This window comes from Nansenia antarctica (genome assembly GCF_963989245.1).
Source record: "Nansenia antarctica genome assembly, chromosome: 19".
Lineage (NCBI taxonomy): Eukaryota > Metazoa > Chordata > Actinopteri > Argentiniformes > Microstomatidae > Nansenia > Nansenia antarctica.
Genome location: NC_137692.1, coordinates 11,369,915 through 11,441,701, shown reverse-complemented (window position 1 = coordinate 11,441,701; position 71,787 = coordinate 11,369,915). Strand labels below are relative to the sequence as shown.

Here is a 71,787-nt window from a genome sequence, read left to right as displayed (position 1 = left end):
AATTACAAACTAACTACCTGGTTATCATCTGCCGTCTTCCATAAATGCTCCGCAATGCAAATGTTTTGTTTGGTACTACTAAGTGTTAAGTTGTCATGGTTTTCACGACGGTATATCCGTTTCTACTGTTATCATCACTGTCATTGATAACAATCAACAAGCACATTTAAAAAAACGGGTACGAGTACAGTAGCCTCTCACCTGATAGTCTAACACAAGGCGACAGGGTGGCTGGGCTGTGTCACCTCACTCTACGTCTCACACACAAGCACTTCTGATTTGGGTTCTGCCACCGTTCATGGATTAAAAACATGTCTCAACAGTTGTCAGAGGGTTTCAGACGGGGTGGATGTCATAGTCATACTCTGGCTCTAGGTGGTCTGGTTAGGTCAATCTCTTCTCATGGAGGGGGGGCCTGGATGCTGTCAGAGGTATTGTGTATACAGTACTTATGAAAGCAAGACAGCAGTATTATTAATAGGTATTGTAACCAGGGAGTAGCTAAAAGGACTGTAGGATTTAGGAAGGGGCTGGTTATCTAACTAACTCTAAGCTAAATAGGCAGTGTAGGAGGATACAGGCAGGGGGCGCCAGCAAACCGTTAGACTAGCAGTTACTATCGTTAGCATTAGCATGGGAATTAGCATTAGCATTAACATTGGAATTAGCATTAGCATTAGCCTTGGAATTAGCATTAGCATTAACATTGGAATTAGCATTAGCATTAGCCTTGGAATTAGCATTAGCATACAAACAACTAACACACGGTAACGGTATCACATATGAACAAACACATTTATTTACATAACTGATGTATACATCCCCAGATATATACACTCCCTCCCCGCCGGCCACACACACACTCAATCACTCACTCATAGTATCTGGCCTGAACAGGCTTATAGTCCCGGACTGTGGTGCGCGTTGAGGCCTGGTTGGATGGCATGTGCGTCGAGGAAGGTAGCAGACAAAAGGGGGGGGGTGACGTAGCAACGCGGAGGGAAAGGGCCGTCTTCGTGGTCCACGACGAGGTGAAGGGCCCAGGTCCGGTGGTCCACGTCGAAGCTCCGATGGAGTCAGCGTTCGGTCGCAGTCCGCTCGTGGAGGCGACGATTCTGTCCAGTTTGGCGTCTCGCGTGGTCCAACGTTAACAGCCGGCTGCTGGCAAGGCTGTCTAACGGGGACACAACTAAACTGGGCTACAGTGGTAAACGCAATAATCACTTTCCTGGCGTCTTCAGCTGCTGCACGGTGTGCGTGTTACTGAATCCGCCATCTTAGATTGGCTTCTCGTTACTCTCTCTCGTTTGGTCTCTCTCGTTCTGATTCTCATCACACACTGACACACTGACCACTTCCGTCTCTTATATATACACCACCGAACCTAGCATCCGGGTCACGGACACACCCCGGATATACTACGTCATCAAACATATACATAAACATTACAATAATAATACATACACCTTCATGAAACGTACAGAAATAGTATGGAAAATAAGAAAGGAAATAACAGGGCAAAAAGGGCTGATTTCGGGGAAACTAAAACTGGCTCTAAACTGTGGGCCTTCATAACAGCCGCCCCATGAAACCCTCGGTTTCATTTAACTAAGGAAGGCACACTGGCTAGGCTGCTCTAGCAGCGTGAGGTAGGAGGTGATAGTGTCCTTGGTAATTTGAGGGAGCTCAATCAGGCGTGCCACAGGTCGGGTGTAAGTGCGACCACCAACGTCCACGATGGCCGTCCGCACCCTTCCATCCGGACCCGGCAGGACCTTGGTCACTCTGCCTGTCTGCCAGGCGGCGCGTGGAAGGGACTGGTCGATCACCAGTACCACGGCACCTTCGGACAAGTTGTCTCTCTCCCTCGTCCACTTCTGCCTGACTTGCAGGGTCGGCAGGTAGTGCAGTATGAACTGCTTCCAAAACTGGTCCGCGAGCACCTGGCTGTGCCTCCACCATCTTCTTCCGGTGAGCTCTGCAGGGTCGTAGACTACCTGAGGCAGTGCAGAGTCTCGCCGCCCCATCAGCAAGAAGTTGGGCGTGATGGGATCCAGATCTGCTACATCACTGGAGGTATAGCCTAGGGGCCGGGAGTTCAAGATGCCCTCAATCTCTGCTAGTACAGTCTGGAGCACCTCATCGGTAGGCACCTTCTGTCCGAGAATGGTACGTAGCACGTTCTTTACTGAGCGAATCTCCCGCTCCCAGGCTCCCCCGAAGTGTGGAGCATTTGGGGGGTTGAACTCAAACTTCACTTGCTGGGAGGCGAGTCGGTCACGGGCCTCCTCAGTCATCGCAGCGTAGCTCGCCCTCAGCTCGGCCTCACCACCGACGAAGTTGGTGCCTCTGTCCGACCGGAGGGTCTTAGGGGTCCCTCGCCTGGAGGTGAACCTCTTGAAGGACATGAGGAAGCTGTCGCTGGTGAGCTGGTGCAGAACCTCAAGGTGCATTGCTCTCGTCGTCAGGCACGTGTAGATGATGCCCCACCGCTTTTCGGAGGCTCGCCGGTTTCGGACTAGGAGTGGCCCGAAACAGTCGACCCCAGTAGAGTGGAACGGAGCCTGTCTCAGTCGCAGCCGGTCCTCGGGCAGATCGGACATCATGGGCTGCGGCGGCGTGGCTCGCCACCTCTGGCAGTCCGAGCAGGACCTTTGATATCTCCGTACCGCCTCCCGTCCATGGAGTATCCAGAATCTCCGTCGTACCTCCGCGAAGACACGCTCTCCACCCGCGTGCTGCACTTTGTCATCATGGTGCTTGATGACCAATCTGGTGACCTGATGCTTAGTGGGAAGCACGATGGGATGCTTCGTGTCCAGGTCTAGATCTTGAGCGCGGCGCAGTCTGCCACCCACGCGAATGAGAACACCGTCGAGCTCTGGAGCTAAGCCGCGGAGTCTACTGTCCGAGGGGATCGGCTTCCCTTTCTCGAGACACTCCCGCTCTCGGGAGAAGGCATCCTGTTGGGCACTCTGCAGCACCAGGAGCTCCGCCGCGGTGTAATCTTCGGCGCTGAGCGTAGTATCTAGGGGTAGACCGGCCTGGGAGCAGAACATCCTCTTCTGCAGCTCTTCGAGCGTCTCACACTCCTCTCCTGGAGTAGTCTCAGGGTCTACGACCTGGGTGACTCCGCAGAACAACGTCTTACGCAGCTCTTTGTCCTCTCTGTCTTCTGCTAACGCCGGCGTGGCTGGCCACTCTGACTCCCGCTCCTGTAGGAAGTCTGGTCCCGTGTGATACAGGTGGGGCTCCGCCAGATCCTGGAGAGTTGCCCCTCTCGTGATGACGTCAGCAGGGTTCCTCTTGGTGTCTACATAACGCCAGCAGTTCACCTCAGTCAACTCCAGAATCTCTGCGACTCGGGTGCCCACGAACACCTTATACCGACATGAGCTGGACTTCAACCACTGGAGGACGGTAGTGGAGTCTGACCACATGGTGACGCTCAGCAGAGGTAGCTGGAGCTCGTCGAGCAGGAACCTTCCCAGTTGCGCGCCGTTCAGGGCAGCACACAGCTCCAGTCTTGGGATGGACTGTTGCTTTTTCGGCGCCACTCGGGAACGCGCCAGGACAAACGAAACGTGGACTTCACCTCCAGGCTCTGCCGCTCTGACGTATGCCACGGACCCGTACGCCATCTCCGAGGCGTCGCAGAATACATGTAGCGTGATGACACTCCTCTCTAGGTCCGTGGAGGGAGGGAAGTAGCTCCGCTGCAGCTTGATGTGCTGGAGAGTGGGAAGTTCCTGCTCCCAGGCCTTCCACTTCTCTTCTAGGTGACGAGGCAGAGGATCGTCCCATCCTCGTTCTTGGGCCCACAGCTCCCGGACAAGCACCTTGGCCATCGTCGTGAAGGGAGCGATATATCCCAGTGGGTCGTACTGGCTCGCTAGAGTGCTGTATATCGTTCTCATCGTGACGCGTTGGGGCTTGGCAGGCTTATTGCGATAGCGTAGAGTGTCGGTCTGGAACTGCCAGATAAGTCCGAGCGTCATCTCCTGAGCATCATCTGGTGAGTGCGAGACCCAAGCCTCGCTGCTGGTCGAGGTGGCCCCCTCCGGGAGGTCTCTGATGACTTGCGGGTCGTTGCTGGCCCACTGGCAGATCTCAAATCCACCCTCCTGGAGATGAGCACGCAGGTCCTGGACTAGCTGGCGGGCTTCCGTGGCTGTCTTCGAACTGTGGAGGCAGTTGTCCACGTAAAAGCTCTTATGGACGGCGTCAAACACTCCAGGAGGTGCCGTCTCCTGCGCGGCGTGAGTCTGTAGCGCATAGGTGGCGCAACAGGGGCTGCAGGTTGTCCCGAAGGGTAGCACCTCCCACTGGTAGATAGAGGGGTCGGGGTCGCTCGGGTCCTCTCTCCAGAGAAACCTCATGAGTGGCTTGTCTTCCTCCAACATCCTGACCTGGTGAAACATTCGCTTAATGTCACCACTGACTGCGATCGGTTGCTGACGGAATCGCACCAGAACTCCCAAGAGGGCTGGGGTCAAGGTTGGACCAGGGAGAAGATAGCGGTTGAGGTTGAGCTTCCCCACCTGGTAGCTACAGTTGAAGACCACTCGGTTCTTCCCGTTGTGGTGAACATTGTGGTGCGGGAGGTACCAAGACTCGGCACTCTGGCTCGCCTCGGCTGGCTCAAGCTTCTTCACCAGACCGGACTCCGTCAGTTTCTTCATCTCCGCTCTGTAAGAAGCAGCAAGGACCTCGTCCTTCCTCATACGCTTCTCAGTGCTGGTCAGACACTGTAGGACGGTTCGAGGGGATACTCGAAACTCTGGCATGAGTTCTCTTCGGAGCAGTGGTGTGACGTATCTCTTCACGCCCTGGACTTCGATACGCACTGTCTTGGCTTTAAGGAGGTCTATGGCGTAGACGTCCTCCTTGGACCGTACGTAGAGCTTCTCATTCTTGTATGGCGCAACGTCTAGCGTCCACAGCTTCTGGACGTTGTCTAGTAGCGCCGCATCCATGGAGTCCACACTGGTGTGAAGGCAGTTGATGGTCTGCACTTCTTCGGTGCGGACATGGAGGGATGACGTAGCTCTCCCGTCTCTATCTCTCCACTCGGTAGCGCCTTGGAGGGCCCACCCAAGCGCAGTCTTAACAGCCATCGGGCAGCCTCGTGGTCCTCTCAGCGGAGGACGGAGCGACACGATCAGTTCAGCGTTGTCCGAGCCGATGAGAAGGGTTGGCTCCGCTCCTTCTATCGGATGTAGGTCTACTCGCCGTAGGTGGGAATATCTTGCGCGTAATCTCTCCAGGGGGTAGTCGTAGCGGGAGAGCGCTAGCTGGTCTGCGGTGAAGACATTCCGAAGCCGATATCTGTCCGACGGCCGCCCCGCCGGGGAGATAGAGAAGTTGATTCTCGCCCCGGTGACCTCTTTAAGGTCGCGACGTATCGTGCGCAGAGTCAGCTTCTCCTCAGTCCCGTGGAGCCCCAACTGGCGCACTGCCTCCTGGAGGAGGATGGTCCGTTCCGACCCGTCGTCTAGAACGGCGTACGTGTCGTACACAGCGTTGTTGTGGTGCAGTCGGACCTTCACCACCTTCAGTAGGACCTTGGAGCCGCTGCTCTGGGTTGGGTCTAGATAGTAGACAGGTGTCTCCTCTTCCGGTGCGCTACCGGACCTAGGGCTTCTGGTGCCCTCGGTGGACCTGGCGAGGGAGACCTCGTGTAGGATGTTGAGGTGGACCTCCTCACAGCGGTTGCACGTTCTCCTCAAGGTGCAGTTCTTAGCCAGATGGTCGCGCCCACAGTTCCAGCACCTCTGGTTCTCCTCGAGCCACCTCTGCTTGGCCTCGGTACTCAGGTTGTTGAAGTCACTGCACTCATTGAACCAGTGCTCGCTGGTGCAGTACGGACATGGCGGTGGACCTCTCCGTCCCCTTTGAGGGGGTTGAGAGGAATCCTTTCCCTCAGGTCGGGCTTTCCTCTCTCTCCGAGGCTCCTCCTCCGTGTGCAGCACTCCTACTGGGCGTCCTCGGTTCGAGCTCGGCCTGTCCCAGCGGTCTCCCTTCTCCCTCTCCTTCTTCGGCTCAGCGTAACCCATGGCGTCTACGTTGGTGTCATGCACTTCCTCCAGTAGGAACTCCGCGAAGGCAGCCATGCTCAGACCCAACTTCCCGGGGTTACGAACGCGCTGCTGTCGCCGGAACCTCTCCTGCCGGAAGCGTGGGATCTTGCGGAGCAGCCGCTCTACGTTGGAGGTGCTGTTGATCTCGCTGGCGCCAGCTGGGCCCTGCGTCTTCAGCATTCCAACCAAGGTGTGCACGCGGAGCGCGAAGTCATCCAGCGCCCGTTCATCCTTGATGGGGGCCTGCTGTTCGAGGGCTTGCAGTTCAGCAAGGGCGTGGTTCCAGGGACGACCGTAGCGGGCATCCAAGTCGGCGAGCGCTCTGGTGTAAGGTGTCGGTGCGGAGGCATGGGCCAGTACCATGTTGTGGGCTCTGGGGTTCCTCACATGCTGAAGGAGAATCGCATATTTGTAGGACTCTGAGCAGGAGTCGTCCAAGAGCGTGTCTAGGCAGATGCGTAGTTCCACATACTGGCTCCTGTCCTCGTCCTTGAAGAAGGGGAACTTGGGTCCCTCCACCTGGGGAAACATCCTGTAGTGGATGATCGGGGCTGGAGTGACGGTCTGGGTGTCCGGCCTGCATGCATTTTGGTGCACTGGAGGACCTAGGGGTGTGCTACGCTCTTGGGGAATGGCTCCCCTCCCGGGCAGCGACGCTGGCTCCCTCTGGGCCGCGTAGCGGTCGGGTCCCTGGTCCTCTTCTTTCCAGGTGGTCAGCTGGGCCTGTAGTTGGACAGTCATGGCGGGGGTCATGGAGCCATCGGCGGGGGGTTCAGGAGATGGCACTCGAGAGGGCCGTGCGGATGATGCTCTGGAGCTACGGGCCGACGGAGTTCTGCTGATGCACACGTCGCGCATGGTCTGCATCATTTCCTCCATCTTCTCTGCGTGCAGTTGCTCTCTCGCCATCTGCCTCTCCGCCGCGCGTTCCGCCCCCTCCATCTGGAGGCGCTCGCGCTCGTACTGGATGCGTTCCCTCTCTAACGCCTCCTGGCGCTGTCTCTCCGCCGCACGTTCCGCTCCGTTCATCTGGAGGCGTTCACGTTCTAGCGCCTCCTGGCGCTGCCTCTCCGCCGCGCGTTCCGCTCCGTCCATCTGGAGGCGTTCGCGTTCTAGCGCCTCCTGGCGCTGGAGGCGTTCACGCTCGAACTGGAGTCGTTCCCGCTCTAACGCCATCTCGGCCTGTTGGCGCTCCCGCTCTAACGCCATCTCGGCCTGTTGGCGCATACATTCTGACAGCGCGGCACTACTCCCTCTGGAGTGCAGGCTATCCGCCCCAGAGGCAGAACTGCCCACAGAAACCCTGGACCGGGAGGAAGCCACTGAACGGCAGGAGCTAGGTCTCGAGCGCGCCGTACTGGGAGGCAGATCGTTAAGGCTGAGGCCCTCCCTCTTCCGCCCGCAGGCGCTGTCGGACCGGGCCTCTCCTTCCTGCTCTTCCGTTTCTACGGCAAAACCCTGCTGTTCTGCCATCTCATCCTCCGGCTGGTGCTCGTTGATGGCTGTCTCGGTGCTAGCCACCCGCTCGCCGGCGGACACCTCGGCCTCTCCGACCACCGTATCCCGTGGAGTGCGCTCCTCGCTACCACTCAGTGAGCTTTCGAGCTCAAGCTCATACTCCTGTAACCTCGGAGGCAACCGCGGGACTCTCTGTGGTCGTGGCTCTGGCTCAGGGGGCGGAGAAGGGGGGGTAACTGTCTGGTCTGGTTGGCTGCGCTCAGCCATGCTATCACTACACTACCTATCCGGCTCGAAGGACCAATTGTAACCAGGGAGTAGCTAAAAGGACTGTAGGATTTAGGAAGGGGCTGGTTATCTAACTAACTCTAAGCTAAATAGGCAGTGTAGGAGGATACAGGCAGGGGGCGCCAGCAAACCGTTAGACTAGCAGTTACTATCGTTAGCATTAGCATGGGAATTAGCATTAGCATTAACATTGGAATTAGCATTAGCATTAGCCTTGGAATTAGCATTAGCATTAGCCTTGGAATTAGCATTAGCATACAAACAACTAACACACGGTAACGGTATCACATATGAACAAACACATTAATTTACATAACTGATGTATACATCCCCAGATATATACACTCCCTCCCCGCCGGCCACACACACACTCAATCACTCACTCATAGTATCTGGCCTGAACAGGCTTATAGTCCCGGACTGTGGTGCGCGTTGAGGCCTGGTTGGATGGCATGTGCGTCGAGGAAGGTAGCAGACAAAAGGGGGGGGGTGACGTAGCAACGCGGAGGGAAAGGGCCGTCTTCGTGGTCCACGACGAGGTGAAGGGCCCAGGTCCGGTGGTCCACGTCGAAGCTCCGATGGAGTCAGCGTTCGGTCGCAGTCCGCTCGTGGAGGCGACGATTCTGTCCAGTTTGGCGTCTCGCGTGGTCCAACGTTAACAGCCGGCTGCTGGCAAGGCTGTCTAACGGGGACACAACTAAACTGGGCTACAGTGGTAAACGCAATAATCACTTTCCTGGCGTCTTCAGCTGCTGCACGGTGTGCGTGTTACTGAATCCGCCATCTTAGATTGGCTTCTCGTTTGGTCTCTCTCGTTCTGATTCTCATCACACACTGACACACTGACCACTTCCGTCTCTTATATATACACCACCGAACCTAGCATCCGGGTCACGGACACACCCCGGATATACTACGTCATCAAACATATACATAAACATTACAATAATAATACATACACCTTCATGAAACGTACAGAAATAGTATGGAAAATAAGAAAGGAAATAACAGGGCAAAAAGGGCTGATTTCGGGGAAACTAAAACTGGCTCTAAACTGTGGGCCTTCATAACAGGTATGGTATACATTTACAGACACAACACTTTAGAATCAGTTGTGTTTTCTGGTGATGAGGGCTGACAAGCTGAATGGACAAAAATCCACAGAATCATTCATGATTTAGTCATTATCCCTCACCAGTTAAATAATCTTACCTAAATATTTAGATATTTACATTTGTTATCACTCTCTCTCTTCTCTCGAGAAAATTCCAAAAACCAAAAAGCTTCAAGTTGTCAATATTCCGTTCTTTTTTTTTCTTCTCATTAAAATCAAGATCAAAAGTGCTTTTATAAAATATTTTCTTCTGTATGTACAATTTGTATTAGCTATAGCAGAAACCAATAACATCAACAACAATCATCATCATTAGTATCATATAATAAATAAGAAAAGTGGATTCAAATTAGTTATGTAGACGGAGCGCACAGAGAGGGGACTGTGGACAAATGCATGTTGCCGTGCCCTCAGTGGCCACAGCGTGTTGAAGCGTGTGGTGACCGTGACCAGTGTCTCTACAACATGAGGTACAGAGAGCTCTACAGCCCCTGAAAAGCACCAGGGTTTCTCCCAAATAAGCACCAAGCAGACCCTGGCCACGCTGCACGCCTGGTGCCACCCTGGAGCCTACACAGCACGCGCACACACACACACACACATACACACGGAGGCGCGCACACAAACACACACAGGGGCACACACACACGTGATGCTTGGTGGCCCTCAGCGCTCCAGGGCTGGGAGTGTTGAACCCTGTGTGGTGGGGGTGGGGGCACCTACCCCTGATTAGCACCCCCCCCCCCCAGGGGACAACCGCCTTGGGCCGCCTTGTCACCTTGTCACCTTGACCTGGCTGGACCGAGATGATCATGGTTTCATTCTTGTGGTTGAACAGCATGCTTCCTGTGTAGCCTTTCTGTGATAGCATGTTGTCATGACAGTAACCTCCTCAGTGTGGTGTAGTTGGTTAGCCTCTCGTTTAGGATAGTGTCCAGCATCTGGGTGAAGCGGTTGAGGCTCTTTACCTCCCGGGCCAAGGTCTTGTAGCTCAGCTGGGCCTCATGGAATTGCCTGATGACCGTCTCGCTGTCTCCCTGCTGGGTGCTGATCTTCACCTTCAGGCGGCTGATCAGTCACAGCACCATATACAGTATTAGCAGGACTGAGTGAAAGCATATACAGTATACTGAGTCACAGCACCATATACAGTATTAGCAGGACTGAGTCACAGCACCATATACAGTATTAGCAGGACTGAGTGAAAGCATATACAGTATACTGAGTCACAGCACCATATACAGTATTAGCAGGACTGAGTCACAGCACCATATACAGTATTAGCAGGACTGAGTGAAAGCATATACACTCATAGAGGGTTAATATTGACTGTGAGAACTAAAATACATGAGTACTTCCTACTGACCTGATCGCCCCTCCTCTACAAGGCCTAGCTAGCATTGTGCTTTATTATACGGCAGGGAAATAGACTCCTGGGGGACAACAACAAACATAATAATTGTTGTTCTTTACCACAAAGGTTCTCCTGAATGTATGTAAAATACTTTGCAAAGTGCAAACAAAAATGTTGCCGAAATGACAACCAAAAAAGCATGTCACCGTGGACATTATGCCAAATCAAGATAACAAAACAAAAAAATAAAGAAAGTAACCAAGTTATTGTCCAAACAAGCATTAAATCAAGAGTGTGTTCTTAAGGTGAATGCACTCAGGTACAAAACAACATGTTTTATAACAATATGAACAAATAACAAACAACATTGACAAAATGTCCTTAGAAACACTATACTCCTTTAATAAGGAATATTCCAATAACAACCAGTGGTATGGATTGTCTCCTGTGTGTGTTCTCTGATGCTTCTTCAGGTGTCTTGCTTCACTAAAAATCTTCCCACACTGGGCGCATGTGTTTGGTTTCTTTCCTGTGTGCTGAATGCGGGCTGGCTTTGTGCATTCTTACCCATTTAAAGTTTGAGAATAGGTTGAGATCGTTTCGGCCCCAAGACCTCTAATCATTCGCTTTACCAGATAAAACTGCGAGACTTCGAGCGCCAGCTATCCTGAGGGAAACTTCGGAGGGAACCAGCTACTAGATGGTTCGATTAGTCTTTCGCCCCTATACCCAGGTCGGACGACCGATTTGCACGTCAGGACCGCTACGGACCTCCACCAGAGTTTCCTCTGGCTTCGCCCTGCCTAGGCATAGTTCACCATCTTTCGGGTCCTATCGCACGCGCTCACGCTCCACCTCCCCGACAGAGCGGGCGAGACGGGCCGGTGGTGCCCTGTGTGGTGGGGGTGGGGGCACCTACCCCTGATTAGCACCACCCCCCCCCAGGGGACAACCGCCTTGGGCCGCCTTGTCACCTTGTCACCTTGTCACTTTGACCTGGCTGGACCGAGATGATCATGGTTTCATTCTTGTGGTTGAACAGCATGCTTCCTGCTACTAGATGGTTCGATTAGTCTTTCGCCCCTATACCCAGGTCGGACGACCGATTTGCACGTCAGGACCGCTACGGACCTCCACCAGAGTTTCCTCTGGCTTCGCCCTGCCTAGGCATAGTTCACCATCTTTCGGGTCCTATCGCACGCGCTCACGCTCCACCTCCCCGACAGAGCGGGCGAGACGGGCCGGTGGTGCCCTGTGTGGTGGGGGTGGGGGCACCTACCCCTGATTAGCACCACCCCCCCCCCAGGGGACAACCGCCTTGGGCCGCCTTGTCACCTTGTCACCTTGTCACCTTGACCTGGCTGGACCGAGATGATCATGGTTTCATTCTTGTGGTTGAACAGCATGCTTCCTGTGTAGCCTTTCTTTCTTTCGCCCCTATACCCAGGTCGGACGACCGATTTGCACGTCAGGACCGCTACGGACCTCCACCAGAGTTTCCTCTGGCTTCGCCCTGCCTAGGCATAGTTCACCATCTTTCGGGTCCTATCGCACGCGCTCACGCTCCACCTCCCCGACAGAGCGGGCGAGACGGGCCGGTGGTGCCCTGTGTGGTGGGGGTGGGGGCACCTACCCCTGATTAGCACCACCCCCCCCCAGGGGACAACCGCCTTGGGCCGCCTTGTCACCTTGTCACCTTGTCACTTTGACCTGGCTGGACCGAGATGATCATGGTTTCATTCTTGTGGTTGAACAGCATGCTTCCTGCTACTAGATGGTTCGATTAGTCTTTCGCCCCTATACCCAGGTCGGACGACCGATTTGCACGTCAGGACCGCTACGGACCTCCACCAGAGTTTCCTCTGGCTTCGCCCTGCCTAGGCATAGTTCACCATCTTTCGGGTCCTATCGCACGCGCTCACGCTCCACCTCCCCGACAGAGCGGGCGAGACGGGCCGGTGGTGCCCTGTGTGGTGGGGGTGGGGGCACCTACCCCTGATTAGCACCACCCCCCCCCCAGGGGACAACCGCCTTGGGCCGCCTTGTCACCTTGTCACCTTGTCACCTTGACCTGGCTGGACCGAGATGATCATGGTTTCATTCTTGTGGTTGAACAGCATGCTTCCTGTGTAGCCTTTCTTTCTTTCGCCCCTATACCCAGGTCGGACGACCGATTTGCACGTCAGGACCGCTACGGACCTCCACCAGAGTTTCCTCTGGCTTCGCCCTGCCTAGGCATAGTTCACCATCTTTCGGGTCCTATCGCACGCGCTCACGCTCCACCTCCCCGACAGAGCGGGCGAGACGGGCCGGTGGTGCCCTGTGTGGTGGGGGTGGGGGCACCTACCCCTGATTAGCACCACCCCCCCCCCAGGGGACAACCGCCTTGGGCCGCCTTGTCACCTTGTCACCTTGACCTGGCTGGACCGAGATGATCATGGTTTCATTCTTGTGGTTGAACAGCATGCTTCCTGTGTAGCCTTTCTTTCTTTCGCCCCTATACCAGAATTTTGAAATGGTAGAACATCGCCAGAAGCAGTGGATATAAGTGCCATTTTTCTCCTTACACTTGGAGCAAAGTGGTGATCTGGACGGGTCAAATTTATTAAGGATATAATGGGCCGGTTTCACAGACAAGGCTTAAGCCTAGTCCTGGACTAAATCACACTTTCAATGTAAAATCTCCATTGAAGATGCTTTTTAGTCCAGGACTAGGCTTAAGCCTTGTCTGTGAAACTGGCCCATGGAGTTCTATGTTGTCTATGCAAAATGTTGTACTGAGTCTCCTTAAATTTATTACAGCAAAAAGTGCTACTGCAAGAAGTAATACATGTAGTCCAGTCTGCCCCTTCATACTTAGATTCCAAGTCCCTCTCCCAAGTAGCTATTACATGGTCTATATTATGTTTGTTGCAAGTGTCTAAAAAGTTATAAAAATAAGAAATAAACCCTCTAGGTTGTGAGAACCGGGTAAGACATTCATCTAAAGAGCTCCTTACTGGCCCCCCTGGAGACAGTTTAATATTGGTATCTATGAAATGGCGTACTTGTAAATAAGCAAATAAATGTTTATTAGGTATAGCAAACTGAGACTGAACCTGGGTAAATGACATGAGAACCTCGTCCGTGAATAAATCACCTATGACCCTAACTCCCTTCCTATACCATTCATTGAAAACACTACTATTAATACCTGGAGGGAAGGTCTTATTACCAATTATTGGAGTCAGGGAAGAGAAACATCCCTTCGTACCAGTATGGCTTGTAATTTCTCCCCACGCTCTTACTGTGCTATAGATAATGGAATTCTTAATGCTTGATGGTATTTGTTTTCTGTCACCAGTTAGCAAACTTAACAGAGTTACAGGTGAACAACACCATTCATCAATGTGTTTACCCACTCCATTAAGGTAATCTTTTAACCATTCCAACATGATCCCAGCATGACAGGCCAAATTGTAATTGAAAATATTGGGGAGTGCTAAGCCCCCTCTTTCTACAGGTAGCTGGAGTGTTTTCATCTTTAGTCTCTGATGCATCTTTAGATTTCCTGCTGTGTACTTGAACCTCTTCCCACACAGGGAGCATTGGTACGGTTTCTCTCCTGTGTGTGGTCTCTGATGCATCTTTAGATTTCCTGCTGTTTTGAACCTCTTCCCACATTGGGAGCATTGGTATGGTTTCTCTCCGGTGTGTGTTCTCTGAGGCATCTTCAGGTGTCCTGCTTCAAATCAAATCAAGCCCCCAAGGTGTCTCTTGTGGTCTCCAGGATCTTGCTGAGGAGACGTCTGTGATTGACTGTGTCATAGGCAGCTGAGAGGTCGACTAACACCACACCAGTTACCATCCCTTCCTCATATCCGTCTTCGATGTACTGGGTGAGGTTGAGTACTTGGCTAGTTGTTGACTTGCCAGGGCGGAAACCTGCTTGTTCAGGGATGAGGTGTTCGTCAACAAAGGTACAGATTCTGTTGAGGATCAGACGTTCAAAGAGCTTGTAGGTGTGACTTAAAAGTGAGATTGGTCTGAAGTTCTTAGGAGCGGATGGATCTTTCCCCGGTTTCAACAGTGCTATAATGTGGGCTTTCTTCCAGATGTTAGGGAGCTTGTATGTTGTTAAGCACTCATTGTAGAGCTGTAGAAGCCACGTCTTTGCCTTGTGACTGAAGTGCTTGATCTGTTCGGTTGCGATGTTATCCAGACCAATTGCCTTTCCTGGTTTGAGGATAGAGATTCCCCCTTCTAGCTCTCCCATAGTAAGCTGTCTTGTAAAAGCAGGGTCCGCGATGTATTTCTTGCGGTTCAGCTTGGCGTGTGTGGTTAAATAAATAACTATTTACAGAGAGGAGATAAAAGATCCATATTTGAAATTGAACATTTGTTATTTAAATAATCACAAATAAACACACACTCACACACAAATAAACAAGTTAAGCGTATTCCAGCAGGATTCCTGTCACCAGCAGGGTTCCTGTCACAAGCCGAGGATGGTGCTGACAGCCTGGTTAAATCTGGATCATTCTAATTTAGATTAGACGTTTTTGAAATACTGGGCTCTAGCTATCAATATTATATGGGCTAGTGGTGTTGACAAAAGTAGGTAGATTAACATCATGTATTATGTTACCCTAACTCTCCGGAAAGGAGAGCTAGCCAGCTAATCAGTGTAGCTAACATTAGCTAGGACCCCTAGATCAGGCTGGGATATCGGATAGCTCCATGCGTGGGATGGTAATCGGCTTGAGTGGAGCAACTCTGGCCTTTGCCATGACAAAGGCTCCATGAAGCTCGTTGTCATTGCTCTTCTGTAGCAAATAACTCACTGTTCCATAGCCCTCTTGACTAGCATCTGCAAAGTGATGCAGTTGGCTGAATGTTGTCTCGCCAAAGCCTTTAGGCTTGAAACACCGAGCCACTCCGAAGTCTTCCAACAGGTGAAGGTCGCTCTCTGTATACTTCCCATGGCATGTTCCATGCATCTGATGGGATTTAAATCCGTGCGCACCGGTGTGAAGGCTACAACTATGTTACAGTTTTTGGAAGGACCCTGAGAAAGACCTAAAATGAACATGTTCAGGCGTGTCTAGAAATCAAGTTTCACACATTCATATCAATTATTATTTGTGTGACTGTCAAATAAGTAAAAGCCTTACCTTCAGAATGATGCACTAATATGATAGATAACGTTAGACATATCCACACTTTGTATTTCCCCCCCATTTCGGTGGAAATGTGTTCCAACGCTTCTCTCTGAAGTATTTAGCAGTAATACATCCTTTGGAAGTTCTCACAAAGATAAAAGTTCCAAGGGTGACAGCAGGGAATCTTCATAAAGTTTTTAAGGAGGACATTCATCAACTAAAACCAAGTAAAAACGATGTTGAAAATGTTTAGGTCCAATCCCGTATTCGTGTCCTCCGCAGCTCGGACAGATGATCTACTTGGCTGACACTAGCTAGTAGTAGCTAGCTAAAGATAAACACACACTAGCTAGTTGATTTCAAGCTATACAGCTGACTTTTTAAGATAGCCCTTGAAGCCAATACATAGCTAGATAGAAATATACATTCTTTCTCTACTCTACAGAGAGAATGCCTCTTCTCGTGGATGGTCTGTCTTGTACGACGATCTTAAACTTGAAGTCGTCAGATTCGGTACACCATCGGACTCCCAACGCTAGCTCAAAAGGGAGCTTGTCCAGGTCCAAATCTAGGTCTCTAACTTCTTGGACCCGTTCTTCTGCAGGAATGGCTGACAGCACGGCCCGGCTGTTGCTCACCCATTTTGTGAGCCGAAATCCTCCCGAACTAAGGATAGCTCTCAAGTCGTGGTACAAGGAAACAGCTTCTTCCTCTGAGCTAACTGACTTGAGGCAGTCATCGACGTAGAAGTTGTGCAGCACGGTTTCGACCCCTTTGGCGCCGTACTGGTCTCTGCTGTCTTCTGCACACTTCCGAAGGGCAAAGCTGGCACAACTTGGAGACGAGGTGGCTCCAAATATGTGCACCGTCATCCTGTACTCCACCAATTCTTGGCTGGTGTCACCGGAAGGCCACCAGAGAAACCGGAGAAGGTCGGCATCCTCCATCGGCACCCTAACCTGGTGGAACATAGCTTACACATCCGCCATGATAGCCACCTCCTCTTGTCTGAACCTGGTGATGACACCGAGCAGAGTACTAGTTAGATCCGGCCCCTGTAGCAGGTGGTTGTTCAATGTGGTACCCTGGAACGACGCTCCACAATCGAACACCACTCGGATCTTCTTCTTCTTAGTATGGTACACACCATGGTGTGGCAAGTACCAAACCTTCCCGTCGCTGCGGCTGAGCTCGTCCTTGGGAACCTTTACTGCGTAGCCTTTGGTTATCCAATCATCCACTAACACCGTGTAATCAGCTCGAAACTCAGGATTCCTCATAAACCTCCTCTTCAAGTTGAGAGCTCGCTGTTCAGCTACTCTTCTGTTGTTTGGCATCTTGACTGTGCTCTTTAGTGGTAGACTAATGCTGTAGTGTCCCTCTGTGAGCCTAGCAGACTGCGAGACCATCTCCAGAAACTGGATGTCATCCCTCGTTATCTCCAGTTTGTCGTCTTGACCCTCTGGAAAGTCATTCTTGAACTGTTGACTCCAAAGCTCATCCAGCGTTGCCACTGATAAGTGGTTGGATGTGACCTGTATGAGTCCACTTGTGGTTCCGTGGCCATGGTCTTCCCGGAGGGGACCGTTGACAATCCAGCCCAGTCATGTTTTCACCGCGGCCCTTCATCTTGGCTGGATATAACCTGCCATAGTTCCATAGCCTTGGGTACGTTAGTCCCAATGAGAAGGCCTATCTCCGCTTGAATCTCCGGGATCCGTACTTGACTGAGATGGGGCCACTTATCCACCTCCTCTTGTAGTGGGATGTTCTGTTTACGTGCTGGGATAGCCTTCTGAGAGAAGATGTTGGGCAGCTCCAGGAAGTCATTACTATCCAAGCTACAGATCTCTAAGCCGGATACCACTTGGCTGCTTATGATCCTCTCTCCCCCCATGGTCTTTAGCAGGATGTTTGTGTTCCTGCCTGTGAGGTTAAGTGCCGACATTAACTTCTCAGTGCAGAATGTGGCATTGCTGCCTGGGTCGAGGAAAGCGTAGGTAGCCAACACCTTGTTGCCCTTCTTAGCTTTGATCTGGACCGGAACGATCGCCAAGATGGTCTCAGTGTTGCCGGCCCCAGTGGCTCTGCAGGTTCTCGTCTCTGCTTTGATGCATCCGCTGACCACCGAATGATCTTCGCCCCCATCCGATGGCTCGCTCTTGTGTACATCATCCGGTGACTCGCCCTCGTGCTTAGCTTCAATAGATGTAGCCTTGTTCTTCATATGCTTCATATTCTTCAAAACCGTAGGGTGTGTCAGCTGGCAGTCTTGGCAGCTTAGCCTTTCCTTGCAGTCCCTGCTTATATGTCCTTGTTTAAGACAGCCGAAGCACAGACCTTTATTCTTAAAAAAGTCTATCTTCTCCTTGTGAAGAGACCTCCTCATCTTCTCGCAGTGCTCCATGGCGTGCTGTTCTCCTTGACAGAAGATACAAGGTTTCGAAAAAGCACAGAGTATGTCCCTCTTTACCCCGCATTTGTTTTCTAAATACTTTTCCATATGATTTAAGTATCCATGTGTGGTGAATAAACCAAGTGTTGTCTATGGAATACATATAGTCCTGCCTCAACTGAATATGAAAGCAGTAGCAGCTCAATGGCAAACTGCTGGGGAAAAAATCTGATACAGTAGTCTCCTCCACTAGCAATTGCTAACCTGCACAAGCTCTTGCCTGTAACCTGTCAGTAAGCCTACTGTGTTGAAATACAATTGCAGAATTCTTAAATATGTGTATGAACAGATTGTTCTGACTTTACAACAAACCTCTGTCAACAGAGAGACACCTGGAAAATGAAATAATTATAAAATCAAAAGATGTATCCTGGAGGCCCTTTGCCTGGTCAGTGATATTCTGCCCTGGAAAATGTTTTGATGGCATACAGTTAGTACAACCATTGCATTTAATGGAGATAATAATGTGGACAGGGAAGAAATAACCTATGGATTTGTAACTTCATAACTCACTCAAACATGGAGCTGCTGCTATACAATAAGTGCCAATGCCTTGCAAAATGTATTTAATCTATGTACACCATTTGGGATGGCTTCACCAAAGGCTCACACATTTTTAATACATTTAGTTTCGCCCCCTTTTTACTTGTCTATGCACTCTTTTTCGAGAATACTAACAAAATGATGGTTAAACCTCAATTATACCATATATCTCTGTTGAATTCCCTACCACTGTAGCAGCAGTGGTAAAGCTTCCTCGACCGCCACTCTTTCTGGTCGACCTCTCATCATTGTGAGCTCTAGCTTGGCTCCTGACTCCATCTGCTATGTTCCCCAACAGGGGATCCAAGGCTTCTTCAGCTTGCTTGTTTACAAAACCTGCCAGGTCATGAAACTTGGCTCTACGCTGCTCATTTTTTTTATACTTAGATTTTATTAACAGCCACAATGTGCATTCATTTATTTTACAATTGATTACATTTCCATAAAATAATTATGTCCATCTTAAATAAAATATCAAACAAGTCAACATTCTTCTTCTCCTCTTCATTGTCTTCAATCTTAAACACAGGTATGAAACAACACATAAAGGCCAACTTGGAAGGAGGCTAGCAGGCAAGAAGTAATTTAATTGCTTAGGCACACTTTAGCTAACAGGCATAACGTCAGAACAAACTGCTTTCCCTGCAAAGTCATCTGCCCTTAGAAATCCAGCATTTTCTGTTGTTTTGACCCACTACCAGACTGCTTTCTGTGCCTGGAACACAAGGCACAAGAGAGGCAGTTCTAGTTCCCCAGACAGCCAGCGAGCAAAGGCAAGCCTCAAGAATGAATATGAAACTCCTTAAGCAGCCAGAGTGGAGGAGAAAGAAGGGGTATCTCCGTCGCTCTCCCCCTCTTCCTCCGCAGCGTCTCCACTCAGCATCTGCCGGGGCACCCAGCTGAACGGGGCGCTGGCCGCGGGGGGGGGGGCGCCAGCGGGGCCACCACCTTCCCCGACGTCTCTTTCCTGTGTTTGGGCGTCTTTGTCTTTCTCTCTTTCTTCATTCGCTCAGCTGGGGGAGCCAAATACTCCGGTGGGAAGGGCAACGTGTTGAGGTAGGGCGTAGTGCCTGCAGACTGAAGGGAGTTCACTCCAGGGCGTGAAAGGAGGGAAAGATGAGGGGATGAGGATGAAGGAAGGGTAACACCAGGACTACTCCTTCTCTTCTTTCCTCCATCTTTCCCTATCCCTGTGTCCCTCTCCTTCACTGTTCTCTGAGGATGCTGTAGCATCTGAGTCTGAAGAGTCCTCGTCCACCCTCTCATATTGTAACAGTCTGTCGAGAAGAAAGCTTTTGTCTCCGGAAACTTTAAGCAGCTTTCTCTGAGATCTTCTAAGTTCTTCCTGAAAACATTCCTGTTCATAAACCAGAAATTTCAATTTGCGTTTAAGGTTTTTGTATTTCCTCTTGTAATCCACCTCCATATCGGCTTGACCATTCATTTCTGACACGGGGATGATGAACACACGATTATGGGAATTCTGACTTCACTTCGGTCCTCTTCTCAGCCGCAGTCCACACACGGCTGTCTTCCAAATGATAAGTTAAATACAGAAGTGTGAACCAGTTTATAGCATATCGTTTTTTGACTAATGTGAGGGGCCGACGATGGACTTTTAGCTGCTACAGTTAGCTACTCGTGTGTGTTGCACTCCTTCGTTTAGAATACCAAAAATCCACAGGACTCCGATGTAAAAAGATATCAAAAGTTTTATTCCAATTTCCACAGGTAAGATCTCCTTTACATGAGCAAGATTGTGAATTTCGTAAACTATGTTTTGCAACTACGACTACGGTCAAAAAACTATATGCTTCCAGTCTCAAATCCAATCACCGACACACTGCCTAGAACAATCTAGAAAACAAAACAACATCACATTTTAAAACAATTTAAACAAAACAACATCACATTTTTAAACAATTTAAACAAAACCAATATCACATTTTTCACAAGATTAAAACCTCTTTTAACGCACTAGAGGCGATGACTAAGCATGAGACTCGGCACGGGAGCGACGTGCCTCAAAAGAATCATCCAAACTACTAACTTTCTTGTTGTAAACACTTAACCAGTGTCCGTGTCAAGCCTGACTGTGTGATAAGTCCATAACATGTTATTGGTCAGGAGCGTAACTCCAAATAATCCAATACAAGTTGGAAATCCAGCTAATGGTGAACACTTCTGCTAACAAAATAGAATAGTTCGGCTCTTGACATTGTACAAACTGAACATGACAACGTATTAAACTGTTCCAGCAATCCTCACTCAGCTCTGCCTATGACTGTCGATACTCTTCCTGTAGTGATGATAAAGAAGATGACATTAATAATCGGATACACCTGTCCCCTATAACATCTGTAGTGTATAACACCTGTAGTGTATAACACCTGTAGTCTATAACACCTGTAGTCTATAACACTGCCACGCCGCCAATGTTGGGGTCCAGGAAGTTGTGTGTTTTGACGACCGCGGTTTTCTTCTCCGAGGCGGCCTTCTTGGCCTCCAGGCGGCGCTGTCGGCAGGACTTGGCCGGCTCGGGGAGCTTGCGGACGGCGCGGCGGAAGTTGTCCAGCACCTGGATGGCACCGGACTTCATCTTCTGCCGCTGGCCCTCCTCGCTGCCGTGCTCGTCGGTGAGCAGAGATGGAGCATGTAAATAAACAGGCCAGTTGTAACTGAGTGGTTATTTTTATTATGTGGTTCCAAGAGTCATAATGATCACCACAGAAAAAGGTCATGTAAGTCAACGTCAAAATAGAATCTAGATGCATCAAAACAAAACAACTCAACACAGTCTTCAGTAAGGTTTGTCAACACAGATCCAATACAGAACACAAGTAACAATTAACAAGATCTTCAGGTCTGCGCTCGTACACTGAATACTACCAGAACACTTTATATACAGCATATTGGTTAACAACTAAATTGGTACAATCAGTAACGTAGCCCTTTGAGGAAGGTGTGCCCAAGCAAATGATGAAAATGTACAAGAAATAAAAAGAAAGAAATACAATAACAAAATGACACATTGAAAGACAGAAAACAAACAATAATGAGATTTAGTTTGGTGTTGGAAGCTCATAACTTACAGGCACCATATGCAGGATTGCTGGAACCCCCCTTGTAGAGGGGCAGCACATGGAGCTGCTCGTCCTCGGGGATCTCCCCCACCTTGCGGTTGTCCTCTTTCGTCAGGGTGCACACCTGGGAGAGAGGCGGTGGTGGGGGGGGGAAGGGGAGAGGGGGCGTGCCGCGTCACGGGCCCCTCTCTCTTGTCCTTGGTCTGGCCTGGTCCCGGACTAGCCCCTGCCGCCGCCCCGTACTTGCGCTTTTTGCCGTAGGCCTTGATCTCCTCCTGGGAGAGGCCCAGTAGAGCGGCCTCCTGCTGCCTCTGCCGCGCCCGCTCCGCGTGCACATTCATCTTGGCCTCCCACATGGCCAGGCCGTGGACGGGCTGGTTCAGGTTCTTGTGCTGATAGAAGACCAGGGAGATGCGCGTGGGGTGGGAGCGGTCGGGCCTCTTCAAGAAACGGCTCAAGGAAATTTAAAATGTTAAAGTCTTATGTCTTAAGTCTTAAGAGATTGTCAAAAGAGACTCTGGAAATGAAACGTTGATAACTTTTGAGCCAAAGGCTGCACACACGTAATTCAAGTTGCTCTGATTGTCATTTAGATATACGGTATATAGTACAGGCATTTTGTGAGAAAAGAGGAGGGAACCTCAGACAAATTGCAACAGAAAATCTTTCAACTGTTTATTGCTCATAAATGTCTCCTATATGACGTATAAAAAGTCTTAAGAAATCCAAGTGGTGGAAAGTATATTTTTTTTACCATAACCTGGTAACACGTTTTTGCTTCCAAAAATGACATTATAAAGCTTTAAAATGTTGAAACTTAAATCGAATCACTAAATTATTATACTTTTATACAAGGCAACATAAATTGGCAGTAATCAACATTAATACAGGCATTGATTAACATCAATTGAAAACAATATTATTAAAATATCACTTATGTTACTTTCAAAATATTTGTGACTAGATTTGCAGATTTGTGGCAGCCGAACCACTCTTTTTTTTCTCGCATCTCTCCTACATTGTCTTCAATCTTAAACACAGGAATGAAACAACACATAAAGGCCAACTTGGAAGGAGGCTAGCAGGCAAGAAGTAATTTAATTGCTTAGGCACACTTTAGCTAACAGGCATAACGTCAGAACAAACTGCTTTCCCTGCAAAGTCATCTGCCCTTAGAAATCCAGCATTTTCTGTTGTTTTGACCCACTACCAGACTGCTTTCTGTGCCTGGAACACAAGGCACAAGAGAGGCAGTTCTAGTTCCCCAGACAGCCAGCGAGCAAAGGCAAGCCTCAAGAATGAATATGAAACTCCTTAAGCAGCCAGAGTGGAGGAGAAAGAAGTGGTATCTCCGTCGCTCTCCCCCTCTTCCTCCGCAGCGTCTCCACTCAGCATCTGCCGGGGCACCCAGCTGAACGGGGCGCTGGCCGCGGGGGGGGGGGGCGCCAGGGGGGCCACCACCTTCCCCGACGTCTCTTTCCTGTGTTTGGGCGTCTTTGTCTTTCTCTCTTTCTTAATTCGCTCAGCTGGGGGAGCCAAATACTCCGGTGGGAAGGGCAACGTGTTGAGGTAGGGCGTAGTGCCTGCAGACTGAAGGGAGTTCACTCCAGGGCGTGAAAGGAGGGAAAGATGAGGGGATGAGGATGAAGGAAGGGTAACACCAGGACTACTCCTTCTCTTCTTTCCTCCATCTCTCTCTCTTTCCCTATCCCTGTGTCCCTCTCCTTCACTGTTCTCTGAGGATGCTGTAGCATCTGAGTCTGAAGAGTCCTCGTCCACCCTCTCATATTGTAACAGTCTGTCGAGAAGAAAGCTTTTGTCTCCGGAAACTTTAAGCAGCTTTCTCTGAGATCTTCTAAGTTCCTCCTGAAAACATTCCTGCTCATAAACCAGACATTTCAATTTGCGTTTAAGGTTTTTGTATTTCCTCTTGTAATCCACCTCCATATCGGCTTGACCGTTCATTTCTGACACGGGGATGATGAACACACATTTATGGGAATTCTGACTTCACTTCGGTCCTCTTCTCAGCCGCAGTCCACACACGGCTGTCTTCCAAAAGATAAGTTAAATACAGAAGTGTGAACCAGTTTATAGCATATCGTTTTTTGACTAATGTGAGGGGCCGACGATGGACTTTTAGCTGCTACAGTTAGCTACTCGTGTGTGTTGCACTCCTTCGTTTAGAATACCAAAAATCCACAGGACTCCGATGTAAAAAGATATCAAAAGTTGTATTCCAATTTCCACAGGTAAGATCTCCTTTACATGAGCAAGATTGTGAATTTCGTAAACTATGTTTTGCAACTACGACTACGGTCAAAAAACTATATGCTTCCAGTCTCAAATCCAATCACCGACACACTGCCTAGAACAATCTAGAAAGTTACCTTCAACGTAAAGAGGTCTGATGTTCTTAAAGTGACAGCAGCCCCAATATTTAACATGGGCTCTGAAGGCTAAACCAAAGGGGTTTCCTATGCTGATACAAATCATATATCAAAACATTGTTTCTACATTATACTTATTAACATTTCCAGTGTAGAATTTATCCAAAACTATAAATGCAAAATCATAAACCTCATCCAAAGTAATTGGCTCCTACAAGCGGCGTGGTGGCATGCAGCTCGCGCCAGGCGCACTCAATCAGGATGGAGCCGTGGGCCGGGGCCACTGCCACGCCGCCGATGTTGGGGTCCAGGAAGTTGTGTGTTTTGACGACCGCGGTTTTCTTCTCCGAGGCGGCCTTCTTGGCCTCCAGGCGGCGCTGTCGGCAGGACTTGGGAAGACTGATAAACACTGTACTATGTGAAGGATTTGAAACACACCCAACACAACAAGCACGCGCACACACACACACACACACTCACACTCTCACTCTCACACACACACACACACACACACACTCTCCTCTCGCACACGCACGCGCACACACACCTGGAGGAGGTCCACCAAACTTCCTCTGTCCGTTCTCCTGAACCATTTCGTAACCAGTCGTGTCCATCAGCTCCAGAAGCTTGGCCTGGTTCGAGCTCTCCTGGTTCGAGCAGCTCTCCGTCACCATCTCCTCCCCCAACACGTTATCTCTGTCAACGTCCATCACGTTATCTCTGTCCTTCTCCCGCACCGCCCAGTCCACCTGGATGGAGTTCATAGAGGGGGTGTTAAGAGTAGCTGATTGCTACCCAAGCGGGCACACACACACGCACACACACGCACGTGCACACACACACACACACCCCTCTCTGATCCCAGATGGCAGTGTGGGGTGCTCCTGTGTCAGAGAGAAGGCTCGGTTAGGATCAAAGACTCCAGTCTCCCGTGTCTCCCGTCTCCTCCAGTCTCCCCATAATAAACTTCAACTTCTGCCGCTGGCCCTCCTCGCTGCCGTGCTCATCGGTGAGCGAGACCTTGTAGAGGGGCAGCACATGGAGCTCTCGTCCTCGGGGATCTCCCCCACCTTGCGGTTGTCCTCTTTCGTCAGGGTGCACACCTGGGAGAGAGGCGGTGGTGGGGGGGGGAAGGGGAGAGGGGGCGTGCCGCGTCACGGGCCCCTCTCCCTTGTCCTTGGTCTGGCCTGGTCCCGGACTAGCCCCTGCCGCCGCCCCGTACTTGCGCTTCTTGCCGTAGGCCTTGATCTCCTCCTGGGAGAGGCCCAGTAGAGCGGCCTCCTGCTGCCTCTGCCGCGCCCGCTCCGCGTGCACATTCATCTTGGCCTCCCACATGGCCAGGCCGGTTCAGGTGTGTGTGTGATGGACAGAAACACTCACCTCCCTCACAGCAGAGAGGACAGGGTAGCAATGGAGGGACCATGGTCAAACTCTCCACCTCCACCTCTATCACATCCCACTCCTCCTCCTCCTCCTCCTCAGAACTCAGAGAGGCCCCGGGATTCAGGTGTTGCTGTGTGTTCTGTGGTCTGACCTTTCCCAGACTCCATAAAACACCAGAGGGCGCCAAAGGGTCGCTCCACAATAAGGTCGCTTCCCCAACCCTTACAGTATCCCCCCCCCCCGACGAACGGCACCTGCCGTTCACCTGGGTGCCTCAGGATGTAGTTGGCGGAAGTCTGTAATTAGTTTTGGGTCCAATATGTCCCTCTGAGGCACCCAGGACCGTTCCTCCGGCCCATACCCCTCCCAATCCACCAAAAACTGTAAGCCCCTACCCCTCCGCCGGCAATCCATTATCCTCCGTACCGTATAAACAGTCTGTCCATCAATGATGCGTGGCGGGGGAACAGGGGGGGGTGGTGGGGACATGGGGCAAGTGACGAAGGGTTTCAGTAGGGACACATGAAAGGTCGGGTGAACCCGCATGGAAGGTGGGAGTAGTAGTCTATACGCCACCGGGTTCACCCGCCGCACCACCTTGAACGGACCCACGAAACGGGGCGCTAGTTTCCTGGACTCGACCCGGAGGGGAAGGTCCCGGGTCGAGAGCCACACCTTCTGCCCCGGGCGAAAGATCGGGGCCGGGCGACGCCTGCGGTTGGCCTGAAGCTGGGACCGAACCGACGCCCGCTGAAGCGCCGCCCTCACCCGCCTCCAGGTCCGGCGACAGCGTATTCCGCCGGAGGACAGGCTGACGGAGGCGCCGAGGCTGGTCGCGAACGCCTTCCAGAACCTGGAAGCGAACTGAGGACCCCGATCCGACACCATGTCCTGCGGGAGACCATGCACCCGGAAGATGTGCTGCACCACCAGGTCGGCCGTCTCTCGGGCCGAGGGGAGTTTGAGGAGGGGGATGAAGTGGGCCGCCTTGGAGAAACGGTCCACTACCACCAAGATGGTAGTGAACCCGTCAGAGGGAGGGAGACCTGAAATAAAGTCAAGGGAGATGTGGGACCAGGGGCGTTTGGGGATGGGGAGTGGTCGGAGTAGCCCCGCTGAAGGCTGGCGAGATGTCTTGCTGCGCGCACACACAGGACAGGCTGCCACAAAGGCGCGCGTATCCCTCTCCGCTGTGGGCCACCAGAACCTCCTGCGAATAAAGTTCAGGGTCCTGGCAGTCCCGGGGTGGCCAGTGAGGGACGACGCATGCGCCCATTGCAGCAGCCGTGAGCGCGCCGTCTTGGGAACATACAGCCTCCCCGGGGGTCCTCCCCCCGGATCCGGCTCCCGCCTGAGCGCCGCTCTCACCACTTTATCGATCCCCCACGACACAGGGGCAACAATAAGGGTCTCCGGAACAATGGGGTGGGGTTTTTCCTACCGGTCCGCCGGATTGAACTGCCGGGAGAGGGCGTCCGGCTTGACGTTGTTGGACCCCGGCCTAAAGGAGATGGAGAATTGGAAGCGTGTAAAAAACAGCGCCCACCTGGCTTGACGCGAATTGAGGCGCTTAGCCCCCTGGATGTAGGCCAGGTTCTTGTGGTCTGTCCACACCACAAACGGCTGTGCGGCCCCCTCCAGCCACTGCCTCCACTCCTCCAAAGCCAATTTAATGGCCAGCAGCTCACGGTTTCCCACGTCATAATTACACTCGGCCGGGGACAGCCGACGTGAGAAAAAAGCGCAGGGATGTACCTTCCCATCCTTCCTGCACCTCTGGGAGAGCACCGCCCCCACCGCGAGATCTGAGGCGTCCACCTCCACCAGGAATGGTACTTCCGAGTCCGGATGGGCTAGGACCGGAGCAGAGGTGAACCGTTGCTTGAGGTCCACGAAGGCGGCCTCCGCCTCCGAGGACCAGGCGAACGTACGGAGGGTAGACCTGGTGAGGGCAGTTAAAGGGGCAGCTAGGGCACTAAAATTGCGGATAAAGCGTCTATAAAAATTAGCAAACCCTAGGAACCGCTGTAACTGTTTCAAAGAGGAGGGGCGGGGCCAGTCTAACACCGCACTAACCTTGGCAGGGTCCATGCTTAAATCCCCCCGTGTTATAATGAACCCCAGGAATGACACTGTGTCGGCGTGAAAGACACATTTCTCTGCCTTGACAAATAACTGGTGGTGGAGGAGGTGCTGGAGGACTTGACGGACAAGATGTTGATGTTGAGTAATGTCTTTGGAAAAAATTTGGATATCGTCAAGGTACACAAAAACCGAATGACCAATCAAATCCCGCAGTACGTCGTTGACTAGTGCTTGAAATACTGCGGGTGCATTAGCGAGACCAAAGGGCATGACTAAATACTCATAATGTGCCGGGGCATCTGCCGGGGCACCCAGCTGAACGGGGCGCTGGCCGCGGGGGGGGGGGGGGGCGCCAGGGGGGCCACCACCTTCCCCGACGTCTCTTTCCTGTGTTTTGGGCGTCTTTGTCTTTCTCTCTTTCTTCATTCGCTCAGCTGGGGGAGCCAAATACTCCGGTGGGAAGGGCAACGTGTTGAGGTAGGGCGTAGTGCCTGCAGACTGAAGGGAGTTCACTCCAGGGCGTGAAAGGAGGGAAAGATGAGGGGATGAGGATGAAGGAAGGGTAACACCAGGACTACTCCTTCTCTTCTTTCCTCCATCTCTCTCTCTTTCCCTGTCCCTGTGTCCCTCTCCTTCACTGTTCTCTGAGGATGCTGTAGCATCTGAGTCTGAAGAGTCCTCGTCCACCCTCTCATATTGTAACAGTCTGTCGAGAAGAAAGCTTTTGTCTCCGGAAACTTTAAGCAGCTTTCTCTGAGATCTTCTAAGTTCTTCCTGAAAACATTCCTGCTCATAAACCAGAAAATTCAATTTGTGTTTAAGGTTTTTGTATTTCCTCTTGTAATCCACCTCCATATCGGCTTGACCGTTCATTTCTGACACGGGGATGATGAACACACGTTTATGGGAATTCTGACTTCACTTCGGTCCTCTTCTCAGCCGCAGTCCACACACGGCTGTCTTCCAAAAGATAAGTTAAATACAGAAGTATGAACCAGTTTATAGCATATCGTTTTTTGACTAATGTGAGGGGCCGACGATGGACTTTTAGCTGCTACAGTTAGCTACTCGTGTGTGTTGCACACCTTCGTTTAGAATACCAAAAATCCACAGGACTCCGATGTAAAAAGATATCAAAAGTTTTATTCCAATTTCCACAGGTAAGATCTCCTTTACATGAGCAAGATTGTGAATTTCGTAAACTATGTTTTGCAACTACGACTACGGTCAAAAAACTATATGCTTCCAGTCTCAAATCCAATCACCGACAACACTGCCTAGAACAATCTAGAAAACAAAACAACATCACATTTTTAAACAATTTAAACAAAACAACATCACATTTTTAAACAATTTAAACCAAACCAATATCACATTTTTCACAAGATTAAAACCTCTTTTAACGCACTAGAGGCGATGACTAAGCATGAGACTCGGCACGGGAGCGACGTGCCTCAAAAGAATCGTCCAAACTACTAACTTTCTTGTTGTAAACACTTAACCAGTGTCCGTGTCAAGCCTGACTGTGTGATAAGTCCATAACATGTTATTGGTCAGGAGCGTAACTCCAAATAATCCAATACAAGTTGGAAATCCAGCTAATGGTGAACACTTCTGCTAACAAAATAGAATAGTTCGGCTCTTGACATTGTACAAACTGAACATGACAACGTATTAAACTGTTCCAGCAATCCTCACTCAGCTCTGCCTATGACTGTCGATACTCTTCCTGTAGTGATGATAAAGAAGATGACATTAATAATCGGATACACCTGTCCCCTATAACATCTGTAGTGTATAACACCTGTAGTGTATAACACCTGTAGTCTATAACACTGCCACGCCGCCAATGTTGGTGTCCAGGAAGTTGTGTGTTTTGACGACCGCGGTTTTCTTCTCCGAGGCGGCCTTCTTGGCCTCCATGCGGCGCTGTCGGCAGGACTTGGCCGGCTCGGGGAGCTTGCGGACGGCGCAGCGGAAGTTGTCCAGCACCTGGATGGCACCGGACTTCATCTTCTGCCGCTGGCCCTCCTCGCTGCCGTAGGAGGCGCGCACACAAACACACACAGGGGCACACACTCACGTGATGCTTGGTGGCCCTCAGCGCCCCAGGCTCCAGGGCTGGGAGTGTTGAACCCTGTGTGGTGGGGGTGGGGGCACCTACCCCTGATTAGCACCACCCCCCCCCCCAGGGGACAACCGCCTTGGGCCGCCTTGTCACCTTGTCACCTTGACCTGGCTGGACCGAGATGATCATGGTTTCATTCTTGTGGTTGAACAGCATGCTTCCTGTGTAGCCTTTCTGTGATAGCATGTTGTCATGACAGTAACCTCCTCAGTGTGGTGTAGTTGGTTAGCCTCTCGTTTAAGATAGTGTCCAGCATCTGGGTGAAGCGGTTGAGGCTCTTTACCTCCCGGGCCAAGGTCTTGTAGCTCAGCTGGGCCTCATGGAATTGCCTGATGACCGTCTCGCTGTCTCCCTGCTGGGTGCTGATCTTCACCTTCAGGCGGCTGATCAGTCACAGCACCATATACAGTATTAGCAGGACTGAGTGAAAGCATATACAGTATACTGAGTCACAGCACCATATACAGTATTAGCAGGACTGAGTCACAGCACCATATACAGTATTAGCAGGACTGAGTGAAAGCATACACTCAGAGGGTTAATATCGACTGTGAGAACTAAAATACATGAGTACTTCCTACTGTCCTGATCGCCCCTCCTCTACCAGGCCTAGCTAGCATTGTGCTTTATTATACGGCAGGGAAATAGACTCCTGGGGGACAACAACAAACAAAATAATTGTTGTTCTTTACCACAAAGGTTCTCCTGAATGTATGTAAAATACTTTGCAAAGTGCAAACAAAAATGTTGCCGAAATGACAACCAAAAAAGCATGTCACCGTGGACATTATGCCAAATCAAGATAACAAAACAAAAAAATAAAGAAAGTAACCAAGTTATTGTCCAAACAAGCATTAAATCAAGAGTTTGTTCTTAAGGTGAATGCACTCAGGTACAAAACAACATGTTTTATAACAATATGAACAAATGACAAACAACATTGACAAAATGTCCTTAGAAACACTATACTCCTTTAATAAGGAATATTCCAATAACAACCAGTGGTATGGATTGTCTCCTGTGTGTGTTCTCTGATGCTTCTTCAGGTGTCTTGCTTCACTAAAAATCTTCCCACACTGGGCGCATGTGTTTGGTTTCTTTCCTGTGTGCTGAATGCGGGCTGGCTTTGTGCATTCTTACCCATTTAAAGTTTGAGAATAGGTTGAGATCGTTTCGGCCCCAAGACCTCTAATCATTCGCTTTACCAGATAAAACTGCGAGACTTCGAGCGCCAGCTATCCTGAGGGAAACTTCGGAGGGAACCAGCTACTAGATGGTTCGATTAGTCTTTCGCCCCTATACCCAGGTCGGACGACCGATTTGCACGTCAGGACCGCTACGGACCTCCACCAGAGTTTCCTCTGGCTTCGCCCTGCCTAGGCATAGTTCACCATCTTTCGGGTCCTATCGCACGCGCTCACGCTCCACCTCCCCGACAGAGCGGGCGAGACGGGCCGGTGGTGCCCTGTGTGGTGGGGGTGGGGGCACCTACCCCTGATTAGCACCACCCCCCCCCAGGGGACAACCGCCTTGGGCCGCCTTGTCACCTTGTCACCTTGACCTGGCTGGACCGAGATGATCATGGTTTCATTCTTGTGGTTGAACAGCATGCTTCCTGCTACTAGATGGTTCGATTAGTCTTTCGCCCCTATACCCAGGTCGGACGACCGATTTGCACGTCAGGACCGCTACGGACCTCCACCAGAGTTTCCTCTGGCTTCGCCCTGCCTAGGCATAGTTCACCATCTTTCGGGTCCTATCGCACGCGCTCACGCTCCACCTCCCCGACAGAGCGGGCGAGACGGGCCGGTGGTGCCCTGTGTGGTGGGGGTGGGGGCACCTACCCCTGATTAGCACCACCCCCCCCCAGGGGACAGCCGCCTTGTCACCTTGTCACCTTGTCACCTTGACCTGGCTGGACCGAGATGATCATGGTTTCATTCTTGTGGTTGAACAGCATGCTTCCTGTGTAGCCTTTCTTTCTTTCGCCCCTATACCCAGGTCGGACGACCGATTTGCACGTCAGGACCGCTACGGACCTCCACCAGAGTTTCCTCTGGCTTCGCCCTGCCTAGGCATAGTTCACCATCTTTCGGGTCCTATCGCACGCGCTCACGCTCCACCTCCCCGACAGAGCGGGCGAGACGGGCCGGTGGTGCCCTGTGTGGTGGGGGTGGGGGCACCTACCCCTGATTAGCACCACCCCCCCCCAGGGGACAACCGCCTTGGGCCGCCTTGTCACCTTGTCACCTTGTCACCTTGACCTGGCTGGACCGAGATGATCATGGTTTCATTCTTGTGGTTGAACAGCATGCTTCCTGCTACTAGATGGTTCGATTAGTCTTTCGCCCCTATACCCAGGTCGGACGACCGATTTGCACGTCAGGACCGCTACGGACCTCCACCAGAGTTTCCTCTGGCTTCGCCCTGCCTAGGCATAGTTCACCATCTTTCGGGTCCTATCGCACGCGCTCACGCTCCACCTCCCCGACAGAGCGGGCGAGACGGGCCGGTGGTGCCCTGTGTGGTGGGGGTGGGGGCACCTACCCCTGATTAGCACCACCCCCCCCCAGGGGACAACCGCCTTGGGCCGCCTTGTCACCTTGTCACCTTGTCACCTTGACCTGGCTGGACCGAGATGATCATGGTTTCATTCTTGTGGTTGAACAGCATGCTTCCTGCTACTAGATGGTTCGATTAGTCTTTCGCCCCTATACCCAGGTCGGACGACCGATTTGCACGTCAGGACCGCTACGGACCTCCACCAGAGTTTCCTCTGGCTTCGCCCTGCCTAGGCATAGTTCACCATCTTTCGGGTCCTATCGCACGCGCTCACGCTCCACCTCCCCGACAGAGCGGGCGAGACGGGCCGGTGGTGCCCTGTGTGGTGGGGGTGGGGGCACCTACCCCTGATTAGCACCACCCCCCCCCAGGGGACAACCGCCTTGGGCCGCCTTGTCACCTTGTCACCTTGTCACCTTGACCTGGCTGGACCGAGATGATCATGGTTTCATTCTTGTGGTTGAACAGCATGCTTCCTGTGTAGCCTTTCTTTCTTTCGGCCCTATACCAGAATTTTGAAATGGTAGAACATCGCCAGAAGCAGTGGATATAAGTGCCATTTTTCTCCTTACACTTGGAGCAAAGTGGTGATCTGGACGGGTCAAATTTATTAAGGATATATGGAGTTCTATGTTGTCTATGCAAAATGTTGTACTGAGTCTCCTTAAATTTATTACAGCAAAAAGTGCTACTGCAAGAAGTAATACATGTAGTCGAGTCTGCCCCTTCATACTTAGATTCCAAGTCCCTCTCCCAAGTAGCTATTACATGGTCTATATTATGTTTGTTGCAAGTGTCTAAAAAGTTATAAAAATAAGAAATAAACCCTCTAGGTTGTGAGAACCGGGTAAGACATTCATCTAAAGAGCTCCTTACTGGCCCCCCTGGAGACAGTTTAATATTGGTATCTATGAAATGGCGTACTTGTAAATAAGCAAATAAATGTTTATTAGGTATAGCAAACTGAGACTGAACCTGGGTAAATGACATGAGAACCTCGTCCGTGAATAAATCACCTATGACCCTAACTCCCTTCCTATACCATTCATTGAAAACACTACTATTAATACCTGGAGGGAAGGTCTTATTACCAATTATTGGAGTCAGGGAAGAGAAACATCCCTTCGTACCAGTATGGCTTGTAATTTCTCCCCACGCTGTGCTATAGATAATGGAATTCTTAATGCTTGATGGTATTTGTTTTCTGTCACCAGTTAGCAAACTTAACAGAGTTACAGGTGAACAACACCATTCATCAATGTGTTTACCCACTCCATTAAGGTAATCTTTTAACCATTCCAACATGATCCCAGCATGACAGGCCAAATTGTAATTGAAAATATTGGGGAGTGCTAAGCCCCCTCTTTCTACAGGTAGCTGGAGTGTTTTCATCTTTAGTCTCTGATGCATCTTTAGATCTTCAGGTGTCCTGCTTCAAATCAAATCAAGCCCCCAAGGTGTCTCTTGTGGTCTCCAGGATCTTGCTGAGGAGACGTCTGTGATTGACTGTGTCATAGGCAGCTGAGAGGTCAACTAACACCACACCAGTTACCATCCCTTCCTCATATCCGTCTTCGATGTACTGGGTGAGGTTGAGTACTTGGCTAGTTGTTGACTTGCCAGGGCGGAAACCTGCTTGTTCAGGGATGAGGTGTTCGTCAACAAAGGTACAGATTCTGTTGATCAGACGTTCAAAGAGCTTGTAGGTGTGACTTAAAAGTGAGATTGGTCTGAAGTTCTTAGGAGCGGATGGATCTTTCCCCGGTTTCAACAGTGCTATAATGTGGGCTTTCTTCCAGATGTTAGGGAGCTTGTATGTTGTTAAGCACTCATTGTAGAGCTGTAGAAGCCACGTCTTTGCCTTGTGACTGAAGTGCTTGATCTGTTCGGTTGCGATGTTATCCAGTCCAATTGCCTTTCCTGGTTTGAGGATAGAGATTCCCCCTTCTAGCTCTCCCATAGTAAGCTGTCTTGTAAAAGCAGGGTCCGCGATGTATTTCTTGCGGTTCAGCTTGGCGTGTGTGGTTAAATAAATAACTATTTACAGAGAGGAGATAAAAGATCCATATTTGAAATTGAACATTTGTTATTTAAATAATCACAAATAAACACACACTCACACACAAATAAACAAGTTAAGCGTATTCCAGCAGGGTTCCTGTCACCAGCAGGGTTCCTGTCACAAGCCGAGGATGGTGCTGACAGCCTGGTTAAATCTGGATCATTCTAATTTAGATTAGACGTTTTTGAAATACTGGGCTCTAGCTATCAATATTATATGGGCTAGTGGTGTTGACAAAAGTAGGTAGATTAACATCATGTATTATGTTACCCTAACTCTCCGGAAAGGAGAGCTAGCCAGCTAATCAGTGTAGCTAACATTAGCTAGTGTCAGCCAAGTAGATCATCTGTCCGAGCTGCGGAGGACACGAATACGGGATTGGACCTAAACATTTTCAACATCGTTTTTACTTGGTTTTAGTTGATGAATGTCCTCCTTAAAAACTTTATGAAGATTCCCTGCTGTCACCCTTGGAACTTTTATCTTTGTGAGAACTTCCAAAGGATGTATTACTGCTAAATACTTCAGAGAGAAGCGTTGGAACACATTTCCACCGAAATGGGGGGGAAATACAAAGTGTGGATATGTCTAACGTTATCTATTATATTAGTGCATCATTCTGAAGGTAAGGCTTTTACTTATTTGACAGTCACACAAATAATAATTGATATGAATGTGTGAAACTTGATTTCTAGACACGCCTGAACATGTTCATTTTAGGTCTTTCTCAGGGTCCTTCCAAAAACTGTAACATAGTTGTAGCCTTCACACCGGTGCGCACGGATTTAAATCCCATCAGATGCATGGAACATGCCATGGGAAGTATACAGAGAGCGACCTTCACCTGTTGGAAGACTTCGGAGTGGCTCGGTGTTTCAAGCCTAAAGGCTTTGGCGAGACAACATTCAGCCAACTGCATCACTTTGCAGATGCTAGTCAAGAGGGCTATGGAACAGTGAGTTATTTGCTACAGAAGAGCAATGACAACGAGCTTCATGGAGCCTTTGTCATGGCAAAGGCCAGAGTTGCTCCACTCAAGCCGATTACCATCCCACGCATGGAGCTATCCGATATCCCAGCCTGATCTAGGGGTCCTAGCTAGTAGTAGCTAGCTAAAGATAAACACACACTAGCTAGTTGATTTCAAGCTATACAGCTGACTTTTTAAGATAGCCCAGGAAGCCAATACATAGCTAGATAGAAATATACATTCTTTCTCTACTCTACAGAGAGAATGCCTCTTCTCGTGGATGGTCTGTCTTGTACGACGATCTTAAACTCGAAGTCGTCAGATTCGGTACACCATCGGACTCCCAACGCTAGCTCAAAAGGGAGCTTGTCCAGGTCCAAATCTAGGTCTCTAACTTCTTGGACCCGTTCTTCTGCAGGAATGGCTGACAGCACGGCCCGGCTGTTGCTCACCCATTTTGTGAGCCGAAATCCTCCCGAACTAAGGATAGCTCTCAAGTCGTGGTACAAGGAAACAGCTTCTTCCTCTGAGCTAACTGACTTGAGGCAGTCATCGACGTAGAAGTTGTGCAGCACGGTTTCGACCCCTTTGGCGCCGTACTGGTCTCTGCTGTCTTCTGCACACTTCCGAAGGGCAAAGCTGGCACAACTTGGAGACGAGGTGGCTCCAAATATGTGCACCGTCATCCTGTACTCCACCAATTCTTGGCTGGTGTCACCGGAAGGCCACCAGAGAAACCGGAGAAGGTCGGCATCCTCCATCGGCACCCTAACCTGGTGGAACATAGCTTACACATCCGCCATGATAGCCACCTCCTCTTGTCTGAACCTGGTGATGACACCGAGCAGAGTACTAGTTAGATCCGGCCCCTGTAGCAGGTGGTTGTTCAATGTGGTACCCTGGAACGACGCTCCACAATCGAACACCACTCGGATCTTCTTCTTCTTAGTATGGTACACACCATGGTGTGGCAAGTACCAAACCTTCCCGTCGCTGCGGCTGAGCTCGTCCTTGGGAACCTTTACTGCGTAGCCTTTGGTTATCTAATCATCCACTAACACCGTGTAATCAGCTCGAAACTCAGGATTCCTCATAAACCTCCTCTTCAAGTTGAGAGCTCGCTGTTCAGCTACTCTTCTGTTGTTTGGCATCTTGACTGTGCTCTTTAGTGGTAGACTAATGCTGTAGTGTCCCTCTGTGAGCCTAGCAGACTGCGAGACCATCTCCAGAAACTGGATGTCATCCCTCGTTATCTCCAGTTTGTCGTCTTGACCCTCTGGAAAGTCATTCTTGAACTGTTGACTCCAAAGCTCATCCAGCGTTGCCACTGATAAGTGGTTGGATGTGACCTGTATGAGTCCACTTGTGGTTCCGTGGCCATGGTCTTCCCGGAGGGGACCGTTGACAATCCAGCCCAGTCGTGTTTTCACCGCGTACGGCCCTTCATCTTGGCTGGATATAACCTGCCATAGTTCCATAGCCTTGGGTACGTTAGTCCCAATGAGAAGGCCTATCTCCGCTTGAATCTCCGAGATCCGTACTTGACTGAGATGGGGCCACTTATCCACCTCCTCTTGTAGTGGGATGTTCTGTTTACGTGCTGGGATAGCCTTCTGAGAGAAGATGTTGGGCAGCTCCAGGAAGTCATTACTATCCAAGCTACAGATCTCTAAGCCGGATACCACTTGGCTGCTTATGATCCTCTCTCCCCCCATGGTCTTTAGCAGGATGTTTGTGTTCCTGCCTGTGAGGTTAAGTGCCGACATTAACTTCTCAGTGCAGAATGTGGCATTGCTGCCTGGGTCGAGGAAAGCGTAGGTAGCCAACACCTTGTTGCCCTTCTTAGCTTTGATCTGGACCGGAACGATCGCCAAGATGGTCTCAGTGTTGCCGGCCCCAGTGGCTCTGCAGGTTCTCGTCTCTGCTTTGATGCATCCGCTGACCACCGAATGATCTTCGCCCCCATCCGATGGCTCGCTCTTGTGTACATCATCCGGTGACTCGCCCTCGTGCTTAGCTTCAATAGATGTAGCCTTGTTCTTCATATGCTTCATATTCTTCAAAACCGTAGGGTGTGTCAGCTGGCAGTCTTGGCAGCTTAGCCTTTCCTTGCAGTCCCTGCTTATATGTCCTTGTTTAAGACAGCCGAAGCACAGACCCTTATTCTTTAAAAAGTCTATCTTCTCCTTGTGAAGAGACCTCCTCATCTTCTCGCAGTGCTCCATGGCGTGCTGTTCTCCTTGACAGAAGATACAAGGTTTCGAAAAAGCACAGAGTATGTCCCTCTTGGCCCTTGTCTCTGTTGAATTCCCTACCACTGTAGCAGCAGTGGTAAAGCTTCCTCGACCGCCACTCTTTCTGGTCGACCTCTCATCATTGTGAGCTCTAGCTTGGCTCCTGACTCCATCTGCTATGTTCCCCAACAGGGGATCCAAGGCTTCTTCAGCTTGCTTGTTTACAAAACCTGCGAGGTCATGAAACTTGGCTCTACGCTGCTAAACATTTTTATACTTAGATTTTATTAACAGCCACAATGTGCATTCATTTATTTAACAATTGATTACATTTCCATAAAATAATTATGTACATCTTAAATAAAATATCAAACAAGTCAACATTCTTCTTCTCCTCTTCATTGTCTTCAATCTTAAACACAGGAATGAAACAACACATAAAGGCTAACTTGGAAGGAGGCTAGCAGGCAAGAAGTAATTTAATTGCTTAGGCACACTTTAGCTAGCAGGCATAACGTCAGAACAAACTGCTTTCCCTGCAAAGTCATCTGCCCTTAGAAATCCAGCATTTTCTGTTGTTTTGACCCACTACCAGACTGCTTTCTGTGCCTGGAACACAAGGCACAAGAGAGGCAGTTCTAGTTCCCCAGACAGCCAGCGAGCAAAGGCAAGCCTCAAGAATGAATATGAAACTCCTTAAGCAGCCAGAGTGGAGGAGAAAGAAGGGGTATCTCCGTCGCTCTCCCCCTCTTCCTCCGGGAAAAGAGACATGTCTTTTCCTCCGGGGAAAAGAGACATGTCTTTTCCTCCGGGAAAAGAGACATGTCAAGAGACATTTTTTTCCCCAGTTTTCCCCCAAAAAGTGAATTTTGCAGATAGGACGTTTCGCGTTTCGCCCATCGATATGTGGCTGTGTGCGTGGCAGGTTGAGTTTACATTCAGGTTGTAGTTTACATTCCTCCATATGTAAACTAACAAACTGCTGTCTATCTACGCTAATACTGACATTGGTACTTCAAAAAACAAGGTGAAATATTTATTTTAATACTGAAGCCAGAGCAAAGAGAACACAGGTCAACTCTGATTTACACTGTACAAGGATGGCACTTGCAGAAACGCACAGGTGAAAAGGTTTGCATATAAGGCTTTCTCTTGAGAAAATAAAAAATACAAAGGCTCCAGTCGTTCATACTGAGCCCTCCATATTTCACTGTTCTCTCCTTCATTCTTTCACTCTCTCTCCGATCCATTTTAAGACTCACGACATATCAAAATCACACAGGTTTAAATGTTCCTTCACATAAAAAGAAAATTGTGAGGCCCAAAATTGTGTGGTTAGTTTTGCCTGGCAAGAAGGAGGGTAAAAACCAAGGACATCACAGTAAGTGGTAGACATAATACAACACTGACGGACTGCTACCGAGTCTTCAAGCACGGTATAAATATACATAGGCTTTTTTTTTTTGTTGTCAAAAATGTTTTTGTAGTGATTAAAAGGGGCAGAGTGCAATTTCCTGGTTTGGGGTATGAACACAATGAAACACAGGGGTTAAGAACATTATAGCACCACACAGCTTTTAGGCCTTAATACTGTACATTAAAACAGCTTCATCTTCATTTTAATTATAATGATAATCATTATCACTTATTCTTTCTTTATTTATTTTTTTGCATAATGTGGATTCTTAAACAATCCCACCCAGCTTTTTCGTCACAACTCTGATGTTGGCAGTCACCACATTGCATGAGTCCATCGTTACGAGCCTCGTCATAGAAACTCCAGGCAAGCGCTTTGTATGTATGTATGCCTGAGCCCAGTGCATTGCCTTTCTGAAACATTTAGCAGGTTTCATATTTGCTGGAAGAATGGAAAAAAAAGGAAATGAAACAAACCAACATGACAAATATTTGCTGAAAGCTTTTTTTCGACTGCAGTTTACTGAATCAATCTGCTTCCTCCTGGTCCGACTTGGCATCTGTTTTCCCTTCTCTTGAACTCTCATCCATCGAATGCGCCGCATCCTTTCCTTCGTCCTCCTCATCTCTCGCTACGTCCATCTGCATACCCAAGCTCCTGCTGTCGCCCTCCTCCTCTTCCTCCTCCTCTCCTTCCCTGAAACTTGTCTCCCGTCTGTCTTACGTCCAGGAAGTTGTGTGTTTTGACGACCGCGGTTTTCTTCTCCGAGGCGGCCTTCTTGGCCTCCAGGCGGCGCTGTCGGCAGGACTTGGCCGGCTCGGGGAGCTTGCGGACGGCGCGGCGGAAGTTGTCCGGCACCGGACTTCATCTTCTTCATCTTCTTCAACTTCAAACTTAAATCGAATCACTAAATTATTATACTTTTATACAAGGCAACATAAATTGGCAGTAATCAACATTAATATAGGCATTGATTAACATCAATTGAAAACAATATTATTAAAATATCACTTTTGTTACTTTCAAAATATTTGTGACTAGATTTGCAGATTTGTGGCAGCCGAACCACTCTTTTTTTTCTCGCATCTCTCCTTTCTATATTGGTCTCTGAGGCTTCGCCACCTCTTCCTACATCTTTCTTCTGAAAAGAACAACAATACATAAATTAATTGTACTGTCATTCTTATCTACTCAGAACTCAGAGAGGCCCCGGGATTCAGGTGTTGCTGTGTGTTCTGTGGTCTGACTGTGGTCTGACCTTTCCCAGACTCCTCTCTGTCGTCCTCCTCCCTCTTCTCCTCCTCCACCGACTCCTCTCTCCTCCACTTCCTGCCCCTCCTCCTCTCTGGCTCTGAACCGGGCTGAGTCTTCCTCTTTTTTCCTCCTCCTCCTCCTCTTCCTCCTCGCCTGTCTCTCCTCTTCCGTGGCTTCCCCCTCTCGGCTGCTGTGCCCTGCAGGTGGAGGCAGAGTCGTGTGGGTCGTGACCTTTGGTTGACGGATGTTTTTAGATCTGATCGGCTGGGCGTTCTGAGTGTTGGCCTCCTCCTGGGCCCTGGTTGGTCGGCTGGCTGGTGGTGGGCGCTCCTGGGCCCTGGTTGGTCGGCTGGCTGGTGGTGGGTGCTCCTGGGCCCTGGTTGGTCGGCTGGCTGGTGGTGGGCCTCTCCCACGAAGAGACTCCACACCTGGCCTTGTCTTTACCTGAGAATGACACACCTTGAAAGCACTGACTACTAGTTGACTATATTACTATTTTTATGATTATTATATTATTATTATTAATATGGTGTATTCATAGTAATACTATTACTATTATAATGAATAATAGTAATATTATTATTATTTGTATTCTTATTCTTATTATTAATACACGCGCTACAACAATCATATAGATCATACACACAATTTACAGCAAAATAATGCATACAAGTTCATTGACAAACCCCTAATAAATAAGTCATAACACAGTTAACACAACGAACGGCGCAGGCGTCCACCTATCTGTCGATCAGCGCGTACGCTTTAATAATATCTTCACTCCACGATCATCTAGTCTGGTCTGCTGCCTGCGCTGTCCGTCCAGGATCCAGCAGCATCGTCGCTGTCGCGCAAACAAACCCGGCGAATGTTTTACTTGCCCCGGGCAATTGGGCAACTGTTAATGTCGAACCCTGTGTTGATGTCACCAAACACACACATCTTACCTGGTTAAGCTGTGGCGCTGCGTTCTGCTGTCCTCCACTCCTCCTCTTCCTGCTCTGTCCAGAGGCTCCGCCCCTCTCCTCCTCCACGCCCATGACCGACCACGTCTTGCCACGCCCCTGTCTCTTCAGACGGACCGTGATTGGCTGCTGGAGCAGCTCCCTGGTCTTGATTGGCTGCTGGATCTCACACGGCTCCTCTCCCTCCCCCGCCCTCCGCTGCCTCCCCGGGTCTGTGGTCTCCACGCCCACCCCCATCATCCTCTTCTTCGGTGGTGGTCGGCCCCTGCCCCGCTTGGCCTTGGGTTTGCCTGTAGTCTGACTAAGTAGGTTCTGGTTGGGCTGGGTCTGGCTGGGCTGGTTCTGGTTAGGCTGGGGCTGGGTCTGGCTGGGCTGGTTCTGGGTCTGGGTCTGACTGGTCTGGGTCTGGCTGCGCTGGGTCTGGTTAGGCTGGGTCTGGGTGGGCTGGGTCTGGCTGGGCTGGTTCTGGGTCTGGCTGAGCTGGTTCTGGGTCTGGCTAGGCTGGGTCTGGCTGAGCTGGTTCTGGGTCTGGCTGGCCTGGTTCTGGGTGGGCTGGGTCTGGCTAGGCTGGGTCTGACTGGGTGGGGGTATTGTGAGCTCTTCTGCCTGTCCCAGGAGGAGTGATGGCTGCGGGGATCGCGGGGATGCGTGCGCGCCAGCTGGTGCTCTCTGCTGCTCGGGCGGCGTGCCGGTCTGGATCTGGGCTCCGCTATAACTAATGATGAGAGTGTTATCACTCTCTCTCTTCTCTCTCGAAAAACCAAAAACTAAGCTTCAAGTTGTCAATATTCCGTTCTTTTTTTTTCTTCTCATTAAAATCAAGATCAAAAGTGCTTTTATAAAATATTTTCTTCTGTATGTACAATTTGTATTAGCTATAGCAGAAACCAATAACATCAACAACAATCATCATCATTAGTATCATATAATAAATAAGAATAAAAATGTGGATTCAAATTAGTTATGTAGACGGAGCGCACAGAGAGGGGACTGTGGACAAATGCATGTTGCCGTGCCCTCAGTGGCCACAGCGTGTTGAAGCGTGTGGTGACCGTGACCAGTGTCTCTACAACATGAGGTACAGAGAGCTCTACAGCCCCTGAAAAGCACCAGGGTTTCTCCCAAATAAGCACCAAGCAGACCCTGGCCACGCTGCACGCCTGGTGCCACCCTGGAGCCTACACAGCACGCGCACACACACACACACACACAGAAACACACACAGAGGCGCGCACACAAACACACACAGGGGCACACACACACGTGATGCTTGGTGGCCCTCAGCGCCCCAGGCTCCAGGGCTGGGAGTGTTGAACCCTGTGTGGTGGGGGTGGGGGCACCTACCCCTGATTAGCACCACCCCCCCCCAGGGGACAACCGCCTTGGGCCGCCTTGTCACCTTGTCACCTTGTCACCTTGACCTGGCTGGACCGAGATGATCATGGTTTCATTCTTGTGGTTGAACAGCATGCTTCCTGTGTAGCCTTTCTGTGATAGCATGTTGTCATGACAGTAACCTCCTCAGTGTGGTGTAGTTGGTTAGCCTCTCGTTTAAGATAGTGTCCAGCATCTGGGTGAAGCGGTTGAGGCTCTTTACCTCCCGGGCCAAGGTCTTGTAGCTCAGCTGGGCCTCATGGAATTGCCTGATGACCGTCTCGCTGTCTCCCTGCTGGGTGCTGATCTTCACCTTCAGGCGGCTGATCAGTCACAGCACCATATACAGTATTAGCAGGACTGAGTGAAAGCATATACAGTATACTGAGTCACAGCACCATATACAGTATTAGCAGGACCGAGTCACAGCACCATATACAGTATTAGCAGGACTGAGTGAAAGCATATACAGTATACTGAGTCACAGCACCATATACAGTATTAGCAGGACTGAGTCACAGCACCATATACAGTATTAGCAGGACTGAGTGAAAGCATACACTCATAGAGGGTTAATATCGACTGTGAGAACTAAAATACATGAGTACTTCCTACTGTCCTGATCGCCCCTCCTCTACAAGGCCTAGCTAGCATTGTGCTTTATTATACGGCAGGGAAATAGACTCCTGGGGGACAACAACAAACAAAATAATTGTTGTTCTTTACCACAAAGGTTCTCCTGAATGTATGTAAAATACTTTGCAAAGTGCTAACAAAAATGTTGCCGAAATGACAACCAAAAAAGCATGTCACCGTGGACATTATGCCAAATCAAGATAACAAAACAAAAAAATAAAGAAAGTAACCAAGTTATTGTCCAAACAAGCATTAAATCAAGAGTTTGTTCTTAAGGTGAATGCACTCAGGTACAAAACAACATGTTTTATAACAATATGATCAAATAACAAACAACATTGACAAAATGTCCTTAGAAACACTATACTCCTTTAATAAGGAATATTCCAATAACAACCAGTGGTATGGATTGTCTCCTGTGTGTGTTCTCTGATGCTTCTTCAGGTGTCTTGCTTCACTAAAAATCTTCCCACACTGGGCGCATGTGTTTGGTTTCTCTCCTGTGTGTGTTCTCTGATGCATTATTTTTTTATTTTTTTATTTATTTAGATACACAATACATATAACACTACATTGAATCAACAAAACAAACCTCCACAATACCCACATACAAGAGACAAACAAACATAAATTACACATTATATATATACCCATACACATACATACATACGCGTACACATATTATTAAAATATCACTTATGTTACTTTCAAAATATTTGTGACTAGATTTGTGGCAGCCGAACCACTCTTTTTTTTCTCGCATCTCTCCTTTCTATATTGGTCTCTGAGGCTTCGCCACCTCTTCCTACATCTTTCTTCTGAAAAGAACAACAATACATAAATTAATTGTACTGTCATTCTTATCTACTCAGAACTCAGAGAGGCCCCGGGATTCAGGTGTTGCTGTGTGGTCTGACTGTGGTCTGACCTTTCCCAGACTCCTCTCTGTCGTCCTCCTCCCTCTTCTCCTCTGCCACAAAGGCGCGCGTATCCCTCTCCGCTGTGGGCCACCAGAACCTCCTGCGAATAAAGTCCAGGGTCCTGGCAGCCCCGGGGTGGCCAGTGAGGGACGACGCATGCGCCCATTGCAGCAGCCGTGAGCGCGCCGTCTTGGGAACATACAGCCTCCCCGGGGGTCCTCCCCCCGGATCCGGCTCCCGCCTGAGCGCCGCTCTCACCACTTTATCGATCCCCCACGACACAGGGGCAACAATAAGGGTCTCCGGAACAATGGGGTGGGGTTTTTCCTCCCAGTCCGCCGGATCGAACTGCCGGGAGAGGGCGTCCGGCTTGACGTTTTTGGACCCCGGCCTAAAGGAGATGGAGAATTGGAAGCGTGTAAAAAACAGCGCCCACCTGGCTTGACGAGAATTGAGGCGCTTAGCCCCCTGGATGTAGGCCAGGTTCTTGTGGTCCGTCCACACCACAAACGGCTGTGCGGCCCCCTCCAGCCACTGCCTCCACTCCTCCAAAGCCAATTTAATGGCCAGCAGCTCACGGTTTCCCACGTCATAATTACACTCGGCCGGGGACAGCCGACGTGAGAAAAAAGCGCAGGGATGTACCTTCCCATCCTTCCTGCACCTCTGGGAGAGCACCGCCCCCACCGCGAGATCTGAGGCGTCCACCTCCACCAGGAATGGTACTTCCGAGTCCGGATGGGCTAGGACCGGAGCAGAGGTGAACCGTTGCTTGAGGTCCACGAAGGCGGCCTCCGCCTCCGAGGACCAGGCGAACGTACGGAGGGTAGACCTGGTGAGGGCAGTTAAAGGGGCAGCTAGGGCACTAAAATTGCGGATAAAGCGTCTATAAAAATTAGCAAACCCTAGGAACCGCTGTAACTGTTTCAAAGAGGAGGGGCGGGGCCAGTCTAACACCGCACTAACCTTGGCAGGGTCCATGCTTAAATCCCCCCGTGTTATAATGAACCCCAGGAATGACACTGTGTCGGCGTGAAAGACACATTTCTCTGCCTTGACAAATAACTGGTGGTGGAGGAGGTGCTGGAGGACTTGACGGACATGATGTTGATGTTGAGTAATGTCTTTGGAAAAAATTAGGATATCGTCAAGGTACACAAAAACCGAATGACCAATCAAATCCCGCAGTACGTCGTTGACTAGTGCTTGAAATACTGCGGGTGCATTAGCGAGACCAAAGGGCATGACTAAATACTCATAATGTGCCGGGGCATCTGCCGGGGCACCCAGCTGAACGGGGCGCTGGCCGCGGGGGGGGGGGGGGGGCGCCAGGGGGGCCACCACCTTCCCCGACGTCTCTTTCCTGTGTTTTGGGCGTCTTTGTCTTTCTCTCTTTCTTCATTCGCTCAGCTGGGGGAGCCAAATACTCCGGTGGGAAGGGCAACGTGTTGAGGTAGGGCGTAGTGCCTGCAGACTGAAGGGAGTTCACTCCAGGGCGTGAAAGGAGGGAAAGATGAGGGGATGAGGATGAAGGAAGGGTAACACCAGGACTACTCCTTCTCTTCTTTCCTCCATCTCTCTCTCTTTCCCTATCCCTGTGTCCCTCTCCTTCACTGTTCTCTGAGGATGCTGTAGCATCTGAGTCTGAAGAGTCCTCGTCCACCCTCTCATATTGTAACAGTCTGTCGAGAAGAAAGCTTTTGTCTCCGGAAACTTTAAGCAGCTTTCTCTGAGATCTTCTAAGTTCTTCCTGAAAACATTCCTGCTCATAAACCAGAAAATTCAATTTGTGTTTAAGGTTTTTGTATTTCCTCTTGTAATCCACCTCCATATCGGCTTGACCGTTCATTTCTGACACGGGGATGATGAACACACGTTTATGGGAATTCTGACTTCACTTCGGTCCTCTTCTCAGCCGCAGTCCACACACGGCTGTCTTCCAAAAGATAAGTTAAATACAGAAGTATGAACCAGTTTATAGCATATCGTTTTTTGACTAATGTGAGGGGCCGACGATGGACTTTTAGCTGCTACAGTTAGCTACTCGTGTGTGTTGCACTCCTTCGTTTAGAATACCAAAAATCCACAGGACTCCGATGTAAAAAGATATCAAAAGTTTTATTCCAATTTCCACAGGTAAGATCTCCTTTACATGAGCAAGATTGTGAATTTCGTAAACTATGTTTTGCAACTACGACTACGGTCAAAAAACTATATGCTTCCAGTCTCAAATCCAATCACCGACACACTGCCTAGAACAATCTAGAAAACAAAACAACATCACATTTTTAAACAATTTAAACAAAACCAATATCACATTTTTCACAAGATTAAAACCTCTTTTAACGCACTAGAGGCGATGACTTAGCATGAGACTCGGCACGGGAGCGACGTGCCTCAAAAGAATCGTCCAAACTACTAACTTTCTTGTTGTAAACACTTAACCAGTGTCCGTGTCAAGCCTGACTGTGTGATAAGTCCATAACATGTTATTGGTCAGGAGCGTAACTCCAAATAATCCAATACAAGTTGGAAATCCAGCTAATGGTGAACACTTCTGCTAACAAAATAGAATAGTTCGGCTCTTGACATTGTACAAACTGAACATGACATCGTATTAAACTGTTCCAGCAATCCTCACTCAGCTCTGCCCATGACTGTCGATACTCTTCCTGTAGTGATGATAAAGAAGATGACATTAATAATCGGATACACCTGTCCCCTATAACATCTGTAGTGTATAACACCTGTAGTGTATAACACCTGTAGTCTATAACACCTGTAGTCTATAACACTGCCACGCCGCCAATGTTGGGGTCCAGGAAGTTGTGTGTTTTGACGACCGCGGTTTTCTTCTCCGAGGCGGCCTTCTTGGCCTCCAGGCGGCGCTGTCGGCAGGACTTGGCCGGCTCGGGGAGCTTGCGGACGGCGCGGCGGAAGTTGTCCAGCACCTGGATGGCACCGGACTTCATCTTCTGCCGCTGGCCCTCCTCGCTGCCGTGCTCGTCGGTGAGCGAGACCTTGTAGAGGGGCAGCACATGGAGCTGCTCGTCCTCGGGGATCTCCCCCACCTTGCGGTTGTCCTCTTTCGTCAGGGTGCACACCTGGGAGAGAGGCGGTGGTGGGGGGGGGAAGGGGAGAGGGGGCGTGCCGCGTCACGGGCCCCTCTCTCTTGTCCTTGGTCTGGCCTGGTCCCGGACTAGCCCCTGCCGCCGCCCCGTACTTGCGCTTTTTGCCGTATGCCTTGATCTCCTCCTGGGAGAGGCCCAGTAGAGCGGCCTCCTGCTGCCTCTGCCGCGCCCGCTCCGCGTGCACATTCATCTTGGCCTCCCACATGGCCAGGCCGTGGACGGGCTGGTTCAGGTTCTTGTGCTGGTAGAAGACCAGGGAGATGCGCGTGGGGTGGGAGCGGTCGGGCCTCTTCAAGAAACGGCTCAAGGAAATTTAAAATGTTAAAGTCTTATGTCTTAAGTCTTAAGAGATTGTCAAAAGAGACTCTGGAAATGAAACGTTGATAACTTTTGAGCCAAAGGCTGCACACACGTAATTCAAGTTGCTCTGATTGTCATTTAGATATACGGTATATAGTACAGGCATTTTGTGAGAAAAGAGGAGGGAACCTCAGACAAATTGCAACAGAAAATCTTTCAACTGTTTATTGCTCATAAATGTCTCCTATATGACGTATAAAAAGTCTTAAGAAATCCAAGTGGTGGAAAGTATATTTTTTTTACCATAACCTGGTAACACGTTTTTGCTTCCAAAAATGACATTATAAAGCTTTAAAATGTTGAAACTTAAATCGAATCACTAAATTATTATACTTTTATACAAGGCAACATAAATTGGCAGTAATCAACATTAATACAGGCATTGATTAACATCAATTGAAAACAATATTATTAAAATATCACTTTTATGTTACTTTCAAAATATTTGTGACTAGATTTGCAGATTTGTGGCAGCCGAACCACTCTTTTTTTTTCTCGCATCTCTCCTACATTGTCTTCAATCTTAAACACAGGAATGAAACAACACATAAAGGCCAACTTGGAAGGAGGCTAGCAGGCAAGAAGTAATTTAATTGCTTAGGCACACTTTAGCTAACAGGCATAACGTCAGAACAAACTGCTTTCCCTGCAAAGTCATCTGCCCTTAGAAATCCAGCATTTTCTGTTGTTTTGACCCACTACCAGACTGCTTTCTGTGCCTGGAACACAAGGCACAAGAGAGGCAGTTCTAGTTCCCCAGACAGCCAGCGAGCAAAGGCAAGCCTCAAGAATGAATATGAAACTCCTTAAGCAGCCAGAGTGGAGGAGAAAGAAGGGGTATCTCCGTCACTCTCCCCCTCTTCCTCCGCAGCGTCTCCACTCAGCATCTGCCGGGGCACCCAGCTGAACGGCACCCAGCTGAACGGGGCGCGAGCCTCTAAATATTACTTTAACTTTTGACAAAATTCTCCTGCTTTTAAACCAACACTTTTACACTGAATCAAGACAAACTAACAAACAAAACACAACCAAACAGTCAACTAACAATGGGAGACAAGGAGGAGCATTTAAACAGACGGGCAGCCCTCTGATTGGAGAATGGGCAGCCTTCTGATTGGATGGGAGTGGGATGATGAATGAGGGAATGATTGGCCAATTGACAACACCTGGATGGAGAATGATAGAGGAGAACACAGAAGGGAAGGAAACACAACAAGGACACATGTGGACGTAACAAACATATTCATATCATCTATTAGATATTCTTAATCCAGTTCTCATCAGTACTAACCATGCTTGACAATCCCCTGCATCTTCTCCCAGACTCTGAACTGCAGGTTGCCCAGGTGTTTGGCCACGTCTATCAGCGCTCCTGAAACCTTCTCTGGGTCTGGCAGTGTAAACTGGGCTCTTTTCTTACTGGCCTTGAAGTTCTGCAGGAAGGAGATGTCTTCAGCTTTCAGCTCCTTCTCTAAGGCTGTGATTGTGTCTGAAAGTGATGATATCTGTCTGCTCAGTGCCTCAGTCTTCTTCTTCATCATCTGACTCTTCTGCTCCTCTTCCTCTCTCAGTGCAGCCATCCTGGCCTCCTCTTCCTCTCGTAGAAACTGGTGGAGTTTCTCAAACCCCTCCTTAATCTGTCTCTCTGTGTGCTGGGCCTGGCTCTTAATGTGCTCTGATGTTTCATCACAGGTTTGTTTAACTTTGTTAAAGACCTCCAGCTTCTCCTGTAAGGGTTTCAGAGCTGTCTGGAGTTCCTCCTTATGTTCCTGTGCAGCCTCGTCTACTGGGACACAGTCATGAGATTTGTGTTTCTTTGAGGCCTGACACACCACACAGATGGGCTGTTTATCATCCAGACAGAAGAGCTTGAGTTTCTCACCGTGCAGACTGCACAGCACCTCAGACCCTGCCTCAGCTCTCTGACTTCTCTCCTGTAAGAAGGCCTCACACACGTTCTTTAGAGCTAGGTTAAAGGTAAGAGGCTCATGCTTTGAGGATCTTCTCCTACAAACTGGACATTCCCGAGATTCCTTGTGTTCCCAGTATTCCTGCAGACAGGCTTTACAGAAGCTGTGACTACAGGACAGGATGACAGGATCTTTAAAGATGTCACAGCACACAGGACAGGAGAAATCCTCCTCTGGGAGAGATGATTTAGCAGCCATTTTGTCACACAATCCCTGTCCCTCTTCTCTAACAGCCTCTAAATATTACTTTAACTTTTGACAAAGTTCTCCTGCTTTTAAACCAACATTTTTTTTTTTTTTTTTTGAAGAATGGCACTGTATTAATACATATCACAATAAACATGAACTAGAGACATTTTAAAAATAACAACACAGGCATTAATAAACACCTAATGGATCAGATTATGTAAAAAAACTCAATTTTGACCAAAAACAGAGATAGAACCTTATAATTCTAATGTCACGCAATGACAAAAACAAGGAAGTGCCCAATAGACAACAGACAAAAAAAAGTACCTTTCACACAAGAAATGCAGCTTAAAGTGCTTTACAACAGGGATAAAAACATAAAGTGAATATAAAAACATATACAAGCATAACATTTATATAAAAGCAGGGGAACTAGATAAAACAGTAAAAAGAAGTAAAGATAAAATGCAATAAAAGAAGAGAAACAAATGTAAGAAATAAATAGATAAAATGTTTAGTAACAGTCACACAAGTGAGGTTCTATCCCCTAAAACGAAATGTAGGTTCCACTGCCTTAATAAAATGCTGAAGGACTTTGTACCACTGAGTCCCTTGCCTTGAAAATATTTAAGACTTCACTTGCCTTGAAAATATTGAAGACTTGGCTTTATTAACATATTTAAGACTTGATATTAAACCTCACAGGTTCTGGGCACAAGTGAGGACGAGATGCGGTGAGACAAAGCGCAGATACAGGGTGGCGGGGTACATGACACTTTTAGTGGCCTCCGGTCTGTTGCTGGAAAGCATCGATTTGATCGTCATCCTCCATTGCCAACTGTGCAGGTGTGTCCGTCTCCTTGATTGGCTGTCCGTCGAACCTGAACCGGATCCGTGTCATGGTCAATCCCTGTCTTTCACAGTAGGCCTTCATCAGCTTGCTGAGCGGCGTGTGTCTCTTGACCTTGAAACGGACCACAGACCCGTCCTGTCCCGCCACCTTCAGGTTGATGTGGTCGTTGTTCTTCATCTTCACTCCCTCCTTCCCCTGCAGTGAATCTTTGAGCGACTGGGCCTGCTTCTCCAGCATCCTCTTTCCATGCAGCTTTTTTAGTTCAGTCACTAAACTGCTCAAACTTGGGTTCGACGTTGCCATCTCCTGAAGTTCTTATGATATCCTCGATGTTGAAAGATGAACCTCTCCTCTCTCACTGTAGTTGCTGCTTCTCCTGTTGGGCTCCAACGGGCTCTCTGATCTCACTCCAGTCTTTCTCTCCTCTCTCACTGTAGTTGCTACTTCTCCTGTTGGGCTCCAACGGGCAGCTCTCTGATCTCACTCCAGTCTTTCTCTCCTCTCTCACTGTAGTTGCTACTTCTCCTGTTGGGCTCCAACGGGCAGCTCTCTGATCTCACTCCAGTCTTTCTCTCCTCTCTCACTGTAGTTGCTACTTCTCCTGTTGGGCTCCAACGGGCAGCTCTCTGATCTCACTCCAGTCTTTCTCTCCTCTCTCACTGTAGTTGCTACTTCTCCTGTTGGGCTCCAACGGGCAGCTCTCTGATCTCACTCCAGTCTTTCTCTCCTCTCTCACTGTAGTTGCTGCTTCTCCTGTTGGGCTCCAACGGGCTCTCTGATCTCACTACAGTCTTTCTCTCCTCTCTCACTGTAGTTGCTACTTCTCCTGTTGGGCTCCAACGGGCAGCTCTCTGATCTCACTCCAGTCTTTCTTTCCTCTCTCACTGTAGCTGCTACTTCTCCTGTTGGGCTCCAACGGGCAGCTCTCTGATCTCACTCCAGTCTTTCTCTCCTCTCTCACTGTAGTTGCTACTTCTCCTGTTGGGCTCCAACGGGCAGCTCTCTGATGTCACTCCAGTCTTTCTCTCCTCTCTCACTGTAGTTGCTACTTCTCCTGTTGGGCTCCAACGGGCTCTCTGATCTCACTCCAGTCTTTCTCTCCTCTCTCACTGTAGTTGCTACTTCTCCTGTTGGGCTCCAACGGGCTCTCTGATCTCACTCCAGTCTTTCTCTCCTCTCTCACTGTAGTTGCTACTTCTCCTGTTGGGCTCCAACGGGCAGCTCTCTGATGTCACTCCAGTCGGCAGTTGCAAGTGAAAACGCAGCAGGAGGATAAAATGGCGAAGGGCGAACGCAGATTGAATCTAAACCAACACTTTTACACTGAATCAAGACAAACTAACAAACAAAACACAACCAAACAGTCAACTAACAATGGGAGACAAGGAGGAGCATTTAAACAGACGGCAGCCCTCTGATTGGAGAATGGGCAGCCTTCTGATTGGATGGGAGTGGGATGATGAATGAGGGAATGATTGGCCAATTGACAACACCTGGATGGAGAATGATAGAGGAGAACACAGAAGGGAAGGAAACACAACAAGGACACATGTGGACGTAACAAACATATTCATATAATCTATTAGATATTCTTAATCCAGTTCTCATCAGTACTAACCTTTTTTTTATTTTTTATTTTTTTTAACCTTTATTTATACCGGTTGAAACACATTGAGCCCCACGGGCTCATTTTCAAGTGTGACCTGTTCACAGGCATACAACATCCACCACAAACAAATACATTACAAAAACCTGGCCTACATAGTGTAACAACTAAACTACAAACTACATTGTCTAAAACTAAAAATAGTCTAAAATAGTCTAAGATAATCTAAAACTAAGCTAAAACTACAAAAACCTAAAACTAGACAGCTAAAGATCTAGGGACAGGGAGGGGTCAGTAATGCATGGGCAAAAGGGAGGGTCAACTTAATAGCAAGAACAGATCATGGACTCGCACTGTATGCCTCTCAGCAAGAGCTTGAAACTGGAGAGAGGCATCAGCTGAGACAGTTTCAGACTCTGCTGTAATGAATTCCAAGAGGAAGGGGCTGCAAATGAGAACGCCCTTTTGCCTTTCATGGTCCGGACCAAGGGGATGGAGTATGTGATGATGTCCTGTGTGCGAAGGCCGTAGACGGATTGCTTGCGTGACAGGTGGTTAGAAAGGTAGGAAGGGAGCAGACCAAGGATGGATTTGTAAATGAAGATATACCAGTGAAGGGTTCGGCGGATAGAGAGAGATGACCAGTTAACCAGAGAGTATAGCACACAGTGATGTATAAGGGGTTTACAGCCTGTAATGAATCTTAACGCGCCATGGTAAACTGCATCCAGATGTTGAAGAGAGGTAGCAGAGGCATTCATGTACAAGACATCACCGTAGTCCAAGAGAGGCAGAAAGGTGGCAGCAACCAGACGTTTTCTTGCAGCAGCTGAGAAACAATACTTGTTTCTAAAGAAAAAGCTTAGCTTCAATTTTAGTTTCTTTAGAAGGTTGTCTATATGCAATTGAAAAGAGAGGCTGTCGTCCAGTTGAATGCCAAGGTATTTGTAGTTTGGTACAAGCTCAATAGGGGAACCCTGACATGAAACAATGTCAGGAAGAGCACTTGGCACCAGCTTGTTATTGGAAAAATGCATGACTTTGGTCTTCCCTGTATTCAACACCAGTCTGAGCTGAAACAGCTGGGACTGAAGGGCATCAAAAGCAGTCTGCAAAGCCTCGAAGGCACGGTTGATAGAGGATGCAAAGCAATACAAGATTGTGTCATCCGCATACAAATGAACAGCAGCATTAGAGATTAAACCTATTTCATTTATATAAATGGTGAAGAGAGTTGGCCCCAAGACCGAACCCTGTGGCACCCCATTGGAAACAGTGAGCAAGTTGGATGAGAGATCACCAAACTGCACAGACTGTTTCCGTTGTGACAGGTAGTTGGAGAACCAGCCAACAGCATGAGGGGACAGCCCAATATCAGAGAGGCGCTGGCATAAGATGGCATGATCGACGGTGTCAAAGGCTTTAGACAAGTCGATAAAAAGTGCAGCACAGAGATTCTTCTTATCCAAAGCCTCAGTAATATCATTAACCACTTTGACAGCAGCAGACACTGTGCTGTGCTGTTTCCTAAAACCAGACTGAAGGGGCGATAGGATGTTGTGTGAATCTAGGAAGTCCTTGATCTGATCGTTAATTAGTCGCTCAAGGACCTTGGCTAGGACAGAAAGCTTTGAAATTGGTCTGTAGTTGTTCAAACATTTTGGGTCACCCCCCTTCAGAAGTGGGAGCACAAAAGCGGTTTTCCAGACCTCTGGCATCACATTGTTAGAAATAGATAAATTGAAAATGTGTGATACAGGTTCTGTAATGAAATCTGCAGCAAGGCGCAGAAAGAGAGGAGGAAGATTGTCAGGACCTGCCGATTTCCTAGGGTCTAACTCTCTTAAGGCTTTCCAGACATCACTGACAGAGAAGGGGGAGAACGAGAAAGAGTGGTGCCCAGGGAGACTACCAGAGGTTTTCGACAAAGGAGGAGGAGGGGGACCGGACGGTGGGGAGTTGGCTCCTGATAAGGAATCAAACAGTAAACCGGAGGCTATAAAGTGTTTGTTGAAACAGTTAAGCATCTCCGATTTATCAAACACTGGTACTGAGTTGTCGATAATTTGGGAAGGTAGCTCAGCAGGACCGGAGTTGGCAGAGAGGGACTTAACTGTGTTCCAAAACTTTCTGGGGTCATTCAGATTATCTGTGGAACGTGAAAGATAGAAATCACTTTTTGCTGTTTTGACAGAAGCAGTGAAGTTATTTCTCACCTGCCGAAAAGAAAGCCAATCAGCTTCAGAGTCGGACTGCCTGGCAGCGGCCCAGAGCCGGTTTCTTTTGTGAAGGAGGGATGACAGCTCGCTAGAGAACCAGGGGGTGTTTCGACCTTTAACCCTGAAGCGCCGAAAGGGAGCATGCTTGTTAATAAGACAGCTAAAACTATCGTGAAAATATTCCCAGGCGAGGTCAACATCACCAATCAGGAAAATACGGTCCCAACGAACCTGCTGCAGGTCATGGAGGAAAGTTGCTCTATGAAGTTCTTTTGATCTCTCTTCTGAATGACACGGGGCTTAGAACGAGGGATTTTGCTATCCCTGATAGCTCCAATTACACAATGATCACTGAGGTCATTTGCAAAAACACTAACTGCAGTGAATTTATGCGGCCTATTAGTGATAAATAAGTCCAGAAGCGTCGATTTGTCTGGACGTTTGGGATTTAGCCGTGTGGGGCCTTCAATGATTTGGTGAATGATGATGGTGATGGTGAAATCAAAAGACAAGCAATGGGCTTTAAAGTCATCTGAAGCTATGGAGAGCCAGTTCCAGTTTAGGTCCCCTATGAGGACGATTTCATTAAAATGAAGCTGAGACAGGAGCTGCATTAAGGAGGGCAATGTATCAGGGGAGGCTGATGGGGGCCTATAGCAGCCAACAACGGTTAGGTGTTGACCTCCAGACAGATTCAAGGCTAACAATTCAAATTGCTTAGTAGCAGATGTAGAAAGCAGGACATGAGCAGCGAGAAATGATCTAACATAGATAGCCACGCCCCCGCCTCTCCGGGGACGATCAGAGCGGTAGAGATTAAACCCATCTAGAGCAACATCCCTATCTGATATGGACTTTGAGAGCCAGGTCTCAGAGACAACAATAATGTGAGCACCAGTCGATTCTGCCCATATACGTATCATATCCATTTTAGGTAAGAGACTGCGTGCATTAATGTGAATGAAACGTAACCCGTGCATATTCTTAAAATCATCTGGTGTGTTACAAATGGTAGGGTTAGCAGACATGGGGCCAGGATTTGGCTGAACATTTCCTGACATCAAAAGCAACAAAAGAACAAGAAGTCTCTTTCTCACCATGAATGGAGGGTTCAGTAGAGACTGAGAGTCCTTGGAGGCAGTGACGTCCAGGAGAGTGTCCGCAGATGAGATTGTGAAGCAGTCTTTTAGAGCAGTGAGACTGACAAGCTGCCGCCAGTTTGCAAAGACTGCGTAGCTGAGAGAGTTCGGGACACAGTGGAGTGGGGACTGGGAGAGTACACCAAAAACAAGGGTTTCACTGCACGGAATGACCAACTGTGAGAACAAGTCTTTCAAGTTGTAGGCCCGACATTTGTCATTAATAGTAGAATCCCATCCAGTTAACAAACTGAACACGACAAGAGTAAAAAACAACATTGTAGATGTAGCAGGCTTCAGCTAGCAGAGCAGAGTAGATGTAGCAGGCTTCAGCTAGCAGAGCAGAGTAGATGTAGCAGGCTTCAGCTAGCAGAGCAGAGTAGATGTAGCAGGCTTCAGCTAGCAGAGCAGAGTAGATGTAGCAGGCTTCAGCCAGCAGAGCAGAGTAGATGTAGCAGGCTTCAGCTAGCAGAGCAGAGTAGATGTAGCAGGCTTCAGCTAGCAGAGCAGAGTAGATGTAGCAGGCCTCAGCTAGCATTTACATTTACATTTTTGGCATTTAGCAGACGCCTTATTCCAAAGCGACTTACAATCAATACATTTGAATACTAAGCATGTGAATCAGCAGTCCACTATTCGTTGCAGGAAGAGTACTCTAGCTCGGGCCCGGGGCCACTGATAGAAGGAAAAACCTTCTCCCTATTATCGCCTTCTACTAAAACGTTTTTTTGTTTTTTTTTTTTTTACTGGAGAAACTGAGGAGTAGATGTAGCAGGCTTCAGCCAGCAGAGCAGAGTAGATGTAGCAGGCTTCAGTCTGCTCTGAGGGGTAGTCACGTGTGGGGAGGTACACAGAAGGTCTTCGGTTCGACGCTTTACATACAGAGTCTGCATGGAACCTGCTGAAGTTGCTCTTGTTATAAACGGGAAGCCCTTTTAAGAAATCCGCCTCCTCTCATCGAAGAGGATATCTGTTGTATTTGTATATGTGTTTCGCCCAGAATTTACATCGAGATATCCTCGATGTTGAAAGATGAACCAACCATGCTTGACAATCCCCTGCATCTTCTCCCAGACTCTGAACTGCAGGTTGCCCAGGTGTTTGGCCACGTCTATCAGCGCTCCTGAAACCTTCTCTGGGTCTGGCAGTGTAAACTGGGCTCTTTTCTTACTGGCCTTGAAGTTCTGCAGGAAGGAGATGTCTTCAGCTTTCAGCTCCTTCTCTAAGGCTGTGATTGTGTCTGAAAGTGATGATATCTGTCTGCTCAGTGCCTCAGTCTTCTTCTTCATCATCTGTCTCTTCTGCTCCTCTTCCTCTCTCAGTGCAGCCATCCTGGCCTCCTCTTCCTCTCGTAGAAACTGGTGGAGTTTCTCAAACCCCTCCTTAATCTGTCTCTCTGTGTGCTGGGCCTGGCTCTTAATGTGCTCTGATGTTTCATCACAGGTTTGTTTAACTTTGTTAAAGACCTCCAGCTTCTCCTGTAAGGGTTTCAGAGCTGTCTGGAGTTCCTCCTTATGTTCCTGTGCAGCCTCGTCTACTGGGACACAGTCATGAGATTTGTGTTTCTTTGAGGCCTGACACACCACACAGATGGGCTGTTTATCATCCAGACAGAAGAGCTTGAGTTTCTCACCGTGCAGACTGCACAGCACCTCAGACCCTGCCTCAGCTCTCTGACTTCTCTCCTGTAAGAAGGCCTCACACACGTTCTTTAGAGCTAGGTTAAAGGTAAGAGGCTCATGCTTTGAGGATCTTCTCCTACAAACTGGACATTCCCGAGATTCCTTGTGTTCCCAGTATTCCTGCAGACAGGCTTTACAGAAGCTGTGACTACAGGACAGGATGACAGGATCTTTAAAGATGTCACAGCACACAGGACAGGAGAAATCCTCCTCTGGGAGAGATGATTTAGCAGCCATTTTGTCACACAATCCCTGTCCCTCTTCTCTAACAGCCTCTAAATATTACTTTAACTTTTGACAAAGTTCTCCTGCTTTTAAACCAACACTTTTACACTGAATCAAGACAAACTAACAAACAAAACACAACCAAACAGTCAACTAACAATGGGAGACAAGGAGGAGCATTTAAACAGACGGGCAGCCCTCTGATTGGAGAATTGTTACGTTCTATGTTCGCTAGGGAGAAGAAGAAGTAACAAAATATTACAGGTGTTATGTAATAAGGATATTTATTAACAGCCACAATGTGCATTCATTTATTTAACAATTGATTACATTTCCATAAAATAATTATGTACATCTTAAATAAAATATCAAACAAGTCAACATTCTTCTTCTCCTCTTCATTGTCTTCAATCTTAAACACAGGAATGAAACAACACATAAAGGCCAACTTGGAAGGAGGCTAGCAGGCAAGAAGTAATTTAATTGCTTAGGCACACTTTAGCTAACAGGCATAACGTCAGAACAAACTGCTTTCCCTGCAAAGTCATCTGCCCTTCTTAGAAATCCAGCATTTTCTGTTGTTTTGACCCACTACCAGACTGCTTTCTGTGCCTGGAACACAAGGCACAAGAGAGGCAGTTCTAACTCCCCAGACAGCCAGCGAGCAAAGGCAAGCCTCAAGAATGAATATGAAACTCCTTAAGCAGCCAGAGTGGAGGAGAAAGAAGGGGTATCTCCGTCGCTCTCCCCCTCTTCCTCCGCAGCGTCTCCACTCAGCATCTGCCGGGGCACCCAGCTGAACGGCACCCAGCTGAACGGGGCGCGAGCCTCTAAATATTACTTTAACTTTTGACAAAGTCCTCCTGCTTTTAAACCAACACTTTTACACTGAATCAAGACAAACTAACAAACAAAACTCAACCAAACAGTCAACTAACAATGGGAGACAAGGAGGAGCATTTAAACAGACGGGCAGCCCTCTGATTGGAGAATGGGCAGCCTTCTGATTGGATGGGAGTGGGATGATGAATGAGGGAATGATTGGCCAATTGACAACACCTGGATGGAGAATGATAGAGGAGAACACAGAAGGGAAGGAAACACAACAAGGACACATGTGGACGTAACAGACAAGGCGTAACTGGCTAGACAAGTCAATTAGGAAACCCCTTAAGCAGCTCACAGACGGTCTGGAGTTTAAACAACTTCTAGATGGCCCAACTAGAATAACTGCATCCTCCCAGACACAGATAGACCTGATCTTCAGCAACAAGCCTGAAAGAGTAGTCAAGACATATAATTTCATTACTGGTCTTTCTGATCATAACCTGACACTACTGTCCAGAAAATTGACTAAGAATCGTTTTAAACATCCATTTAATCCAGTTGAGCAATTAAGGATCCCCCACAAGGAAATGGATAACTTTGAAAGAGCAGTACAACAGATTGGTTGGAATAACATCCTCACTGGGAACAGCGTAGAGGTAGACTCCAAGACACTAGCAATCAAACTACAAAGTCTAGTCAACACATTTACTCAAAAAGTGAAAGGAAAGAAAAAAAACAACTCCCTTCCCTGGTTCAACACCGAGATAGTTAACCTGATAAAAGAAAGAGACTTTGCTTTGAAGAGAGCTTTGGAGAATAAGCCACAGCTAGTCAGTGACAGGCATAGGTTTACCTCCCTCCGGAACAAGGTTACCAAAATGATCAGAAAGGCTAAAGCTAATTTCTTCATTACTATCATCAAAGAGGCAAAGGGAAACACCAAACGGATCTGGGAACAAATCCAAAATGTCATGGGAACCAACCACAGGCCTAGGAAACAGATACAGCTGAAACTGAATGACAACTTAACACAAGATCCAGCCCAAATAGCTGTAGCTTTTAACACATATTTCATTGACTCTGTAAAAGAGATCGCACAGAATTTTCCTCAAATAACCAACAATAATGTTGAACTTGATGAAACCAAGCCCTCTTTCAGCATTCAGCCCATCTCGGCACACAAAACCCAAGTCATAATTTCATCTCTCAAACTCTCAACAGCGAAGGATATCTATGGAATGGACACGACAATGCTGAAATCTCTGAAAGAACACCTAGTCCACCCCATTACACAAATTATCAACCAATCAATACTTGAGGAAACAGTCCCTAGTACCTGGAAAACAGCTATTGTTTCTCCCATCTTCAAGTCAGGTGACCCCCAGGATGTTGGTAACTATAGGCCAATCAGTATTTTACCCATTATCTCCAAGGTCACTGAGAAGTGGGTTACAGAGCAGCTCGTTCACTTTTTAAGCAATAGCCCATTTCCCCTTCATCCAATGCAGTTTGGCTTTAGGACCCTACACTCTACAGAAACGGCCAACTGCTACTTCCTAGAAAAGGTCAAAGGTATGGTTGATAGAGGAGGTGTTGTAGGTGCTGTGTTTTTAGATCTCCGCAAAGCCTTCGACACAGTCAATCACCAGGTCCTTATCACCAAGCTGTCTGCCTTTAACTTCTTGCCATCAGCCCTTAAATGGTTGGACTCATATCTCAGTGACAGAAATCAGCTAGTCCAGATAAACAATCAGCGCTCACCTACCATCATGTCTTGCACCGGGGTACCACAAGGCTCTATACTTGGCCCACTCTTGTTTAGCCTATATATCAACGACCTACCATCTGTCTGCCCAGAAGTGCATGTACAAATGTATGCTGATGACACTGTTTTGTATGTGCATGACAAGAACAAACACCTGGCAGCTGCCAAACTTAGCTCTGCTATGGAAAAGGTCACCAAATGGCTCAACAGCTCTTGCCTCCAGCTCAATGTTAATAAAACTGTAGGAATGTTCTTCTCCAAACAACACAATATGACCACGGCAAACATAACCATTTCAGGGCAAAACATTAGTATAGTTCCGTCGTTCAAATATTTAGGGATCATCATTGATTCAAACCTGACTTTCAAAGAGCACATCAAGAAAGTGTCTGGTAGGGTGAAGTTTGGCCTGGCAAACTTCAGGTACATCAGAAGCTCACTGACCATGAGTGCTGCCAGACTATACATGGACGCATCAATTATGTCGCACCTCACATATTGTTTGACAAGCTGGGGCCATGCATACAGCACTTCCCTAAAGCCATTAGCCACCCTATACAAGCGGACCCTTAAGGTCATGGACCAGAAGCCAAACAGCACACACTACTGTACCATCCTAGACAAATGTAAATACCTTAGCTGGGAAGACACCATCAAATACAAAAACATCTGTCTCATCCATAAAATTCTGCATAACAAAGCTCCTCCCCCGCTTAACTCTTTCATAAACCAGCGTGACCACAGCTTACGGCCCACCAGAAGCACCTCTCGTGGCGACCTTATAGTTCCATTCAGGAAAAGCACCTTCAGTAAGCAATCCTTCTCAGTGATAGCAATAGAAAACTGGAACTCACTACCCAACCAACTCAAAGACATACATACTTACTCCACCTTCACAACACACATGAAAGCCTGGCTGACACAGAACTATACTTGTCCTCATTAATCCCTCTCTGTGCTGCCTCCCCATAATGCCTTTTTTTGTATGTTTTGTTTTGTTTAATGTTTAACTGTTTAACTGTTTGTAAGTGCTTAATGTTGTGTGGCCTGTAATTGTCCTGTGGCTTCTATGTGCTTGAAATGTCGCTGCCCCCATAAGTGTGTATGTGGTGTTTGTTGTAGCCCCTTCAATCACCTCAGCTTGCTTACGTGTGTTTTTTGTCAAGTGTGATGTTGGGGTACCCTGTCTCAGCCACGTGTTCTTAGAATTTTTAAATGTTTTATTTTAACTAATGACGTTACTTTTCAGGATGCCATGTTGCAACTGGCCGGGGACTTCAGCTGGAAATTAGCCGACTAGGCTAACGCTGCCTTTTTTACTATATTTTATATGGTTCATGTATTAGGATTGTCCTCGATATAATAAACTAATAAACTAAACTAAACTAAACTAAACAAACATATTCATATAATCTTTTAGATATTCTTAATCCAGTTCTCATCAGTACTAACCATGCTTGACAATCCTCTGCATCTTCTCCCAGACTCTGAACTGCAGGTTGCCCAGGTGTTTGGCCACGTCTATCAGCGCTCCTGAAACCTTCTCTGGGTCTGGCAGTGTAAACTGGGCTCTTTTCTTACTGGCCTTGAAGTTCTGCAGGAAGGAGATGTCTTCAGCTTTCAGCTCCTTCTCTAAGGCTGTGATTGTGTCTGAAAGTGATGATATCTGTCTGCTCAGTGCCTCAGTCTTCTTCTTCATCATCTGACTCTTCTGCTCCTCTTCCTCTCTCAGTGCAGCCATCCTGGCCTCCTCTTCCTCTCGTAGAAACTGGTGGAGTTTCTCAAACCCCTCCTTAATCTGTCTCTCTGTGTGCTGGGCCTGGCTCTTAATGTGCTCTGATGTTTCATCACAGGTTTGTTTAACTTTGTTAAAGACCTCCAGCTTCTCCTGTAAGGGTTTCAGAGCTGTCTGGAGTTCCTCCTTATGTTCCTGTGCAGCCTCGTCTACTGGGACACAGTCATGAGATTTGTGTTTCTTTGAGGCCTGACACACCACACAGATGGGCTGTTTATCATCCAGACAGAAGAGCTTGAGTTTCTCACCGTGCAGACTGCACAGCACCTCAGACCCTGCCTCAGCTCTCTGACTTCTCTCCTGTAAGAAGGCCTCACACACGTTCTTTAGAGCTAGGTTAAAGGTAAGAGGCTCATGCTTTGAGGATCTTCTCCTACAAACTGGACATTCCCGAGATTCCTTGTGTTCCCAGTATTCCTGCAGACAGGCTTTACAGAAGCTGTGACTACAGGACAGGATGACAGGATCTTTAAAGATGTCACAGCACACAGGACAGGAGAAATCCTCCTCTGCACAGCAAAATCACTAGTGTTAAATTAACACCCACAGTGTTAATTTTAACACCAGCAAAGTGTGTATATGCATCCACTTTATTGAGTGTTAAAGTAACACTTTTGATGGTGTTAAACATTTTACACCAAATTTTTGTTGATTCAACACCAAATTTGTGTTGATTCAACACCACATTTTTGTTGATTAAACACCAAATTTGTGTTGATTCAACACCAAATTTTTGTTGATTTAACACCAAATTTGCTGTGATTCAACACTCCACAATGTAACAATTAACACCAAAAATGTTGTATTCACACTACACTGGTGTTGGGTGTTAAAATACAGTGTTAAGAACAACCCTGTGTAGTGTGGATACAACAAAACAGTTTTCCCACTTAGCCTAAATACATACAAGAGAAATTGCAGAAATGGTTGTTAAGTCATCTTTATTGACCCAGCCATGTACTTTGTACATGAAATAATAAAATTGCACATTCCATAAAAATAAAAGTTCTGCACTTGGGATCAGACAAAACTGCAATAGGGCACAATGTATGTCCTCTCATCATTCTCAGTTGAAAACTGCCTGTCATACGGTCTATAATACACCAACTGAGACACACTAATGACAGTGAACACATCATCCACCTCACCAATACTGAAAGCATTCAAGTGATCGTCAAAATACATCGTAATGACCTTAGTGGTCAAAAACAATGCTTCTTCATCCTTAATAATGACATTGACAATCTTATTGAAAATAGGCATTTCATTTTCAACAGTGTGAGTGCAAACATACATTCCAATGTGGTACTCTGTTCCATAATTTTTCACCCAGGAAGTAGTGGGGACACTAGATGCATTCAAAGTTACACAAGCCTCCAAGACCTCACCGCCCTCTAGCTCACTAATTAATACATACTTAAGGGGACCAAATGTAAATCTTTGGAAATAAAATTCTCCCAATGAAAAGCCAATTGATTCTGATGTTTCTTTACTAGTGTTTTGGTTATGTTTTTAAAGTTCTTCACAGACCTCTTAAAGAAATTGTGTTTCCCCTCGAACCTCATACACCACATGTGTATAAGTGGACCTATTTTCCTGATACATCTGGGATAATGAATCATCAGATGATGCTTTGGGATCAGCCTCTTATCTGTAAATACAGATTTGAACAGTTTGTGATGGTCAGAAATTAAGTGCTTCAAAAAATAAGTCATTCCTTTTGTTATGATAGGTGAAAATACAATGTTAACGATCTGAATCAAAAGTAGAATCACGTTCCAAAAACTGCTGTCCTGGTCAACTAGATCTCCAAAAATCAAGGGAGTATTACGCAGGAGGCACCATGACTGAATGGCATTGAGACCAAGGTCGTTGCTACCATCGTCAACTTTGAGTGTACTAGGTCTGTTCTTTCTCTCACTGTATCCATAGTTAAAGCTCTGAATCCTTTCTGAAATTGAATGTACAGTACAAACAGAATCCTTCACTAAGTACTGAAAAACCAGCTTCAACTCATACTGTACAACACCTTCTAGTAGGTCATGCATAATATCCACTGCAAAATTGTCAGAGCAATGGAAAAACTGCAGTTCATTGAGAGGACAGGTTTTCTTAACGCCAAATGAGTGGACTAGAGAAGGGTTTTGTGCCATAGCTTCACAATGTTCTGAATAGAGCTCCCTTGTGCGAAGAGTTAAATCTGGGTCATCCTCAATAAAGACTGACTGCAAGCTTGCTTTGTCGGTTAAACAAAATCGGCAACAGTAAGTTGCACTGAACGACTCAACCATGCCAAAAAGGCCATGTATAGCCAAATTATCACCAGTAACCTGAATAACAGACCCCTTCAACGGTGTATCTGAAAAGGGCGTCTGGAGTCCCTGTGTCTCTAAAACGTTTAAGTCTCTCACAAGAGGCTGTAGGATTGGACCAAACCCATACTTCTTCAAGTCCTCTGAATGGAAAAGTGCCACAAGGTGAATGTTCATTAAAACAGAATTTAGCTTGGGTGGTACATTTCTTAAAATGAAATAAATACAACCGAGTTTGTGTATTCCTTTTTTAGATCCGAGCGGATTGGCTGTTTCGAAATCATCGTAATATAGCTGAATCTGAAGCGCATGTTCTTGCTGTGCAAATAATGAATGATTTCGGAAGTATGAACCATCATTAATGTCTTTGAAAATGCCATCTTGATGAAGCTTTACTTCCTGAAAACAGTTGCAGAGTTCCTGGTTGGTAAACATTGACTCAAGTTCCCAAAATGGGTACATACATACATTTGTCATTGACTGGAATTTGACTGTATAGACCTGTTCTATCTTTGCGGACATCATAACGCACACCGAGAACATGTTCCTTGGGCTCAACAATTTTCCATTTATTTTCAAAATATCTTTGCCTCTTAGTTTCAGTATTGAGGAGTGAGAATGGATTTTCAAGCTGCTCAAAACAGTTTCTAACTTTATCTAGGGCGTGTTCAGTTACTTCAGATGAAAGGCACTTAAGAACGGCCTCCTGTGCTTGAACATGGACATCTTTGACAAGCTCCTCCATTGAACTAGCTAAACATTGCAGAGTACTTTCAGGGACTCCAGATGCTTGTACTTGAGCCATAATAGAGCTACACATATCCAATAACTGCCTTTTTTCAATAGGAGCTGCATTTGGCAGTGAATGACCAACTACGTCAACATTTGTAGTGGTATCAGTAGGAGTAGTAACAGCAGGAGTATCAACAGAGTCAAAATGATCAGTAGATCCAGAGGCTACACAGTCTCCATGTACTCTCAATAAATGTTTCTTGAATCCACAATAAGTGTAAAAAACAGATGAACACCCATGTTCACCGCATTTTAAACGCAACGTACGGCCTGGGTACAAAGCATGAGTAAACTTCAAATGTTGGAACAAAGCTGAACTAGTGCTGTGCTCTAACTTACAAATGTAGCATGTAAACATCTTTCAATGTTCTCCCTAAACCTCAATGTTGTGAAGTCGCACCCTGATTTCTTTGACTCTTGGACTCTCCTTGGCAGTTCCCACATCAATGCCATACACGGTAGTTTGAAAGAAGGTGAAGAAGCTGGTCAAGGCCTCGTCGTAGGACACAGCAAACACAAAGTGTGCCTTAAACAGTTCGTCAAAGGCAGCCACAGATGTTTGTACCATGCACGGAATGGCCTTCTGGTCCAGGACGATGTAAAACTTCTGGATACTGCTCAGCTTTTCTCCGACCGCGAGGAGAAAGGGCTGTGTTGATCCAACTTTGCTGAGGAACGCGTCAATGCTCGTCCCGACCTATAGAGCGATGAAGAAGAAATTGTTCTTGTGTTTGTGTGTGCTCACACCCAAGAGACAGAAAACATTGTCCACCTTCCCTGGACAGGCATCATCTCAAAATTACATGCATGTATGTTAAAGGTAGTTTTTTGGCGTATGGAGGGCTGGCGTAAGCTCTTAGCATGGATGATCATGTCTATTCAACCATTTAGAAGTACATTAAAACTGAAGCAGCACTCTGCTTGGTTAAAAAAAAACATTTTAAATGATCAATCTGGTACAATATTGCTCTCTTCCTAGAATTACAATGAATAAAATATACAGTACCAAATTGTTTATCTATCCCCCAGAGATACTCTAGGCAGACCTAGAGTATCAAATCAGAGGTTAAATCAACAATCATTCTTCATCCACGTGTAGAACATGTACCTTCACAAACTTGATCACATGACCAGCAGCATCACTGGCACTGACTTTTCCAGTCTTCCTTCCTTTTGCAGTTGGAGGCAAGAGATGAACAAGCAGGAGGAGCGCTGCCACGTGACGTCACTGTCCCATCCTAGTGGATTAGAAGGGCCACACCCACATCCCATGAGTACAGTCAAAGCTCATAGGTGCAGATGAGGACTGGTAAACAAACACCCACATTAAATGTACACTTACCAGAATCATTTGATTCCTCCTGAGCAGTCAAAAGATCGTCCACATGAGTACCAGGGCGAAGGTCTTTGCATGCAGTAAAGACCCTAGATTTGTAGAAGGTTGGCCATTTCTCGATAAACTTGCGGGATATGTCTTCTCCAAAGATCATTCTGAAGTCTTGGTCAATCTAGCACACAGAAACAATGTCCAAACATTACGCACAATTCATGACATGTAATTATTAGTACATCTAGCTAGTCTCCATTGTGCTCACCAAGCCTGGTGTATCCAAGAATCGGGAGAAGTGATCTAGGACGAGTGCAGACTGGTCTTGATCGTGTAGCATACTCTGTCGGTGCTTGAACGTTGCCTTCATTTTCTCCTTGACAACTGATTGGTCGGCTGAATGCTTCATCATGGATATTGCTTCTCTGCATTCATCACCTGACAGCTGTGCGGGTGTAGATGTCTCACGCTGACTCTTGGGGCCATCTTGATGAGAAGACTTGGAGCTCCTCCGGGTTTCTTTGGAGGCACTTCTCATGTTGCGCTGCACTGTTTTCAATCTGTAGCCCAGGTAACCCTGTCCACTGGCAAGATCATAGAACTGTTCCGGTAAAACAAGGCAACATCAGACCAAAAATATGAATATATCTTTCAATATATCTATTTTTTTCGTTTTTGTCTCAATGTGTTAACAATGTGTGCTACACAGGGAAGAAAGGTGTGAAATGATTTTTGTTTTGAAATTCTAAAGTTAGTCCAAAAATGTAGACCTGAGCTAAATGTGATGAGGACAACAATATCCCCTGCCAAATTAGTAGAGAAAGGATCTAGTCCTTATTGGATACTTAAAATCCATCAAAGCAAAAATGGGAAAATCCTAGAGTTCAGCAGAACTCCTCTCAGTGTAGTTCATTGTGAAGCTATGGGTGTGTCTGTATCAGGATCCTGATACCAAGTTAGGAATTCTTAACATACTAATTAAATTAGGTTCCTGCTATATACTGTAACTCACATAACCAGTTGGTGAAGACAGATCCTTCAAATTGGGGAAAAGGGTGACTATTCCAAGGGCATAGGTAACACGGACATTGACCGGTGGGACTTTCCTGCAATATAGCGAGAGAGATAACAAGGTCAGTTTGAAATACAGTTCAAGCTATTTTTAACGGTGTAAACGGTTGAGAAGAGGATGGATGAGTTTAACATAACCAAAATTTGTTAGTATTTCAGTTAAGGAAGTAGAGTATATTGTATTGGTCACTTACCCATGAGTCTCGACCGTATCTGCCACCAAGATGTTTACGAGTTTCCTTCTTGTTTGATCAGAAAGGCTTTTGGTTTTGTTGTACTCTTTGAATACATCCTCACCCCCTGGTTTTTGGTGCAAAGCTACGTAGACCGTCTGCAATACAGATATCACATGTAAACCTACCACACATTTTGAAAATGACTGACATCAACCAGCAACCTATGAACTCACATCTTTTGCCACCTTGCTGTCAGGTGGTCCTTCTACCAGTTTCCTTTTCCATGTTTTGGTGCTCTCTAAAATTACAGTGGAGCTACTTGACGTGGATTTGGCGGCACTTGATGCGGAGCACGATGACTGAAATGAGGAAGACATCCCTTCATCTGAGCAGAAGGAGGTCTCAGAGATCTCATTCTCACCTAAAAGGACAAGGGAGGCAAAACAATAACTTCAGTTGCATAATATTCCATTTGAGGTATATTTAGCATTGTGGCAACAAGAGCGGTGAAATAAGTACGAGCTTCAACTAGTTGTCGACTTTGGGGGTTAAAAAGTGTACCGTAATTTCCGGACTATAAAGCGCACCTGAATATAAGCCACACCAGCTAAATTTAGGGTAAAACCAATTGTGTACATATACAAGCCGCACTGGACTATAAGCCGCAGGTGTTTTAATGTTTAATTACCATATGTAAGGGTTTGGGTGATTGTTTGAGGGGCCAGAGTCATCGCTGCCAGCAAAACGTCGCTCGCGGCATGTCAGGACAGCCTGATTGAAATGAATGCATTCTAATCACTTTCACTCGCTCGCGTCGCTGTATGTCAGGATGGGGGGCCGTCCAACCGCTAAACAATACTAGAAGTTTGTTCACACCCCTAGTTCATTTGAGTGGTTTGGAATATACCCGTGATAAAATCGCAACGCTGCATATGAGGACAGTTTCGCACATGATTTTGTTGCCGGTTCGCTCGCTCTGTATGTCAGAATGAGGTGTAAGGTGGTGGACCGGTAAAATCCATAGATTTAGAACGCCCCCTTGTGGCCGTTAGCTGTAAAAATCCATAGATTAGCCGCACCATTGTATAGGCCGCAGGGTTCAAGGCATGGGAAAAAGTAGCGGCTTATAGTCCGGAAATTACGGTAATTGGAGGGATCAGAAGGCTACTGCAAAGCAGCGCAGGTCAAAGCCTCTCGAGTCACATCCATCTTCTAATCATGCCAAAATCCATTACATTAATACCTGGCCAAAATCAGCAAAACCACTGTATCTACAGTATATATCTCGGTGGCGAGGAAATAGGCTCCCTTAATTCCTGATAAAAGGACTATGTTTGCACAAAATGTTACCCATGTTGGCTGGGTATTAACATTCGTTGAATACTAAAATACTGTGAACACAGTTATTGTCGTTTCTCTTCCTACTCACAAAATGTAAAGTCGCTTTGGATAAAACTGTCAGCTTAAGGCCCTGAATGTAAAATGTACAATGGAGAGGGGCGTTCCTGTTTCTTACCAGAGTGTTCCAAAGTACCAGAGTGCTCCTCAGTGAACACCTTGAAAGATACTGCAGCACCCCTCACTAGCTCATCGAAGATGGCAGCTTCCACATCAACTCCTGAGGAGTCCTTCAGGTTCACATCAGTTCCATGTGGAAGGCTGAATTTCACTGAAACTGAGAGCAAAAACACTTACTCATGTTATGATAGCTATATATATATATATATATATTATATAGGCCTACATGCAATGCATCATGTGACATTCAAATGCTCCATAAAGCATTGACTCTCTTTACTGTTCTCATTCTTTTAGCCGTCTTCCCATTAGCTTGATGTGTAAAAGAGTGGGCAGCCCCTACCTTCTTGAATGAATTGGAAGTAATCGTAGCAGTCATCCATCATTGGTACTCGTACCCATTTCAGGGCTCCCTCGCACTCTACGTGAACCAACATTTTCTCCAAGGGACCTGTGCAAAACATTGCTGCTTATTTCATTTTCTGAGCTATCTAATTCTACATCTGTCTCATTCAGCAGCTATAGCTAAATAGTGCTGCCAAGTCAAATACTGTCCGGGCGATGTCGGAATATCACTGTTCCTCATCGCAGTGGCGGCAAGCTACCCAGCTATCGTTACCTTGATAGTAAACTAGCTAACGTTAGCCAAAGTTTCCCAGCGCAAGAGGATTCCGATTCCATCACCGTGAAACAATTTGGCATGGCAGCGTCAACTCTAACAAGCTAAAGCCCCCCACGCTTGCTAAACTTTCTCAAACTAAGTTTCATACCACACAAATACACTGTTTTCGACACAAGCATATATAATATAACGAATTAACAAAAATGATAACATACATGTCGATGAAATTCAGTGCGCAGCAATACAACCATTCTTAGGTAACGTTAAGCTAGCAGACGGCCAAACATACCTTTGCTGGTTTGTGGATGGTTACTTGATGGCCGACCAGAATGTACCATTAGAAAGGAAATAACAGTTAGTGCTACTTAAATGTATACAAAATAAATACAATTACTGTAACTGTCATAGTAAAGATGTAATAATAATGTTCTTATTTTCTTACTGTAAAAAGATTCTTTATAGAAATGTATATGTTATTGTTGTACAATTATTGTTTATTTTGTTTATCTAAACTTGTACGTGTTGACGTCACCTCACTGTTCACGTACTGTGGTCTCGCGATGAGACGGGATGTATATATATTGACGGAGGCTGAACGTGTAAGGGTTTTTCCGTCACTGTCATGAAGACAGTTTGATGTTTAAGACGGTATATAACTATTCTAGCTACTCCTGAGGTTCTGAATAGAAGGCGCACACGGTATGTCGTTGTTTTGTTTGTCACTGTTTGACTGTGCATTTTTATTTGAAGTAATTTCTCACATGTATGTGATGTCGGAACGCCGTGCTGGCTGGTTTCAATGTGTAATTGGTGCTTTGTTTCACATTGCAGTTTTTCACGGTGTTTGTGTGTACGGTGTGCACACAAAAATAAAGAACATCAGTATCAGAATCGTGGGTTGCTTGTCTATCAGAAGAATACCAAACTGGAGCAGTTATAGTGAAAAACGTAACGTCGCATGGCATGGAGTGAAAACGTGGCCAAGCCTAGGACGAGTGAAAGAATCATCTCAACAGCCATGGACTGAGCACCGAGGCTCGCCAGCGTTCCTGCCAGGATAGAGCAAGACCTGCGTCCCTGAAAGACTCCATCGCCGCATTCCACGTGGAAGACCTGCCTACATATCCCAGGGTTCCCAGCGTTCGTTGACGTGACTGTTTGCGTCATTTGAAGAATAAAAGACTGCCATTGCCAAGGACAGCCACAAGGAGGCAGTATTTCAACACCCTTGGACATTTCCCTTGGACATTTCAACACCCTTGGACAATTCATTACACCTTTGGGATACCAGGTCAGAAAGAATGTATCTTTTGAGTTTGGAAACAAAGTCTCTTCTCTATTTGATGTTATACTAATAATACATGTAGAAAATGTAATTATTGCATATTGATAATTCTGTAAGTTGATCAGAGAAATGTGTAACTTGTTTGATAATTGATAGTGTGCATTTCCCTAATGGTTCTATAGTTTGCCTTGTCATTTGGGATTGAAATAATATAGTTTCAAAGTAGTTAAGCTAAAATGGACCAGAGTATATCAGAAATGTGTACACTAGAGCAAATAATGCTGTCTCTAGAAATTGAAAAGGCACAATTAGAGGAGAGATTAGATACCGAAATCGACGACTCAGAAATACAAACAATTAAAGATTGCATAAGGGAAATTGATGCAGATTTAGAAACAAATAAAGAAGGGCTCCAGGAGCTATCATCTGAATCTGAATCAGAGCTGAGGCGATCAGAAAGGGAAAGACGCCCAACAGAGAAAATGCTTGAGTTTAAAAAGAATGAGATCGCAAACAAAGAAAGAAAGTTTATGCGCACATATGTAAACTTCAAAGCAGAGGTTCAACTCGTGAGATCTAAACTAAAGGAAGAACGCTCTAAAATTGAGTTAAGTGAAATGATCACAGCCGTAGTCAAATATGAGTCAGAACTAAAACAAGTATATGAGATTTTACGTGCTCTGGCCATTCCATCTCAAGATATAAAAAGGAAAATAGATAGCTGCACCTCAGTTACTACTGAAATAACTGCACACCTTGAAAAGCGTTATACAGAAGCTGATATTAAGAAGTTTGATGCAGTGGATGCAAAAAAGGCTCTACAACAGTTACTCCAAAGAGAAGATGCTAGGTCAATTTATGGATCAACTGTGTCAAGAGATAGGCAGAGTAGTCATCAAGGAAGTCATGTCTCAGAGAAGAAGACAGATGTAGCGGCACGTTTGGCAGCAAAACGCGCTGAAATAAACAGGGAAAGAGACGTCTCCACTCAGAAGATGGAGGTGCAAGCCCAGCAAGTGAGGTTGA

The 71,787-nt window shown here is 47.6% G+C and overlaps 4 protein-coding genes and 1 pseudogene across 5 annotated transcripts; all 5 read right to left on the bottom strand.

Annotated features, from left to right (window-relative positions):
• Nucleotides 1–19,235: 19,235 nt before the first annotated feature.
• Nucleotides 19,236–19,877, bottom strand: LOC308174228 (INO80 complex subunit E-like; annotated as a pseudogene). Its single transcript has one exon. The product of its transcript is annotated as an INO80 complex subunit E-like (transcript).
• A 2,953-nt stretch (nucleotides 19,878–22,830) lies between these two features.
• On the bottom strand, nucleotides 22,831–23,481 carry LOC308174227 (INO80 complex subunit E-like; the record flags this gene model as incomplete). Its single annotated transcript, XM_080549309.1, has 1 exon — nucleotides 22,831–23,481. The coding sequence occupies one exon, from the start codon at nucleotides 23,479–23,481 to the stop codon at nucleotides 22,831–22,833; it is 651 nt and encodes a 216-aa protein (XP_080405435.1).
• Nucleotides 23,482–46,682: 23,201 nt separating this feature from the next.
• LOC308174225 (E3 ubiquitin-protein ligase TRIM35-like) lies at nucleotides 46,683–49,555 on the bottom strand (the record flags this gene model as incomplete). Its single annotated transcript, XM_080549307.1, has 4 exons — nucleotides 46,683–46,958; nucleotides 47,212–47,316; nucleotides 48,090–48,106; nucleotides 48,679–49,555. The coding sequence occupies 4 exons, from the start codon at nucleotides 49,553–49,555 to the stop codon at nucleotides 46,683–46,685; spliced, it is 1,275 nt and encodes a 424-aa protein (XP_080405433.1).
• Nucleotides 49,556–53,848: 4,293 nt separating this feature from the next.
• Nucleotides 53,849–57,282, bottom strand: LOC308174224 (E3 ubiquitin-protein ligase TRIM35-like; the record flags this gene model as incomplete). The annotated part of the gene is made up of 2 exons (XM_080549306.1): nucleotides 53,849–53,868; nucleotides 56,406–57,282. The coding sequence occupies 2 exons, from the start codon at nucleotides 57,280–57,282 to the stop codon at nucleotides 53,849–53,851; spliced, it is 897 nt and encodes a 298-aa protein (XP_080405432.1).
• Nucleotides 57,283–61,310: 4,028 nt separating this feature from the next.
• Nucleotides 61,311–69,291, bottom strand: LOC308174223 (E3 ubiquitin-protein ligase TRIM35-like; the record flags this gene model as incomplete). The annotated part of the gene is made up of 5 exons (XM_080549305.1): nucleotides 61,311–62,167; nucleotides 65,186–65,459; nucleotides 67,570–67,757; nucleotides 68,853–69,005; nucleotides 69,198–69,291. The coding sequence occupies 5 exons, from the start codon at nucleotides 69,289–69,291 to the stop codon at nucleotides 61,311–61,313; spliced, it is 1,566 nt and encodes a 521-aa protein (XP_080405431.1).
• Nucleotides 69,292–71,787: the final 2,496 nt, after the last annotated feature.